The following is a 72089-nucleotide window of genomic DNA, read 5'->3' as shown; positions in this document are numbered from 1 at the left end:
ATGTTGACGGCTGTGGAGTAGTCAACTAGCCAATCTTACGGCTTCACGGAGCCGGTGTACTTGGGTGTGTCTCGGGGGAGCGTGAACCCTTTGGGGAAGGGCTCATCCCGGATGCGGGGCCCAAAGCAGGGTGGTCCCAGCTCGTCTTCTTCTTCCAGCGCCAGGGATCGGTGGAGTCAGTCGATCCGGTGGCGAGCGTCGTTCTCTCCGACTCCCTCTTGACGGCCGAGGCGGTCGCCGAGAGTCGGATGCTCGATAGGCGGTGGGGAGACTCGTCTTTCCCTTCGTGGTGGGGGAGGCAGGTAGTCGCCCTGCCGCTCCACTGCTCTTGGGCGGCCGTCTTGGTCGCGCTCGATGGTGATGCGAGTCCGACTGTCGCTGACAGCCGGATCCTTCTCTTTTCTTCCGCGGACTCCGCCAGTCGGCGTCCGAGACATCGCGCCTTGATCTTGGCGGGGAGGTAAGTCATCATTTTGTCGCTGCGGCGCCTCCGTGCGGCAGCCGGCTTCGTTCTGTGCGGCATCCACTTTGAGGAGTCGCTGGACTCGCTCGGTCATTAGGCAGCGCTCTTCGCCTTCGAAGTTGTCTAGCTCGTCTGCTGCCGCTTGGGCGGCACGGATGTTCTCTGCAGGCGTGGCATATACGGGGCGATCGGCCCCGAACAGATTGGCGACGGCCATGTCGCGTTGTCGGACCGCGCCTAGGCGGCTAGGCCCAGTCGGCGCTGGCGAGCCGCCCACAGCGTGATCCATCTCACGTTGGTAGGCCTCTGACAAGCGTCTCATGCTTGCCAGCTTCTTCGCGCCTTCGACAAGTTGAAGGCGGCGTGCCTCCAGCGTCTTGGCGTCAGCATCCTCCAGAATGGGCGTCGTCAGGTCTCGCAGAGCCGCATCGAGCGGGTCATGAGCCCCCTCACCGGATGCTCGCCATGACTGATGAAGAGCACTTCCGTGATGGAGCTTCCGTCGCTCGCCTCGCGAGGGAGCGGCTCGTCGTAGATCACCATGTTGGAGGGGAACGTGTCGAGCGACACGTCGTCGGAGTCGACCAGCATCGGGTCGGTGGAGCCTACAGATTCCAAGTCCACGACAGGCTCGCCGGCGACGTGGAGATGGTCGAGGAGGCCCGCGAGGAGGCTTTCAGGGCCGCCCGTGCCCGCATCGGATGCAGGCTCGTTGAAGATGCTAACCTCGCCGAGAAGGTCAGCGAGGTAGCTCGCCGCGCAGGCATCGTCGACGCTTTGCAGCGCGTCAGGGCAAGCGCCATCGGGCGTGCCGGGCTGGCTATGCTCGCGGGGGAGGAAAAGGGTTCCCGTCTGACGGTGTCCTGGACTAGGGGGTACTCACCACGTCGTCTCCCGATCAGTTGGATTGGGCCGAGGATCCCCATGGCTGTATACTCATGGGCCAGTCCGGACAGCTGCCACATACAAGGAAGAATCAACAAGACTTGGCGATCAAGACAAGGACTCCTCCCCCACCGGCGTATTCGGCTAGGACTCTTGTTATCCTAGGCCTCTGGTGCATTATATAAACCGAGGCCAGGCTAGTCGATAGAGAGAGAGAGACAACAACAATCATACCATAGGCTAGCTTCTAGGGTTTAGCCTCTCTGATCTCATGGTAGATCAACTCTTGTAATACCCACATCATCAATATCAATCAAGCAGGACGTAGGGTTTTACCTCCATCAAGAGGGCCCGAACCTGGGTAAAACATTGTGTCCCTTGCCTCCTGTTACCATTGATCCTAAGACGCACTGCTTGGGACCCCCTACCCGAGATCCGCCGGTTTTGACACCGACATTGGTGTTTTCATTGAGAGTTCCGCTGTGTGATCGGCGAAAGGATCAATGGCTCGACTGCAGGTCAACTGCGACGTCGGCTTTTTCGTCACCAGCTCGACTGGTCACCTTGGCTTGACCGAGGACTGCGCCCTACCTCCGATCGTCATGTTCGGATGAAGTCCTTCATCAACACCAACTCTGATCTCTATCAAGATCATGGAGGAGTCATCCATGGAGCTCGGGGGCTCAACGTCAACATTGCCCTCAGGCGACCATGCTGTTTTTCTAGACAACAAACTTGTATCCGCCGCCACCGCCTCCTCGAGTGTCGCCTAAACGATTACTTCGGTGGAATTATGCGGAATTAAGTCTACAACAACCCTGCAAAAAATTTGTCGAGTTCCGATGGAGGATCTCCGGCAATCTCCGATATACCGGAGCCCTGTTGAATCTGGATGAGAATCCGGACGAGTATAGGGCGTGGTATCCAGCGTCTAGCTTGGATGTCCTTTGGAGGATCCAACCGTTGATTTGCTGCGGAATTCCCTTATCTACCACCTGCCAAAAATTCAGCTCGATCTGACCGTCCAAACTCCGGGAAACTTCCGATTAGTGCATCACTTTTTGGATCTGTTTTCTGCGCGAAAACGAATCCGACCCGAGTTCGTCTTTTTTATGAACGGGATTTCGTACATCCTTTTTGAAGGAAGTTTTGTATGGGGTATTGTGTTTTGTTCCCGAACACATCCCACTAACTTTAAGATCTTTTGAACATGATCTTCAACATCATGCTGGTGTCAAACCAGTCCGGCAATATTGCTCCACGGCTGCCGACCTGCGCTAGACACGTCGTCACTTTGTTGAGCCAAGCTCAACTTCTTCGGATCATCATCTTGGCAAGCCGAACAAGAGTCCGGCGTCGCGAAGGATAAATCATCACCAACATCGCCGCCCCAAGGATTACACGGAGCGGGCATACCGGCATCGCCGCACTATTGCTTCTTCAAGCTGGTGTCCATCACGCCGACCTACTTCGACATCTCGGCTGGACCGGGGGCTTCACCATCTCTTCATCAACCTACTCCGGACACTTCGGCGTCACTAGCCGACCAGGCATGGGTGCGCAGATCGAGTCCCAATTTTGGGAATCACCTTCCTTCGGATTGCTACAACAAATAAACCAGGTGCTATTAATCCTAGTATTTCTTTTTGCTTGTTTGGGTTAAATTTTTCCCAAGGAATTATTACTCTGGTTAGTCCAGCATATGTACACAGGTCTATCAAATGGTGGCCGCATTATCGACGGTCGCATGATGGTTCGGTCAGTTTCTGTACAAAGTTCGGTGAACGCCGCATCCGGAACTCGGACCGACCTGTGAATCCAGGCTTTGCCACGCCTTTATTGCATTACGCCGACGACCTGCATCGACATCGACTTCGGCGCCAGGCCATATTTCTTTTACTACTCACTTTGCATAAATTATTTATTATGCAACATTTTTTTTAATTCCTATTATTACTATTATCCCCGGTCTGCACTATTTTTTGTGCACAGGAAAATGATCCAGCCGGACTATATCCTTTGGCGTCACCTCGGCTGGACGGGGGGCTTCGTCAACACTTCATTACCCCATGCCGGGGACTTCCGCATCGCCCTGCCGTCCTGCATTGACCGTGCTATGTCACCACTTCGGAGTGCCGAGCACTTTGCTCCGCCACCTCGGGACCGGCTTGGGGGATGGAACCTTGTCCCGCATCAAACTCGGACCGCGTCGTCAATACCGAACACATTAACCAGCTAAGTTGCCTTCATGCTCAAAGTTTTAAATTTCTAACTTGTGTTCGGTTCGACCAAGAATTATACTTTTTTGTACAAGAGTTGCTTGTAAAAAAATTCCTTGTCAAAACTTTGTTCGCACACACTTGACGTGCTACCCGCGCTCATTATACCTGGGGGCTTCCTTAACAGAAGCTTATTAATACGGGCTTTATGCCCAACACATGTGTCACACTTCCGCATATACCTTTTATTCACCATTATATGCATCGATATGACTTAAGTTTTGGCCAAGCTGGGTTGCCTGGCTCCTGTGCTTACCCTTACGTTCCCGATTGTTCGGCTAGGTGGTAAAGGGAGCACCTCTGCGATTGTTACTGCCGGGTCAGCCGGATGTGTACCTCAGACTGGGTGAAGCCAAAAGCTAGTGTTCTTAAGGGAATACTCGGTCGGTGAACTAAAAGATGATTTCTTACCTATTTATTTACCTGCCCCCAGATGTTTTTCTGCTCTTTTCGCAGTCCGGACATGCACTTTAGGGCATGCCTCCTAGGGAAAGGAACCCCTAACGGAACTATTCTCCCTGGAAGATGTTTCTTACTAACCATGTAATATAACATAACTAGTTGGGCACTTGTCTGATAAAGCACTAATGACCCCTACGCCTGGTCTCCACGCATGCCTCGGTTTTTATAACCGCAAGGGTATTCGGACACACTCCGGACTATTGGGTCCAGAGGCTGAAGCGAAAAGGTCCGCTATGAAAAACGATCTACAATCCGGCTAGAAGGCATTCTACATGTCACCTTACATTTTATAGTCAACTTTTACCCAAGTCGCTTGGGGGCTCTTATGTTTATTTGAGCCGTTTCATACTAAGTGTTTTTCTTCTTAGTCGTTGCAAATTTAAAGCACGGCAGAAGCACTTTTTTTCTAAAGTCCAATTTTCGGATTGGCACCAAACACTTGATCTTGTTCGGACGTCATGTTTTTACTGACGTTTTTGGTTTTTCAAGCTTTTGGCACTTTTAACTATTTGTGTGTTTTCAGCACAAGTCTCGCAGTGCAACGCCGGACACCTTTAGAGATTCGGCAAAAACATTCTCGGATATTGCTATATGTGCATCAGCTTTGAATTGTGTCTTCGGTCAATAGTTGGGTTGCCCGGCTCCTGCGCTTGCCTCCTACGTTCCGCTTTGTTCGGCTAGGTGTGCAAAGGGAGAACCACTGCGATTGTGCTTCCAGCTCGCATGGTCAAGCACCTCAGTGGAGAAAGCCGAAAACTGATTGTCACAATAGGTGTAAACTGGTCAGCGATCCGATGACTATATTAAATGACGGGCCATTCATAACATTGGCCGAAGTGTTTCTGGCTTGACCTCGACTGTCGCCGAACACTACCGGGGGCTATTAACTGGCCTCCCAAACTAAACCCTCGATCTTTTGCTCTTACATTGGAGCTGAGGTTTCATGATCATGCTTAGCATGACAACCCAAAGAAAGGAACCGATAGCGGGACCATTTTCTTTGGAAGACATTTCTTCTGTTAAACAGCAATATAACATATCTCTCTGCATACCTTTGTTTAGAAAGCCGTATGACCAGATTGCCTTGTTTGTCGTAAATCTTTGCCCTCATAAAGGCTTTATAAAGTAGGACAAACACTCCTCGGCTACCGGCCGAGGAGGTTGAAGCCCATGGTCGGTCAACAAAGTTTTGAACAATGCGGATCCGAGCATTAATGACATAAAGTACTTGGATACATTGAGTCATTACACATAATTTGTGATTTTACTATGGATACTGATCCTTAATTCGGCCACCCGTGGCCGCATTAAGGCTCAGGGGCTACTGGGCTTCGGGCTTATTATTTACAAATATTAAAGGGGCACATTGATCCCCTGATCTGGTGTTGCCACCCGACCAGTGTCTCGGGGGCTACTGCATTGCTTGTTCTATGCAGAAAATCTTAAGTGCAATACAGTTTCCGAGGAGATTTTGATCCTCACGTTGGTCGGCCGCACCCAACCTGAGTCTCGAGGACTGAGCACGCCGCTTTTTGTGTCCTGAAGTATTCTGCCGAGCTAGGACTTGATCCTCAGACCGATTTTGCAAATCAACCTGAGTCTTAGCGGCTACGGGGATCAGTGGTCTTATGTCATCCTTCAGGTGCATCTCGGGTTTTAGACCGATACATACCTTGAGGGATACTGGCTATATATCTCGTCAGAGAATAAATTACATCAATAAAAAACATTGACCAAAAATCAGCCCATGACCGAGGTGCTTAACCACCTCGGAAGCAGTTCGACATATAGCTCGGATGCAAGTGGCTGGCTCCTTAGAGGGCATTTTCGGCATTAAGCTCAGTTAAACTCCTTCAAACTTCTTTGAACCAAGGTGATTTATGACACCTCGGATAAAGTCCGGCGTTGGAGCTCGGATACATAGTCCGGCGTTGGAGCTCGGATATAGTCCGGCGTTGGAGCTCGGATACATAGTCTGGCGTTAGAGCTGGGAAGCAGTCCGGCATTGGTGCTCGGCTGCAAAAGTTACCTCGAATGCAGTCCGGCATTGGATCTCGGACGCAAGAGGATCTTGCCACCCGGGAACAACTTCAAACCCGAGGCATGGCATAAAAATAACAAGGCATTGATAAAGGCCGTAAACTTAAAGGGGCTCCTCGGATACCCAACGTGTAAACTCGTCGAATGCATTTCGGCGATCCTCGAGATAGAAGATGAGAAGATTTGTTGAACCAGTTTTCAAGACCGGCAATCGAATATGAAGAACAGTTCGGAAGAATCGAGGAGCATCCCTAACTTGAAGACCGGTTCAGGGGGCTACTGACGGTGTCCTGGACTAGGGGGTACTCACCACGTCGTCTCCCGATCAGTTGGATTGGGCCGAGGATCCCCATGGCCGTATACTCATGGGCCAGTCCGGACAGCTGCCGCATACAAGGAATAATCAACAAGACTTGGCGATCAAGACAAGGACTCCTCCCCCACCGGCGTATTCGGCTAGGACTCTTATTATCCTAGGCCTCTGGTGCATTATATAAACCGAGGCCAGGCTAGTCGATAGAGAGAGAGACAACAACAATCATACCATAGGCTAGCTTCTAGGGTTTAGCCTCTCTGATCTCGTGGTAGATCAACTCTTGTAATACCCACATCATCAATATCAATCAAGCAGGACGTAGGGTTTTACCTCCATTAAGAGGGCCCGAACCTGGGTAAAACATTGTGTCCCATGCCTCCTGTTACCATTGATCCTAAGACGCACTGCTTGGGACCCCCTACCCGAGATCCGCCGGTTTTGACACCGACACCGTCCAAAGCAGGTCTCCGGACGACGGTGCACCTCGCCCCATGGTGGGCGCCAAATGTCGGGGGTTGGGTGCGACATATGCCAAAGGATGGCTTATCATGGTGGGAGCGAGTAGAACGTCGTCGGTGCCAGGAAACGGGATTAGGCGAAGGCATGCACGCTGGCGAATCTTACCCAGCTTCGGGGCTCTCCGGGGAGATAACACCCCTACTACTACTCTGCGGGGTCTCCGCATGATCACTAAGGCGTAGTGACTACAAGGTTGCTCCTAGAGCTGTATTCTGGAGGTAGAAGGAGGCAAGGCTAGCTTTCTTCTTCCTATATGATCTGGTCTAAGGCTAATGGATGCAAACCCTTTGCATGGGTGCCCCGAGGGGTTTATATAGGCCTACCCCCCGGGGATACAATGGTAATCCGGCTGGGCGCGGGTCCCAGCCGTCTGTCTCACAGGCCGCCGTCTTCTCCACCGACGAATGGGGCCCGCCGACTCGCGGGCCCCGCCGGCGAGTCCGGCACTGTAGTCGTGCTTCTGATGACGCAGGCTTGGTCATTGGGTCGTGGCAACAGTGCCGCCGTCTATCGGGCGATCAATGTCGTTACTCCCCATCTTGTCTGGTTAATGGCGCGTGGGACCCGTGGGAGAGGCTGGCGGACTCCGAGGAGCCGACTCCCACGGGGCCGCCTTCGGGGCGTATCCGCCGTCTTCTATGCTCTCACTGACTGGCGGGTCCACCGTCTCTGAGCCGTATAGGTAGGCCATCGTGGCCACAATGCGCCGCGCACTGTGGCCGAGGTCAGGTCTGGCATGGCTACAGTGCCGGGCCACGCCGGAGATCTCCGGCGGTACGGCACACTGTAGCCACGCCGGCTCCTCGTAAGCAGGAGGTGACGGCCACGCCGTGGTCGTACCCGCAATGAGTGTAGAGTCGTGGGCCGACTCTCTATAGCCGGCTCCTCCAGAAGTCGCCGGCCATGAGTCGGCCCGTCTGGGAGTCGTCATCTGAGACTCGGCTCATCTGGGAGTCGTCATCTGAGACTCGGCTCATCTGGGAGTCGTCATCTGAGACTCGGTTTATCTGGGAGTCATCATCTGAGACTCAGCTCATCTGGGAGTCGTCATCTGAGACTCGGTTTATCTGGGAGTCATCATCTGAGACTCGGCTCATCTGGGAGTCGTCATCTGAGACTCGGTTTATCTGGGAGTCATCATCTGAGACTCAGCTTTGAGGGGCACGGCTTGCCCCGATGTCTTGAAAGGTTCTGGGGCTCGGGTCAGCCTACCCGTGGCCCATTACTCCGACAGATGTTGCTATAACTTTGATATGCTTAATGCTTGTCACTAGGGCCCAAGTGCCATGATTTCATATCTGAACCTATTATGTTTTCATGAATATATGTGTGTTCTTGATCCTATCTTGCAAGTCTATAGTCACCTATTATGTGTTATAATCCGACAACCCCGAAGTGACAATAATCGGGATACTTCTCGGTGATGACCATAGTTTGAGGAGTTCATGTATTCACTATGTGTTAATGCTTTGGTCCGGTTCTCTATTAAAAGGAGGCCTTAATATCCCTTAGTTTCCACTAGGACCCCGCTGCCACGGGAGGGTAGGACAAAAGATGTCATGCAAGTTCTTTTCCATAAGCACGTATGACTATTTACGGAATACATGCCTACATTACATTGATAAATTGGAGCTAGTTCTATATCACCCTATGTTATGATTATTGCATGAGGAATCGCATCCGGCATAATTATCCATCATTGATCCATTGCCTACGAGCTTTTCACATATTGTTCTTCATTTACTTTTCCGTTGCTACTGTTACAACTACTACAAAAACCCAAAAACATTTATCTTTTCTGTTGCTACTATTACCATTACTATCATACCACTCTTGCTACTAAATACTTTGCTGCAGATACTAAGTTATCCAGGTGTGGTTGAATTGACAACTCAACTGCTAATACTCAAGAATATTCTTTGGCTCCCCTTGTGTCGAATCAATAAATTTGGGTTGTACTTCACCCTCGAAAGCTGTTGCGATCCCCTACACTTGTGGGTTATCAGGTGGCGTGTTGCGAGGGGAGGTACATGGGTGCGGCCGGCTGGCGGTGGCGGAGGGGGAGGGGGCAGCCGGATGTGATGGCTGCCGACGAAAGGAAGATGGAATGGCAATGTGTCGCCGACTGGCAAGCCAGTAGAGGACAATGGTGGGCGTCACGCACATTCGTTTTCTGTCCGCGCCGACACAAATGTGGCCCAAATTTGAGCCGCAAATGGGTCGCGGCGAACAAATAGCGGACACACGTCTGTTTTCTGTCCGCCCGACACAAATGCAGCCCAAATTTGAGCCGCACATAGGTCGTGCGGCGGGCAAATAGCATACGCGCGTCCATTTGGGTTACCGCATTAGGCCGACTTTATATCTGTTTCAATCGAACAAACACGCGCGGAAATTTGAGTAGACACGTCGGAGTTCCTCTAAGCACCATCTGCGAAGCCGGAGAATTGTTCCGCCGTCCACCCCATAGCCCATGGCAAGCACGCGCGTCCGACACAGAGACAATAGGCCGTTTGGTTCCTAGCCACGCCTTGCCACACTTTACCACACCTAACATTATGTAAGTTTGACCAAGTTATGTAGGTGTTTGGTTCTAGCCACACCTAAGGCAAGTATTTTTTATGAGCAGTGAACCCCACGTGTCAAAGGCACAAAAAGTGTGGCAAGATTTTCTTAGGCAAGCCAAAGTATGTCTAACTGTGGCTGTTTGGATTGTGACTATCATTGTCATATGTTGCCACATGATTTTTTGCCACACTTGCCTTAGGGCCTATTCGGTTGACAGGGAAAATGAAGGGGTTTGGCTGGGATTGGCAGGGATAACACTCTCTACAAGTCAAAACCTCCTCCAATCCACCTCAATCCCCCTGTGAGGAGGTGTAACCGGACAAAGCCTTAGTTGAGTTGCTCAAATTGTTAGCCACACTTTGGCTTGCCTAAGGGAATCTTGTCACACTTTTTATGCATATGACATGTGGAGTTCACTGCTCATAAAAAAATGCTTGCCTTAGGTGTGGCTAGAACCAAACACCTACTTAATTTGGTCAAACTTGACTAAGGTTGGGTGTGGTAAAATATGATAAGGTGTGGCTAGGAACCAAACAACTCATAATTTAACCAACTGAACTAAAACAAGTGTGACAAAAATTATGTGACAATATATGTCGATGATAGTCACAATCCAAACAACCCGAATATTTGCGCTCGACGGCTCGCTCGCCCAGGTCGGCATCGTATCCACCCCGTCCCCGTCCACAGAGCAGCATCAACGGAGTTCTCACCGCGCCCAACGACTATTCAATTCTATTTTACCCAGTTCGTTTTGTCGTATGCCACTTCGGAGCGATGTGGCTTCACGTGCGACCCCGCCGCCGCAGAGAAGGCTACAAAATGCATGGCCGCAGGGGATCTACGGCCTGGGGCCGCTCAGAGCTGACGCACGTGACCTCACGGAAAAGAAAAGCGTGCGCGAATTAACTTCTGCGTGCGTACGTGAGCATCTTGCCTTTCGTTTGCTTCTTTTTTTCCTTGAGCAAAAGGCCCGTCCCACTTTCTGTTTTCCAGCGCTTTTCCTACCTTTGATTGAGAAAATAAAAAATTAAAAACCTGAGGCCAGGACGTGAGCGGGACGGGGACGTGGCCGAGTTTGGCTTTGACGCCTGTGAGTGAGACGGAAGCGTGCCCTTTACGAGCTCGTGATGTTACCGTGCTACTAATAATAAATTTGGTCACTGGCTTTGGAGACAATTTGAAACGGAAAAGGACATGGAGTATTTCTATGCACCGCCGGTCCGGTCAATTTCTCCCGTTCAAGAACCGCCGAGGCTCGTTTCCGCCCGTCATCTTTTTTATAATAAACCAAAGAAAAGAAAGGCCTTGTTTCAAAAAAAAAAAAAGGCACCACTGTCGCCCACGTCCTGATCAACACGAATAATGACGATCAACTTCGTCTGATCAACAACACTACTAGTAATGTCCCCAAGCTCTACACATCAACTCAACTGCCGGTCCGATCAATTCCCCCGGTTCAACAACGGCCGGGACTCGTTTCCGCTCGTCATCTCCCACTGCCAAACAGAAGCACGAACACATCCTGATCAACAGGAAGAATGGCGACCAAATTCGTCTGATCAGCGACACGAATGTTTCAAGAGAAGGCGTCGGTCAAAAAGAAAACATACAGGGAAGAACTAGGAATTATTTGGGCACAAGATTTCGGTGGGCGTGCGGCGCGCAGCCCGCCCACCCACCTACCTACCCACTCGGATTTGTTTGTGTCTCTCTCACCTGACAAACCCTAATCTAATCTCAAGCGCCGAATGGCTAAATTTATCTAAAGAATAGTACTACCAACTAAATAATTCCGTTCCTGGTTCTCCAGTAGCGCCGAGAGAGAAGCTGTTCAAGATTAACCTTTTCGCCCCCTTTTCGCGATTCACCGGCGATCTGGGTGCAGAGGATAGCATGCATGCTCGATCTATCGGCCCAGTGGACCGAGGCTCCGCTGGGGAATCAATCCAGTGCTGTCATCGGAAGGACAAGGGATGGATGAGGGGTGAGCAGAGACCTTTTTCTCTCAATCTCTCTCTCACACACACGGGGAATATATCATATTCTATATTCCTCAGAACAAACGCAACTTTTTTTATTCTTTATTTTTATTTTATTCGCACCATGCCATGGCGCTCGAAAAGGACCGAGCGGCGCGTGGTACCGCCTCGGCACAAAGGATTCGGCCGGGCGACTGAGACCGAGAGAGCCAGCGGCGGTAGAGCACAAAGGGATAGATAGATTAGATAGATAAGGAATATGGTGCTAAAATACATGACGCAGGGCAGGATAGAGAACACTACCTCGCTCGTGTCGTGCGTCACGTACGATACGGAACAAGGAACCGAGCCGGTGCGATAAGCTTCGCGAGGGCGGTCGTTATCCCGATGGCTGAGAGGTTTGGGCGGGGACGAAATCGTGAGAGGCCATCGAACGTACACATGCTACCCGAGGGCAAGCGTGCTCTGGCCATGTGCAAAATGCTTGTCAACTTCTAACTAGGATCCTGTTCAGACGGTTAATGGCCTGATGGCGAGCCGGCGATGTCAACTTGGGGCGGGGTGATGGACGCCACATCCTGAAAGCAAAATATCAGAAGGGCCTCTTTGATCCGGAGGATTCCTGAAGGAACTCTAGAAGATTCCGATCCTTCCAAAAAAAAAATCTGCGTGCGTTGTCAGATTCATAGGTTGCAAACCAATATGATTCCTTAGGATTAATTTGTACCGGTTTCATAGGAGAATTTCCATCTATTTTCCAAACTCATGTGAAGATTTCTGCTCTACGTTTTCTTTTCCGTGCACAATTTTTTTAAATGAAGGCAAAAGTTCTGTCTCATCGATTAATTAAGAAAAAAAGAATTGCTCAGTTAATTAATAGAAAACCGGGCGAAAATCAATACAAGCGGAGCAATGACTAACTACTCACATGGCAAGAAACCCACAACCGCACGGGCGGCAACCCCCATTCTTCGAAAACACAAAATCCACAAACCCCGACATTGCACCTACGCCAAGTGAACCCTGACAAGAACACCTCGACACAAGACATCAGGCACCTCCCAACCCGGCCGAGAGACCGAAGATCATCACCGAAGATCATCCATCAAGCAGCAAGAGACGCCTTGCCTACAACGCCACTCTTGCCTTTGCCTACCTTCTTTTGTTTGCCTTTTATTGGCGTCCCCGTCAGGAGGCAAGCAATTGACCTGCGCAAACCAGGTCTAGCAACCTCCACACTGGCAAGCAAGTCACAAAGTTTTTTTGCAAAGAGAGCATTTGAATTTGGATTAGGTGCCAATACACTTGGCTTAATGGTCATGCCACTCACAGGCGTCACTTGATCGATAGTTGCAGGCGAGGGAAGGGCAGCAACATCTAAAACCCTGTGCTCCATGACACCTAGAGGTAGGCTAGCCGGCTCTGACACCCAATGGACTTAGACGAGCGAGAGATTGCAACGTCGAAATCAACACACTCCTCGGCATCCATTATCTTGCTAAACTCCAGGGACGATGCTGGCAGTAAAGCAACAATCGAGATCTCGGGCAGGTCTACCTTCTGGTGTTCGACGGACAAAGGGAGAACCGGGCCCCACACAGTTTCCGCGCACAATCAAATGCCCATGCTAATCCGTACTGGTATTGAAGATTGCATGTCGCTCCATTTCTGTATTTTTCCTATTCCTGTGTTTTACGAATCAACGAGGCTTTGCGGACAGTGACACCGCAGAAACTGCATTCCAGAAAAAACAGAACATGAGTTAGTTTCCCGAGTAAACCATCTTGTCTTGCTTACAAGATGGAGACACTCCTCCTCTCTCAAAAAACAAAGGAAAAAATGGAGACACTCCACCTGCCGATGCCATACCTGAACGCTAACCGTTTGCACCGGAAAGTGTATGTAAACGAGAGGTTGCAGAATTTCACAAGAGTGTACTCCAGGTCTGTGATATTGCTCATGCTAACCGTCCCCGGCGAAAGCAGTTCCCACGATGACAGTTCAGAGTAACAGAAAATAATTGCAACCCTCCAACCAGCAAGAACTGTGTACTGCAAGATGGTGACCCTGCACAACAAGAAAAAATGGTCCTCATCACACTGTTCGTCGCGAAATGACCCACTAAAGGAAAGCGGTAGCCCAATAAGATCATTCCGTTGGTGGTACTGTTTGTTATTGACAGAAGAAACCCCACCCCCACCCCCACCCCACCATCAAGTTGATGTAGGCCATTGAGGGATTATGTGGTTGGGAGAACACCAACACAGGCCCAACATGCATTTGCTACATGGTCCCGTGCATACAGAAACAAACAGTGTAGCCCCAAATGAAGCCATAATAGAGGGGTTTCACGGCTTGGGATATGTGAACAAATGAAATGGTTTTCTAGGAGTACTATATTTTCAGACAATTAATATCAATCATTTTTATATCTTGGTACAAAACTATAGGAGCATAATCACAATGGAAGTATATATGTACGCATTCACGCCGCTAAATATTCAACTTCACTGGTGCGCGCGACGCCAAATTATGAAGGAAATAAGAGGCACATACATCATGCCTGGCAACATGCGCAGAAAATCGATTAGAACCCTCCATGCTGAAACTGGAAAGGATGCTACATAACGTTTGACTCAGAAGGTAACTGCAGAGAAATTTGTACCAGACCAGGCTGATAATGTTCCATTTGGTACATCTAGCATGTTGGAAAATAAAACATGGGCTGTACATTTTCGCATAAAGATCATGGGCTTTTTTTAAGTCTGGTGGTCGGGGCGTAAAACGTAGGCCACTATAATTTCCAGAAGTCGCACAAAACTAACTATACGATACATGCAATATACTCCCTCCGTTCCTAAATATAAGTCTTTGTAGAGATTTTACTATGAACTACATACGAAGCAAAATGAGTGAATCTACATTCTAAATACATCTACATACATCCATATGTTGTTCATAGTGGAATCTCTTCAAAGACTTATATTTAGGAACGGAGGGAGTATCAGACTGCTGTAACAGTATCAGGTTTTCAAAGTTTATTTTAATGATCCATGTTGGTTTGGTTGACTAGACTCTCGAATTACTAGAATTTCCACACTACAGAAATGTTGAAATACTCCTAGAACTTTCCTGGCAAATATAGATATTAAGCTATACTTGTCACACTTGCATTTGGGGTTTAGTTTGATTACTGTAAGCACTATAAACATAACTTAATTTGGTCTGAGTTGGTTATTGAGCTAGTCTCGGACCAATACATTCGGCATAAAACTAATATCGATATGATCAGTTCAGATGCTAAAACTGGAGGCTGCAAAAACCCGGCTTCGTAGTATAACAGTGACATACCATAGTATATTAAAGTCCTAAATGAGTAAATGTTCACACTTCCCAACAGAAAAAGGCTTAAAAGTATATGTACTTAGACATAACATATTAACATTCACTTGATGGACCATAAATTGCAGGTCTGATGCACAGACAAACAAATCATACATTCAACATAAATCGAAAATTGATATGATACAGAGTTAGAACACAAAATAGTACACTCTATTGATCTGTACAAGGTGTGGTTTAACTGGCCGAATTTGAACTTTGAACAATAATGAGTGCAACAAAATATGTGGGTTATGTCACACATTGATACCATTGAAATTGCTACTATTAATATGATTGTGAAACAATAAACAAATCATTGTGACCTTGTCCATATTAAATTTTAACCAATCTAGACATGCTAAAAAAACTTTAGACAATCTGTTGACCATGCTTCATGGAAGTCAATATCTGTGCTGCATGGAATATCTGGAAGGAGTGCAAGGATTTCATCTGTAAAGACCAGGATCCCTCTTTTACCCTCTGGGAAGTGCATTTTCCAAGTGACATTCAGCTCAACTGTTTTCGTCTGAAGTTAATAACTTCTAGTTTAGCCTGTTGCCTTTTGTTTTTTAACCTTGGTCTGGCCATGTAGACCTTGAACATCATGTAACTTTTTTTCTTTTCTTTAATATTAAATCTACACCGTTGGTGCTTCCCCTACAGTATTTTGGTCAAAAAAACGAGTTTCCACTGTGGTGGAGGAGATCAACAGAGATAAATAAAGTTAGTCAAAAGCAAACAAACGGAAACTACCTGCACACTTCATTCATGTTGAAAATTGACAATGCTGTGATTGCATAGAAGATGACTAGACATTTTAGGTCAAAGTCTCGAGTTTGCAAACTGTGAGAACTACATTAAGCAGTGGATTAACATTTAATTTGTCACAGAGTTAACTTACTACTCCCTCCGTCCGAAAATGCTTGTCCCTTCGGACGGAGGGAGTATTTACTTATAAGAGCATTAGACCGTATTCTTCACTCAACGAGAATAATTCCTCTAGTTGAACTACCTACCAGTGAACCTTTAGAATTTGCACAGCCTTCAAGAAGTTATGACTTGTTCATTTTTTCTCTAAAACAATACCGTGTGCAAGCAAATTTTCACCAAGGATAAATAAAACTCAGGTTAATCCAGTGTGGCCAGCAAAAATCTTGTTATTTGCTCATTTGCCTTGGATTTCCTTAAAAATATATTGGCTCAAACTCATGTCTGTTCAGAACAGAAAAACCATTGGATTGCTTGTTGAATCCTATGGCAAATAACAACAGGAATCCGCATAAACAATCATTTGCATACTCCACCTGAATTTAGCCGGAATTTGAGAAGAGGAACGGATGGAAGGTCCATGCAAGACCCAGAAAGACACTTTCCATGAGGTCTAGCCTCATGTAAGGATTGCTCCAAAATTCCTGCGGACAGGTTCATTCCAGGCCTATTTGATTTGCATAACCCTAAAAAGTGCATGAACATGAAAATTGCAGGATTAAAGTGTCGTCCATCATGCCTTCTTGAATACTATAGACTTTATCACACCATAGCAAACCTGAACAATTTTTCAAAGAGGTCCGTGTCAAATGGTTTTTCCTTTAACATATAGTAGAAAATACCTCATAAGAAAACTTCCTAAATGCAACCCTACAGACCACCAACATACGAAACCTTCCTAAGGATTACAGTCCTTCAAAAGTCCTATGAATATCCTTCTGAAACAAAGAAATCTGGATCCGCAGGAATTTCATAGGATTCCTGCAATGTCATTCAATTGTTCCAAGGGGCTCTTGTAGGAAGAACATTCCTAACTACCGAGAATTCTCCAAAACTCTTGTGAAAATCCTATAACCCAAAGAGGCCCCAAAAACAGTGTTCTGGTGAACAGTATATGCTTGTTCAAATGCTTGTTGCACACAAGCAATCAGTTCACATCTAGTTAATTTACAAGATGACTATATGTTCTTAATTAGATATTCATTTATATCAGAAGCTAATAAAAAATACTCCCTCCGTCCCAAAATAAGTGACTCAACTTTGTACTAGCTCTAGCTTTAGTACAAAGTTAGTATAAAGTTGAGTCACTTATTTTGGGACGGAGGGAGTAACTTATTACCTTCTGTAAGGACAACAAAAGAAGAAGAAAAACACAGGAATAGAGCCAAAATGGATTTCCACACTATTTTTGCCTTTTTTTTTAACGAAACAGAATTCCCCATGAGGTTATACCTATTTATCATTTCTTCTAAAATCCTAAGAACAGGCCTCAAGAATTTACAAACAATATCACATATATGAAACTATCTATCGTAACTTCCAAACACCGGGAAACTTCCAAAAATAATGACACTTCCTCACATTATTTCCTACTTATGAGCATAAGAGAAGTGTACGTATCATAATTTTAGAGCATCTCCAGCCGTTCGGCCCCCCAGGCGCTTGAAATATCGCCGCCTGGGGGCGCGCCGGCGATATTTTCGGCGTGGGGGCGGTCGGTTGGGAGACGCCGTCTTTTTGAAAAATAAACTCGGCCAAAATTCAGCCAAAGACGACAAAATTCGGCCAAATTCGACACATATTAGGCGATTTCATTGATATTTGTACATAAAAACTTAAAAATATAATGCAAAACTAAAAACATAAAAAAAACTACTTCGCCGCCATCCCCCGCCGCCCCTCCTACAGGCCGAAGAACGCGCGGAAGGCATTGTACTCGCCGCCGTCGTCGGCCTTCTTCTTCACGCCGCCGCCGTCCGTGGTGCACCCCTGCCCTGCGTCACCTTGGCGGACGGGCTTGGTTGGCGGTGGTGGTGCGTCGTCGTTGTCACTGTCCTCGAGGACGATGACACCGCCCTCGTCGCAGCCGCGGCGACGAGCAGCGAACTCCTCAAGGGCGCGGCGCTGGCGCTGTGTCTCCAGCCGGACGTAGTCCTCGCGCGCCCACTTGATGGCAGACTCGTCGTCGAGGGCGGCCGTGTCGTTGTGCTCGCTCTTCACGGCGACGAGCCCTAGCTCTGTCTTGGGCTTGACGAGGCGGGAGGAGGAGCCACGACCGCCCTCGTTGATGACGAGGGCGCCACCGCGAGTGCGCTGCCCTAGCGGCGTCTCCACGGGTTCGGCCTTGACGGTGGCGAGCGCCGGCGATCCGGACGAGTGGGAGTGGGAGGAGGAGGACGAACCTCCCGCCATGCGCTTCGGCAGCCAAATGCCGCCGCCGCTCCGGCGGGGGACAGGTGCTCGAGGCCGAAGTGCAACGTCCGCCCGGGGACGCCCCACCACAGGCAGCGGCCGTCGGCGTTGTGGCGCCCCGCTCACCGGCGCGTTGTTGGTGGAGGCGAGCTGCTCCTCGTGGCGGCGTCAGAAGTACGCCGCCCAGATGGCGTGGTTGTCGGCGGCGTACTCCGGGCGGCCGCGCACCTCCTCCGGCAGGGAGGCCCGGACGCGTTCGATCTCGTCATGGAAGTAGGCGGGGTGCTCGGCATCGGGCTGCGGGGGGACTGGGACGCCTCCAGGTAGTTGGCCTCATGGAGGAGGTGCGCCTCCCACTCGTGCAGTTGGCCGCCGCACCGTCGTCGGGGAAACGCTTACCCATCGGACAGTGTAGACGAGGTGGCTAGTGTCGGGAGGAGAGGGAGACGGGATGGGGCGGCGGCGAGGAGAGAGGGACTGCGAGCGAACGAGAGCGTGTCCACCGGCGAGGAGGGGTGGCTTTTTACAGCCGCCGGGGGGCGGCAGACGTGTGTGTACGCATGGCTGGAGGGGGACGGCGCGTCGCCAGGCCATCACTACGCCGCCCGTGGGGAATCAATGGAAGGCTGACCGGCGGCAGCCTTGGCATTGATTCCCCGCGGGAAACGAGGCGATGAGGAAGACGAGACGCGGCTGGTCGCTGACTCGGCGGGCCCGTGGGACTTTCGCACCAAAAACGCTTCCCCCAGCGCCCCCGGGCGTCCCCCAGCGCGCCGGGTTCGGCCTCGGTCCGCCGGCGCCAATTTCGGCCCTAACCAGCGAAATTTGTGCTTCCGGGGGCGCGACTGGGCCGTTTTTTAGACGCCGGAGGTAAAAAAGGGCCTTGGGGGGCCTTGTTGGAGGGGGGGGGGGCGAGTGGAGGTGCTCTTATATCATTAACATATTGAGTAAACTAGCATGTTAGTCTAACTGTGTAAGGCTTGAATAAGTGCCATTAACTTGTTAACAAATTGACTACTTAACTAGAAATGCAAATTTTCATTGTAATCCCAGCTTTCATAGTGTCACAATAACTACAAACAACACATTCTTACTACTGTAGAAACATAAGTTCGCAAGACATCAAACAGAAAAAGAATGGGATAATATGTCTCGTAATGATGTCAGGACAAGTACACAAAGTTACAACACATGAGTTTACCTCGAGATCAGGTGTAGTATTGTAGTACATGTTCAAACATGTGCTCTTGAACATCCAAATATTTGCCCAATGATACATTTCTCGGTCTTTAGCTGGTAGGTCGTTGATACATCACCCATTAGTATTCTGCAAACACAATTAGGACTATTTGTCCAAAAATGTTTTTTGTTCAAAACAGGAGATCTGCTATGTGCAATCGATGTATCACCCATCAGTATCTCTACAAATGATATGGAATATAGGACTACTTATCCAACAGAAGTTGTGTGTCCCCATTGACAGCTTCACCATTACTCCTCCATTCATTTAATTTCTTTGAGACCTTGTTGTTATCATAAACACCATGAACCTTATAATGCCACACCATCTTCGATACATCATCCTGTGGTGAACTTATCTCCCGTCGTTTGATTGTCTTGTGAAGTTCGCAGAAGAACTTTGGATCTTGCAGTTTGATATACTCATGCAATACAAGCTCATGGTGAGGTACCCAGTTCCTAGGGAAAGTTGTATAATCACATGATGGAATTGATGACATGCGCGCAAATTGTACACCCTCAATAATATCAACAACCCCCATCCTCAAGAGATCAGAGTATTCTGGTGCATCATTGTTTGTGCTCTCCCTCAACGGGCAGCTGAGATCACGCGATGCAATCTTGTAAACCTTAGCACGGGATTTTAGTCTATACCTTGCCGCATAAAGCTTTGCCAAAGAGCTCCGTATAACATATCCGCAGAACCCTACAATCTTCTTCCGGTTGTCCGCATACCTATACCAATCAGCCATGGTCTCAAGAAATTTGTTCATCTGAGAATTAGTGTGCGCCTGCCCAGAGTACAGCATTGGTGAACATGGCAGTGGCTCAGGATCCCTGTCCCCCTTTACAAGCTCAAGCTTCCTGAAATGCCTTATGCACCTCTGCAAGCTTGCTGTGACAGATAACAATGTTCCAATACCTTTCTCACTCACAATGTTCCCTCCACTGGCAGTGTATCGCAAGGTTGGGTAGATGACCCGGCGAGCAATGACATGATCCAAGAATTCAATCCCCCTTGTGATGTGCTCAATCTCCACAGACGAATTCTCTGGCCTCAAACCAAATGTTCTCTCACAAAACTCCATTAGTTGCCTCCTTATCTCAACCACGTCCTCTCTCGGCCCCCGGACTCCAATCAAGACATGAGAGCCAAATCTAAGGAAATCCATTTTCCTGGTCTTCTCCCTCCCACTTGACGGAACAAACTCAGGCCAAGATGGATTATGGCATCCTTCATCGCCCGCCTCCTTCCATATCGAATCATGCCTTGATGGGCGGAAGTACTCGTTAATCCTCTCCTCCATCCACCAATCCAACTCGTTAAGGCACACATTGGCGAGCAATGGACTAATTATCCCGCAATGCCCATATTCCGGAATGTGACACGCCTGTTCTGGGGCGAACCCAAAGAACAGTCTCAGCCAATATGGGTCTGGCTTGGGCTCATCCTCATTAAGCACCTTCTTCTTCCTGCTCTTCCTGAGCACCTTCCTTTTCAGCCTCTTCTTGGTTAGTCCATCGAGATCCTTCTCCCTTGGCGGCACAGACCCGGGCCGGACGGGGGCGTTGAGCGCCGACTTGAGCAAAGACAGCACCTTGCGATCAGAGACGGCCTTCTCCACACAGGACAGAATGGTGTCTGACGATAAGGCGTCGACCACGGTTGTGAGGTCTGCAGTGATGAACCAGAGGTAACCGGCGAAGCCGGAGCGAACAGAGCGGATGGCGGTGTGGGGCCCGCGTCCAGGGCGGAAGGCGTGGGACTTGGGGGAGAATCGGGGCTCGAAGACGGGTTCGAGGAGCAGGAGGAGGAGCTCCTGGACGACGTGGTCCTGGAAGGGGGGCGGGGCATTGGCTAGGCGGGCAGTGAGCTTGCGGCGGGAAACGGGGACGGTGGAGGGGGCGTCGGCGGGGGAGCGGAGGAGGAGGTGGGTGGAGGCGCCCCAGGGGAAGGCGGGGTGGCGGCGGAGGGCGGCGGCGCGGAGGCGGAGGAGGGAGTGGAGGGTGGGGAGCGGGACGGCCTGGCGCGGCGGGAAGGAGCCAGTGGCGTGGGCGCAGGCGCGCTGGTAGGAGAGGAGCCAGAGGTCGAGGCGGGAGGCGTAGCCGGAGAGGTTGGGGAAAGGGGTGGACGGCGGGTGAGCGAAGGCGCGGCGCCACAGCGAGGAGAGGAGGTCGATGGGGTCGTGGACGAGGAGAGCGTAGGGGTCGGGTAGGGGGCTCTGGTCGGCTGGTGGAGGCGGTGCGGGGCGGCGCCGGATAGGTTGGATGCCGGTGGTGGGGAGAAGACGGCGAAGCGCTGCGCGCGGCGACGGCATCGGAGGGGAGGTTTTTGTTCGAACAGGTGGTGGGCGGTGACTGTGGCTACACACACTCGGGTGGCCTGAGAGGCTGAGAGGCTAGGCTAGGCTAGGCGTCGGGCAAACCTGGCCATATGGGCCTGCTCGGCTCGGCCCAGCTGTAATAGGTCTGGCACAGCATGGCCGTGTCAGCCCGAGGCCTGGCCCCAGGGACCGGCCCGGCATGCCAGTTATAAAGGCCGGCCCGCGTTGTTTTTCGATCTTCTAGGCCGTTTGTTTTTCGGAAATTCAGAAAATTCCAAAAATTTAAAAAAAATAGAAAAAATCTAAACAAATAAGAAAAAAATATAAGTATTTTTTTCTAAAAAAGTAAAAATGTATAGGAAAAAAATAGTTACACGTCGGGCCATGCCTTGTCGGCCCACAGTTAAAAATTTTGTGTCATGCCCGGCCTTAAGGCCTGGATTTGGGATCGGTCTTGTTTTGTGGCGGCTGAAGGCTGGTCCAACCCTTTTAATTGAGTGTCGAGTCGGGCACGTACCGGGCCGAAATTCCATGCTCATGGGCCGACCCACGTTGCACGCCTCATATGGCCAGGTTTTGCGACTCGTGATGATTTCACTGATCGGTTGTCTCTAGATCTGTCCAATCTAAGAACAAACCAAAATCCAAAATGTCTGGATTTACAACAAGATTTTTTGGCTTGTAAGAGCAAATCTACCCTAGTTATGTCCACGGACAACGTCTGCCCACTCCTTAAATGTTGGCCCTGGAGGAAATATGCCTTAGAGGCAATAATAAAGTTGTTATTTATATTTCCTTATATCATGATAAATGTTTATTATTCATGCTACAATTGTATTAACCGAAAACACAATACATGTGTGAATACATAGACAATACATAGTGTCCCTAGTATGCCTCTACTTGACTAGCTCGTTAATCAAAGATGATTATGTTTCCTAACTATAGACATGCGTTGTCATTTGATGAACGGGATCATATCATTAGGAGAATAATGTGATTGACAAGACCTATCCATTAGCTTAGCATTATGATCATTACAGTTTCATTGCTACTGCTTTCTTCATGACTTATACATGTTCCTCGGACAATGAGATTATGCAACTCCCGAATACCGGAGGAACACCTTGTGTGCTATAAAATGTCACAACATAACTGGGTGATTGTAAAGATGCTCTACAAGTGTCTCTGAAGGTGTTTGTTGGGTTGGCATAGATCGAGATTAGGATTTGTCGCTCTGTGTATCGGAGAGGTATCTCTGGCCCTCTCAGTAATGCTCATCACTATAAGCCTTGCAAGCAATGTGACTAATGAGTTAGTTGCGAGATGAAGCATTACGGAACGAGTAAAGAGACTTGCCGGTAACGAGATTGAACTAGGTATGATGATACCGACGATCGAATCTCGGGCAAGTAACATACCGATGACAAAGGGAACAACATATGTTGTTGTGCAGTTTGACCGATAAAGATCTTCGTAGAACATGTAGGAGCCAATATGAGCATCCAGGTTTAGCTATTGGTTATTAATCGGAGATGTGTCTCAATCATGTCTACATAGTTCTCAAACCCGTAGGGTCCGCGCGCTTAACGTTCTATGACAATTTGTATTATGAGCTATGTGATTTGATGACCGAAGTTTGTTCGGAGTCCCGAATGAGATCACAGACATGACGAGGAGTCTCAAAATGGTCGAGACATAAAGATTGATATATTGGAAGGTTATATTCGGACACCAGAATGGTTTCGGAGTGATTCGGGTATTTTTCGGAGTACGGGGAGGTTACCAGAACCCCCCGAGAGAGTATTGGGCCTTCATGGGCCTTAGTGGGAAGAGGAGGCCGACGGACAGGAGGTGCCCCCCCTAGCCAAACCGAATTGGACTAGGAGAGGGGGCGCGGCCCCCCGTTTCCTTCTCCCTCTCTCTTTCCCTTCCCCCTTCTCCTACTCCGAAAAGGAAGGGGGACTCCTACTAGGACTGGGAGTCCTAGGACTCCCCTCTTTTGGCGCGCCCCTCTAGGCCGACCGCCTCCTCCCTCCTCCTTTATATACAGGGGCAGGGGGCACCACAAAGCACAACAGACAATCTCTTAGCTGTGTGCGGTGCCCCCCTCCATAATTTAACACCTCGGTCATATCGTCATAGTGCTTAGGCAAAGCCCTATGCCGGTAACTTCATCATCACCGTCGCCACGCCGTCGTGCTAACGGAACTCTCCCTCATCCTCAACTGGATCAATAGCACGAGGGACATCATTGTGTTGAACGTGTGCTGAACACGGAGGTGTACTTGGATCGATTGGATCGTGAAGACGTTCGACTACATCAACTGTGTTACTAAACGCTTTCGCTTTTAGTCTATGAGGGTACGTGGACACACTCTCCCGTCTCGTTGCTATGCATCTCCTAGATAGATCTTGCATGATCGTATGAAGTTTTTTGAATTACTACGTTCCCCAACAGGCCCATGCAACTACACTCATCATTTTCAAATTCTCAAATCCACGCAACCACATGCACATCGATCATTTGATGATACAAATACACAGGCGCACAGGAAGGGGATCCCCCTTGGAGGAGGTGATGCCTCTCCCTAGGTCAGCTGCACCAGGTGGAGTCACTCCCCAAAGCCTAGTCGCCCCATGTGGCTTGGGCACCAAGTTGTGGGTGAGGGGCACCCCGACAAATATGGGTTGTAGAGCCCATGCGACTGGCCTCCCACTTGAGCCTTGCCCTTGGGGCCGGCCCATGGTGCCCCTAGCATTTCCAGGAGGCTCCAGAGCCTTCCCATACTATCTGGGATTTATTTTACTTCATCTAGAACTTTCTAGTCTCCCAGTTTTAATTGGCTTTCTCTGAAATGCCACCGATTTCTTCGGAACACCTTCGGTTCTCTTTCTGAAACATTTTCAAACTTCCTGGAACTTTTCCGGTGAATTTGTCTCACAATCTACACTTCTAATTGTCAATAGATCATGATCCTTAATCAAGTGACCCCGTAGGTTCGGTAAAGTGTAGACATGAACCCGGAACTCCTTTCGATTCAATGATCAATAGCAAAATTGTGGACATTTGTATTGACCCCAACACCCACTTGGATAAATATCGAGTGAATTTGTTCCCGTGTGCTATTCCCTTTGCTTCACAATACTTTACAAATCCCCTGGTGAGATTTATCGGCATCTCATGAACCAACACTTGCTCACTACGCAGTTTCCTTGTTACTGGTTTTGCTTTCTTTTCTCGTTCCGTGTTCCAGCATCCCTGTGAACAAGTCATGGTGTGTCTGGCTAGATGATGATGAGCACCATCACACCGAGAGGCCCTAAGAATATCTCTTCATTGTCGAAGGAGCAAATCCCAGTCTTAAGCTATCAAGTCCCTTGTCACACTTTTCTGATGTTGTCGTTATAATCACCCTGTTACGCGCGACGTTTGACGAACCCCAAAATCCAATGTCCGGCATGAAGGAACTCGATACTCTAATGATATAAATAACTATGAAAATGTTAACATCTGTGTGATTATACTAATAACTAAATGACTATATGATCTCCTAGAATATAAATCGATTGGGTCAGTTCAACACATGTGTTCTTACAACAATGTGTCCTGAAAGTTGCTGGCATCCTTGTTACTAAACTATGCCCATGATCAGGAAAACAAAATCGTTATGCAACACTTGAGCTAGTCTTAGAGGCGAGACTACGAGTAATTTTACCGTTTATTATTCCACACATGCACATATATTTTTCTCTTAGCCTCGTAGTTATTGCAGACTCTAGAACCATTATAATTATAGCACAAAAATATATATTTATTACGTACATGAAAATAAGCAGTAGCTTTTATTATTGCCTCTACGGCATATTTTCTTCATACACAACTTGTCATCAGCTGCCACCATGTCTCTAGTTCCCACATAATAGCAACTTCACGAACAATACTCCAACTAGTTTGGAACACTAGAATACCCTCTCCACATCCTTCTGTTCGAGATATGCCCTTGAGCTGGTGGGATGATACTTCCTAATGTGCTTATGAATAAATGTAGTGCTTCGACGATATCAATGATGCATGTTGGCAAATTCACGATTTGTTTGTAAGATCTTACATTGTATGATATGCTATAAATAGTCCCAGTCGAAAAGTAATGTGTTGATTCACATCAAAACATACCGACATACAACACAATGGATGGCTTAGTGTCACTAGCCATGTAGTGTTGGATGGTAGCCGGGTTGCGTGAACCTAATCGTATGTGAGGTCGGCTATGAGAGACCGGAGCCGGGCTTAGATGGATATCAGGTCAGACAGACCCAACCATGAGAAGCGACATGTCATTTGTTAGTCTCTAGTGCGACATGCATTATGTGTCCTAAATCCGAGTTTCATCGCGTGGACTCAGGATGGTGACCGACCTACTTTGGGCTGATCAAACGCTGCTCCCTAACATGGGAGTTATAAAGGTTGGTTACATGCTTGTTTAGACCCATGCCATGAGACATGGTCATCAATATGGGCCCTCATGTAACCCGACCTGGTAAGCATGGACATGCGGCAATGATTATGATATAACCCGGTTTCAAGGTCGACATCAGAGGAACAAAAAGAGGTCGAACTGGAACAATGATGACCGATTCGCTTTGAGCCCGACAATGAAATAAAAGAAATAGAAGTGTGACACGTTGTACAAGTTCACCAAATCGGCTTCATTGTTCACTTAGAAGTATGACATGTTGTACACGTTTCATTTGGAGGGTGGCACGTTTTGCTAGAAGCTGCTACCAACTGATCAGGTCGGATGTGGTTAAGTCAACTTGAACCTAAGGGGTCACACACTTAAGAGAAGAGACCTGCAAGGTCGAATCTAGCTTTGTAGGTTAGATTTGACTTGGGCCGAATAGACTTTGGATCGAAGAGTCTTAGTTCGTGTTGGTGAGCTTACTGTTGTCTTACGAAGTGGTGCCATTTATGCTAGGGCGAGGGGGCAGATTGTCCCCTTTGCTGACAGACAAATGGTACTGTGACCAGGTCAGCTCTTCTTGAAGTAGGCGAAGATTTCTCCCCATTGTGTTTGTTATTTCTCACATGTTGGGAATGCCTTGGTCATCGAGGGCGTCGGCGGTATCAGTCGCGGCATTTTCTGTTTTAAATTTTATCATTTGTTTGCCTGTTGCGTATCATTTGTTAGTTGTGCTCCCGAGCACCATGTATCCGGTTTCCAGGCTCCTGAAAGTCATTTCCTTCTTGAAGGCGTTGCTGTTGAAGAATCTCATTGTTCATGTGGTGTCAAGAGATGATTGATGCGAACATGGTCGTTGTTGTAGTTTGTCGATCGTTATTGATCGCTTCGAGGTCTTTTTCTTTTTCCACGCTTAGGCATGCTTTGGTCTTGTATGATTTTGTTATTTGTCGCGGTTTTTTGTGTGTGTGCCTTGGTGTTGGCTGTGTGCATCCTGGTTATGCAGAAGTCGGGTATGTGCTCATTATGTTTTGTATTCACTTGATGCTTCATTTTGAGTCAATAGAATCCACCATTTATCGAAAAAAATCCAGTTCGACCGGGATTGGGTCTCATCCTTAGCTCCTCTACATGTGTTGGTTGGTCTTATTTTCTATGAAGCGGGTCGAAATCTATTTTCCGACGGCTGAAAGGTTTGCAAATAAACCATTGTAAGTGAAAACTTCGACTCATGTTTCACTTGCATCATTTCACTTTTCTTTTCTCAACAGAAACCGTGAAACTTGAAGAAGAAAATATTAGGCTTGCACAATCATCAGTCCCGAAGCTTAACTTGCATGCCACATGGACGGTAACACCGAGAGAGGTCGATCGAACGGCGCGATGATGCTGTTGCCGAAAGGCGTTGATGGAGCCATGGAGTAGACGCTACGGGACCAGCCTTGCTTAGATTATTACCAACTCTTGCATCCATCGAAGTCTATGGGAACTCACCAGTCACCGCCCGCATGAATATGAACCATTCATGCATGCTAATTGATCAATTTATTTATAGGGTTACTTGCATTCCCTTAAACCGCACGCTATAGCTCTAGTTCCATGCTCCAAAAGCATCACTCGGCAAGCTAGCAGTAAGCAGGCCGTAGGTCATTTTTCTCACTTGATAGGAGTAGGTCATTTTTCTCAAAAATAATTTTTTCCTGAAACTGTTAGACCGATAAATGGGGTTAAACAAATTTAAACGGTGTGCCGTTTACATCCCAAAGCAGGTATGTAAATGGCGCGATGGACGGGCGCCGCAAAGCCAATTTAATATATTTTTTGTTAGCTTGATAGTTCATTTTTCTGGAAAAAGAACTTTCTTAAACTGGATAAATGGGCTTAAACAGTATGCCGTTTACATCCCTAAGCAGCTGCCCCTACCTTGCTCCGAAGAAACTCCGAGACATCGGGCTTTACATGCAGCTTACGCTTTGCTTAACCATGACTTACTCCAAGAAACTCCTTGTGAAAGAGTTCTCAAATTTACATTTCTCAGTTCCAAGCAGTAAGCTTGAAAACTGAAACAAGAAATGTGACGGCAAACCTGATGAAGGACCTTAACAGATGCTGGTGTTTACTAGAACAAAGACAGGAGCACCACAAATTCCCTCTGCTCACAGTTATGAAAGTACCCTCTCAGTATCAGCTCACTTCTGAGATGCATTGGCAAACAAATACCAACTCAGAACGTGTTTGGTTTGAGCTGACGCCGTAAACGGGACGGAAAACCCCCAAGTAAACAAATGTTTTCGACCTACGAAGCTGCGATAGGATAGGAGACGATGATAACAAGGAGAAGGTCAGAGTATTTAAATGTGCTGGAAACTGGGAGCATTGTCACACGACAATCGATCAGAATTCAGAACAGAGGGCTACCGAAACAATAACGAGAGCTCGCGTGCATTGCCAGGGCTCCATCGTCTTATTCAGAGCCCCCTGTTCCCCGCGAGTAACCGGAGAAGATGACGAGATTAAAGCCTCACCACATTTACACTTGCAAGAACCTCGTCAAGAACTGTTCTTGCCTTCTTGGAACTGGAAGTAGGCAAGAACTGGATCCTTATCAGTCGTCACGGTCGCACGGAGCTGCCGCATGTGTACAACTGTCCATCGGCGGCGGTGGCCGGCATGTCGTTGTGGCAGGCGGACGAGCCCGACGGCGGCACGAACCCCCGGGGCAGCATCCCCGAGAACGCCCACGCGCCGGTGCCTCCGCCGCGTACGCGCCCGCGGTCTGCTCTCCTCCTCCTTCTCCCGCCGACCGGTCGTCTCCCCGCGCCGTTCTTGGTCACGCCTGCATCGTGCAATGGCGTCGTCGCCACGTGGAAGTCCTGCCGCGCGCGCCCGGCGGCGACAGCGGTTGGCCCAGCTGAGGCGCTCGGCCCCCCCGCGGCCGCGAGGGCAGAGAAGGAGGAGAGCAGAAGAACGGCGGTCACAAGCATCAGAGCAAGAAGTGGGGAGTGCCGCTCGGCGGCGGAAGAAGCCATCACAGCGGGAGGAAGAAGAAGAAGGGCGTGGCGTGGAGGCGTACGTGCATGCGAGGAGAAGACGGCGTCGATGAGGGGGGCTCTGGTTGCTTTTCTTGTGGGGGTGCGCAGCAACTTGCGAGTGTCTGCATCCCTTATAAGGACGGGTTTTTAGTTTTGACCGGCATGGTTCTTTGAGCCAGGGGGCAGGCACCCGCTTAGATTCAGGCTCGAGTGAATTGAAATATGACAAGAGCTCATAAAACAGGGTCCATTAGAGCAATTTATTTTCCTTTGATTATACTGCACAAGATCACTACACTCACATTCACAGCGCACGGACACACATGTTCAAAAAACGAGCATATCTTTTGATAGTGTTATGCTTAGTTGGAATGCCATTCTTCGAAGTGCCGTAATTTAAAAGTCGTGTTTCAAAGTAGAAGTGTGCCTCTTCGGTCTTGGCTTCCCCTCTTCTACTTCTCAAAATTCAGTTAAAAAAATTCCAATTATTTTACTCGGTTATTTCGAATTTCAAGCTTTTTACTTCAAATTCTAGAAGGTTCAGATATTTATCTTAACTCTAACCTTCAACCCAAATACATGCAAATTTCAAACTATAGTCTAGAAAATAATTATTTGAAGAAACAATTGTCCTAAACGTCATGCAAAGGAGAGGAGAGGAAGCCTGAAGAAAGAGCGGCACCAACATGGAGCGTGTGTGGTAGAAGGATGAGATACATACTAGACGCATTGGCTAAATGCCATGTGCTTATGAATAGGGGTAGAAGACATTAAGAAAAATACCGAATTTAACAATTTTATGAATTTGTCGGTATATGCTAGTATGATAAGAGATTTTTGACATCTAGGCACTCCCCTCTGATTCTGAATTCAAAGCATGCATTTCTAGTTCCAGCAGTACACCTTACAGAGCTAGGACATCTATCCAGCAAAGCACCAACCATGCAAGAGCTTATGACAGACTGCACAAACGGCAGCACGGCGGGTGTGAAACAGCTGCTACAAACAAAGTTATGCTGCAACTCACACTCAAAGAGGAGTTGTGCTGCAGAACAACATAAGAACCACGGACCGCGAACTAGGCATAGCATCAACCTAGCAGCGGCACCCCTCTGAATGTTAGATCCAGATTTTATTCTCAGCCAGCGATCCTGAAGGCCAGTGTGATGGTCTGTTGTGTGAAATAATTGTGTGATGGTCTGTTGGTTGATGACATGACCAAATCTATCAAGAAAATAACATACAAGCCCATTGAGATGCCCTTTAGTCGCAGCAGACTACGGTCACGTAATGTTGGCTCTTCATTGGGAATTACGAGCTCGCGTTTCTTTTCTGCAACGACAGCTCTCGACATCGGAAACTACGAACTCATATTTCTTTTGCTAGTCGATGGGTTAAAAATGTACTGTAGAGGGCACCATCTTTACTAGTACTGTCAGCCTAAGATGATCACGACTCCGTCCGGCCATCCAGGAAGCCAATGCCTGGCAGGTTGGGCCTGATCTGAGGTTTGCTAGCCTGGAACGAAACAACCTCAACTGCCAGCATCCTCAGGGAACCGGAATCTGAGGAGAAGAATGAATGCTCCAGCTTCATGCCACAGCTGTCGGATTCAAAGCAAAGAAGACGCTGTCCTGTCCTGTTCAGACTTCGGAATGGACAGGTGTGGTGTAGTTTTTGGCACAAGAAATGGTAGCAGGCACACGGTTGGAGGAGACGAGGAGCAGCATCAAAGAGTGAGAGTCTAAGTCCAGCATGCTAGGTTCAGCAAGAAAAGAAAACCACATGTTCGTCAGTCTCAAGATGATTTGCCGGTGCAGTCTCCGGATGTGCTCATAGGGGACGAGCTCAACGAAGATGATATCCTTTGGAAACACACTACCTGTGGGCAATACTCGGCGATCTCCGCGTATAGGGCGCAATTTCTAGGGACGGATCTTTCTCCCATGGACAAAATGGTTTGAAAGGTTTGGGCACCCCGCAAAGTTAAATTTTTTGCTTGGTTGGCCCTTCAAGACAGAGTTTGGACGGCGGACAGATTGGCAAAGCGTGGGTGGCCAAATTGCGATCTCTGTCCTCTTTGCAGCATGGTGCAAGAGTGTGGACCTCACCTCTTCTATAAGTGCCGCTACACCCGGCGTCTTTGGTCTTTGGTCATTGAGAAATTCCTCATGCACGGGCTTGACACTTCCGCTTGGCCCCTGTTCAACTCGGTGGACGAGTGGTGGGCTAGCACCTGCGCCGATGGTACGCCGAACCGCCAAGCCAAGGCCTCCCTCACTATGCTCGTCTCATGGACGATTTGGAACGAGCGTAACGCAAGAGTGTTTAAGTATAAGAGTGCTCCACCGCCAATCTTGCTCTCCTCCATCTCTACATAGGCCAACCTTTGGGTCATCGCCGGCGCAAAGAAGCTAGGATCCTTTATTTCACGCGAGTAATCCGCATGCCGTGTTTGTTGGGTGTCTTATACCAAACTCTTTTCTATCTTAACTAATGGATGAGGCAAAGCTTTTGCCTCCATTTCAAAATAGGGGCAGGGTGTTTTTTTTTAAAGCCTTGGCTAACGGTGTAAGAGCAACTTGATTCTGAACCTCAACCCGAGTCTGACTAATACAACATGTCTCAGTTCTGCCATCCTGTGACCTCTATAGAAGGTTGCAAACTGCGAAGCTGGGCTTGGAGGAGGTTATTTATTGCGTTGATTATAAGGAATTCGAGGGGTTCATCAATTCGAAGTCGACGCCGGACCGCATGCACTATGCACGCTGTGCGTACATAGCCCAATTGTTTTGATAGCTGGTTTGGTATTGCTTATTATTATCACACCGCCCGTCTGGTCGTACATAGCCCAGTTTGAAGGTTCAATTCACGCGTCTGCATATAATATGGAAATCGAGAACACCGCATAATTTCAGTTTTATGCAGTGAGTACATTGTTTTCGAAGGAATACGGTGGACTGCATGAACAACTTGAGTTTTCATTTATTTTTTCAGTGTCGTGTCACTGGATGCAAATTGTAATTTTTACGATGTTACTACGGGGTTTTAAAGATTAATTTTAGATGAATTTATATGAATGACATGATGTAGTTCAAAAGCTATTATTTTCAAAAGCAATTGTGTGTGAACAAAGAGGATGCATGTATTTTTCGCAAAAAAAAGAGGATGCATGTACGATGGATTATTAATTGGAGATGGAACAATTAAATTGGGTTATGCATGTGTTCAAAATAGTTTAGTGAATGTTGATGTGGCACACTCGATGATGTGGAGGGCTGCATGTTAAGAGGATTAGAGTTAGTGAGGATCAACTATTTAGGTATTATAGATCCACATGCACGCCGTTTAAAAGTGCATAAGCTTCAACAGCGTGCCAAGCGGTGATACTGAAAGAAAACCTTTCATTTCCCCTCGATCGAAATGCATATAGCTTTTCTTTTAAACAATGCCTATTATTCCCTCTGATCTGAATTAACTGACACCATACAATGTCATAGAGTACTTTCTCCATTCGGGTTTATAAGGCTCATTTATATTGCATTAAGTGAACAAATTTATAAAAAAAACATCTACAACCTCCTGCAAGTACGAAAAGGAAAATACTAAATGATACTCCCTCCGTTCGAAAATACTTGTCCTCGAGATGGTCATATCTAGACTTATTTTAGTTATAGATACGTCCATCTTATCCTTTTTAGGACAAGTATTTTCGGACGGAGGGAGTAGAACTGTGCTAAAAAAATGATAGAACTAGTGGTATTGATTTGATACAATAGATGTTGATATTTTCTTGGTAAATTTAGAGAAACTTAAACATTTCTGATGAATAAATGAGCCTTGTCCAACAAATGACATCCTTAAATAAGAAACGACTCAACAGAAAATTACTAGGCTTCCTTAAGCATGAATCTAAGCAGTAAAGCCTATTACATGCACGCGCACACACACGCATGCGCGCAAACACACACACATAGGGCGTATTTGGTTACATTGCCGATTCAGCCTGGCCCGGCGAGCCTGGCTCTATTGAGCTGGTTTGAGGGGATGCAGGCCAAAAAAAAACCAGATGCACATAGTTTGGTTGCCTGCATGCCCCTAGTTGCATTAGACAACCATTTTTAATCCAGCGTTTGGTTGCCCGCATTGCATTAGGTGCACATATGACATGGTGTTTGGTTGCAACCTGCATAAGGTGTTGTCATCACTTCTAACTAGTGGTGACCTTACCACACACAATCTGAACATAGTGCCAGCTAGTTAAACAAATGACAGTTCATCCTAGCTACAATCAAATGACAGTTTAAATTATTAAGAGCCATTGGCTAAATATGGGATAGTTTATCGGTGTTGCTGCTTCATCTTCCTCTTCTGCTTCTGCTGCTGCTGCTGCTACTTCTTCTTCCTCTTCTTCTGTGCTTCTGCTGCTGCTTCTTCTTCTTCATCTTCTTCAAATCCTGCACTGACCTCTGTTAAGCCACATTGCCTTTGCTCACTCCAACCTTTTGTTCTTCCAAGCATCATTGTCAAATGCCTTCACACCATGGCCAGAGCTAACAACATCGTCAGGCTCGACCTCTTCCTCCTCAGGCACGTGTTCATCAAAGCCCCACTGGAGGATCCAGTTATGCAGAATGCAACAAGCAAGAACTAGCTTAACCTGAGTGGAGTATGGGTGGAATGGCTTCTGACCCAGGATCTTAAACCTATTCTTCAGAGCTCCAAATGCCCTCTCAACAGTTACTCTAAGGCTGGAGTGTCTGAGATTAAACAACTCCTGTGCAGTCCTAGGAAATTTCCTACCAGAGAACTCGTTGAGATGGTACCTTGTTTTCCTGAAGGGTGGAAGAATACCCGTCCGACATGCATAGCCAGCATCTCCAAGGTAGAACTTGCTGTCGGGGATGTTGATCCCATCAGGTCGACTCATGCTGTCAGTGAGAATGTTTGCATCATGCGCTGACCCCTCCCAGCCAGCCAACACATATGTGAACTTCAGATCAAAGTCAACAGCAGCAAGCACATTCTGGCTTGTGTAGTGCTTCCTCCCCTGTATGCTGCAGACTGTGACCTAGGAACTCTGGCAGTGACACGAGTACCATCTATTGCCCCAATGCAGTCCTGAAAATGGCATCACTAGCCTGTGTTAGTGCTGAACTTGAACAATACAAGCATATCAAGCCATGAAAAGTGTATATTGTCAATGCTCACCTTGAAGTATGGATACCATCTTGGGCTTCTGCGAATCTTGGGTGGAGTCTGGCCAGATGGTCTCCTGATCATCTCTCCTCTAAGCTCCCCAACAGCAAAAAGCACCTGCTTGAAGTACCTAGAGATGGTCTCCATAATCTCCTGAATGTGTTGTGAATGACCCTGAACCTCTGGTTATGGCCAACAACATGGAGGAACATGGCCACTTGCTCTTCGACACTGGTGTTGATGCTATCTTGTAACAGGCCCCTGCTCCTGAAGGTCTCGACAAGCCTGGCAAATGGTGCTCTTTTTATTCTAAGCATCCACAGAGCCTCGACGTCGTTGCAGTTGTAGATGTAGTTCAGATTTTGGATCCTCTCCTGTTCCCGGGGAAACAATGGACCATAGCGGATCAACGGTCTCCCAGCACGACGAACAACTCTTTGGTGCATGAACATGACCCATGCCTGAATCACACTAATCAGTGCTGCTGCCTGGATTATCAGCCTCATCCGTGCGTCCATAACATAGTCGACATCGATGGTTCGTTCAGTGGGAAATCGATCCTACACCTAGCTTAAAGGCCTAACCACTGAGCTAACAAAGGGGGGAGGGGGTGTTCCTTACCTGCATCGGAGACGAGGACGACGTAGGGGGAGCCATGGCACATACTAGGTCGACCAGACGGTGGCCAGCAGCAAGGGGAGCACAAGATCCACCGCAAACGCTGCCGCCTCTTCCGCCATCGCTGTCGCCTATAGCGCAGATCTGAAATCGCAGCCGCCGCTGGTGGTGAGGCAGTAGCAAAGAAAGGGGGGTAGTGGCTATGGGTGATAGAGTGAAAGGGGGGTGAGGCTAATTTGGCGCTGGGACGGCGCGCCGGATTTCCATCTCCCGCCATCCCCCCTCGCCCGCGCCTCGCTCCCGCCCGTGCGACCTCGCACCGCACTCAGCCTGGCTCGCGAGAAACTGCCGATCCCAGGGTTTCCAGCGAGCCAGGCTGTGGGCTGCTTTGAGAAGTGTGCGATGCAGGCCCAACAGGAAAACCAGACAACCAAACAGGCCTCTCCCTTCCCGTGCGGGCCTGGTTGGGCTCGGTGCGGGCAACCAAACACGCCCATACATACGCACACGCGCAGGCATAATCTAGTCTTTTTGGAACGCACACACCCGTCATCCAAACCAAAACGTAAATTTCCTTGTAATCTACTCCATCCGTTCCTAAATATAAGTCTTTATAGCTATTTCATTATGGACCACATATGGATGTATGTAGATGCATTTTAGAGTGTAGATTCATCCATTTTGCTTCATATGTAGTCTATAGTAAAACCTCTACAAAGACTTATATTTAGGAACGGAGGGAGTAGTATTTCTGGAACTTGGAGCCAAGAAGTTCGACGACTCCTTGAGTAGTGCCTGTTTTAACAAAGCCCGGGAACGCAATCAATTGATACACGAGAACATAACTTGCATACAAGATTGAGCATTTTTCTTTCCAAACACAATATATCATTACGCTAGAATCAAATAGGCCAAAAAAAAAAACGTGGCAACGTCCACTATAATCAACAAGCGAAAGATTTATCTTTTATGAGAGACGATTTCCTACGCATGGTGGCAGTTACACACCCTTTGGCATAAATGCCTTTTGTGATATAAGTGCCTTTTGGTGGAGAAAACCCAAGATGCTAACCAGACCGCCATGGGAATTCGTACAATTATGTTAAACTATGTTTTGGCTATATCATCAAAGGCTACGATGAAAAGAGGAGGTTGGGTCGAACCTCCAACGGGGTTTGTAAAACTTAATGTGGATGCCTCTTTTGATCATGACCGGCTCAGGGGCACAACTGGTGCAGTTCTGAGAGACGATAAAGGAAAATTCATTGCGGGGGGAATTGGAGAATTGATTGGTGCATAGACGTTCTGACGGCTGAAGCTATGGCACTTAGATATGATCTATCTATTGCTCAAAGGGCGGGCTGTAACCGCTTGGTTATTAACTCAGATAACATGGAGGTCATCGAAACCATGAACAATGGAGGACGGTCATCTAGTATAGCGGCGGCAGTGTTTGACGATTGTTATTTTTTAGCATGTGACTTTCCCATTACTAAATCCGAGCACTGTAATAGAGAAGCAAATAGGGTCGCACATGCACTTGCTAAGTTAGCTAGATTTTCTTCATCTTTGAACTGGTTTGAGAAGCCTTTGAGCAAAATTATACCTCTCCTCATTAACGATGTACTTGTTATTGCAAATGAATAAACTTTCTATGTTCTTTAAAAAAAAGGTGTATGGTTTCTTATGGCATTGACACAAGTGCTTTTTTGTATAGAAATGACTTTTTCCCACTTTTCTTTGTCTTTCTTATTACTTTGTTTGATACAAGGGCCTTTTTGTGGTGTAAAAAGAGTCTTTTTCTCACTTCTCTAAGTCTTTTTGCTTGCCTTTTTGGCATAATTGCATGTTTGTTTGCATCACGGCATTTTCATTATAACCCCAAACTAAAAACTATGATATATTATGACATAGATAGAGTTATATTAAAAGCCTACGGAACAACCCGCTAGTCAAGACTTGGCGAACAAGGATTCCAACTACGAAGAGCAAATACAATAAAGTGACGCAGGTGGACTATAAGACATTAAATATTATATGTTTGCTTAGTTGAAGGAGATAGAAGAGGAGCGGGCTACAAATTAACAGCCAGTTGTAGCATGTGCTTCTAGACGCTATGTGAGAGAGTGAGGTGGGCCATATAAATAAAGTAGTACCCCCTCCGTAAAAAAAGAGCGGTTACATTAGTAAAGTAGTGATCTAAATGCTTTTATATCTCTTTACAGAAGGAGTACATATTTATATCTACCTGAAGTACTTGTTGACTGTAAGCTTGACTATCGATGACTTAGCAACATTATATAGCCAGCAACTGGCTATACTATTAGCCGTGGTCTTATGGAGACAACCAAGAAGAGAGAGGAAGGCACACCAACTTTTCTCCTTGCATTTGTCGTTGGCAGACTCCCAGATGCCCCTGGCGCCAGCAGGGACTCTCCTTCCTCGTCTAGCCACTCGCTTAGGCTTCCCACCCCTTTTATTGGTATTGTTTTCCTGTTTTTGTTTTTTTCCTTCAAAGATTATGTTTTCTTCTTCTTTTATGTCTTGCATTTTAATTATGAATATTTATTAAAATTCGTTAACATTTTGCAAAATCAATGATTTTGTTCAAACTCGTGAATATTTTAAGTTCACGTGCATTTATAAAGTCTCTGGTTTAAAAAAATTTGTGAACATTGTTTGAAATTCACTTTTAAAAATATTTTTGTAAAAATCATGGTTTTTTACATGTTGGGATCAAAGCCGAAACATGCAAGGAAACCACAACCACGCACCAAACAACCCCACTCTCCTCTCAAAACAAATATCATCTTCAAAGCGACCCAACATGATAGACAAATGAAAATAGAAACACCGCTAAAACATAATTAAACCCAAGCCAACATAGGTAAAATCAAAACGAAACAAATTACTCTAATAACCTGCTAGAGAAAAAAGTGTTGATCCCAAAAACTTGTTGCTAGAGAAAAAAAGAGTTAAGAACGGCGCGTGCGAGTGCCTCAAGTCGGTCGCGGGAGAGGGCAGCGCCGAGGCGACTGCTGCGCTCGACTTGCCGGCCGACTGCGGCCTCTCCCTGCCGTTCACCATCTCCCCCGACGTCGACTGTTCCCAGTGAGTACTTGTTTGCAAAAAAAAGAAAAGAAAAAAACAGTAAAGAACGCAGAAGCCGACGCGCAAGCACGCTCACCCCATGAATATGTGCACGTAAATGTTACCCGTATGAGCACTTTCAAAAGATTTAGACCGCAAATCTTAAAATTGATGAAGTCGTCGCATACATGTAATGATTGACGAACTCATGAATTTTTAAGCCTTTGATTCTTTTAGAAAGTTGTGAACATTTTTGTTTAAATCATGGTTTTTTATGTGTTGGAATGAAAGCCAAAACGTGTAAGGATACTACAACCACACCCCAAACAACTCCACTCTCCTTTCAGAACAAATATAATCTTCAATAGCAACCCAACATGATATACAAATGAAAATAGAAACACTGCTAAAACATTATTAAAGCCAAGACAGCATAGGTAAAAGCAAAACGAGACAAACGAACAATAACCTGATAGGGAAAAAGGAGTTGATCCCAACAACTTTTTGCTAGAGAAAAAAGAGTTAATGTCACTAGTGAAGAACGGCACGATAAAGCACGTGTTAGCCTCTGGTTATACTTGGTGTTCCCAAATATGAAAATCGCGTGAGAGCAATATAACATATTGCCTGCAAAACAATACGGACATACTGAAAAACTAAAGATTAGTTTAAACAATTTTCACAGTGCCATCACATGCTCGGTTAGAATACCTAGTTCCATCAGATTTTAAAAAACCTCCTAGATCAGAGCAAACAAAACCCTAACTAAGAAAGAAACGCCCGCACAAAATTACCTAATTACAAATTCTGCTCAAACAATGCACATACATTTTGAGTAATTTTGTATAAAATTCGTCGGATGTTATCTGACCACCGAACTTTGCAAGCATCCATACCATTTGTTCATAATCATTTTCACAAAGTTTTAGATTTTTTCTGAAATATTTTGCTATGTTTTCTTGCGTTGATGCACCGTGGGTGCACCGAGCTAGGTATAGAAAACCACTCTCTTTAGAAAAAATAAGAGAGAAGCTCATACGTGGTTTATATCTAGAAACTAGAAAAGCTTACAACTACAAGTTGTTGAACGAGATATGGTAATGAGCGAAACGTACGTGTTCATCTGCCAAGGTTGTTAATCTTCCCAAGACTAAGGTTAAAAAAAATTAACAATTCTTCCCAAGACTTGTAGTGTTCTCCAATACTACCTCACCAGCTCACCCATAAATACCCATGCACGCACATCACATAAGCTACCGATACAAGAATCACCACTAAATAAATTAACTGGACTAGCTGATCAACGATCGGTAGCTTCTTCTCTCAGTCGAGCCAAGGCAACCATGAGCTGGAGCTGGAGCTTTGCGAAGGCCAGCAGCCTCGCCGTCCTCCTCATGCTGGCTCTCGCGCTCCAACAGCTCGAGGCAGACATGTCAATGTCGTGCTCCGGCATGCTCTCCGACTTGTCTCCGTGCCTCGGGTTCCTGCAGGGCGAGGAGGACTACCCCTCGGCCGACTGCTGCGACGGCGCGTCCAGCCTCGTGGCGGCCACGGCCACCACGGCCGACCGGCAGGAGGCGTACGAGTGCCTCAAGTCGGCCGCGGGAGAGGGCAGCGCCGAGGCGACTGCTGCGCGCGACTTGCCGGCCGACTGCGGCCTCTCCCTGCCGTTCACCATCGCTCCCGACGTCGACTGTTCCCAGTGAGTACTTGTTTGCAAATAAATAAATAAAAAACAGTAAAGAACACAGGCGCCGACGCGCAAGCACGATCACCCCATGAATATGTGCACGTAAATGTTAACCCTTTCAAAAGACTTAGACCGCAGATTTTAAAATTGATGAAGTCGTCACATGCATATAATAGTTGACGAACACACCATACCACCCAAAGAATAGCGTAGAAACCTTGAATTAACTATGCAAATCTAGGACTTAAACTTATATAGGCTCTATATAATGCAGCCGCAGAGCACCGAGAACGGACGTTTGGTGGCCGAGCTGCCTGCAGGCCGGAATCTCGCGCGTGCAGTATTAGCGCCGCGATGTGTGCGTGCCTATTGTCTCGCGGGTATACGGTAGATAGTAAATGCAAATACATGTGTGCCGTCGGCTGATGTGCTAGCGCTGTACGTGGGCCTCCAGTGTGCGGGATACGCAAGCACGTCATGTGCTGCTGGGCTAATTTGTAAGTAGCACATGTAGCTTTGGAGCAACTAATTAACGAGTGCTTCTTTCGAATCGCGCGCTCTCAGTCATTCGTCACGTGTTGCGTTTTTTGCGCTTCCTTTAGATTTTATTTTTTTATTTTTCCGCATGCGTTTTCGGCTTTTTAAACGGTTTTTTTTTCGTTTTTTTTACATTTTGATTTTCTACTGATCTTCCTTAGCTTTTAGATCAAAAAAATTCGAAAAAAAACTTTTGTGCAAAAAATACGTGTTTTTTTCTTTTACGAGAGTCACGATTTTGCTTCCGCGAAATGCACGATTGTGCTTTCGCGAGAGTCACGGCTATACCTTTCGAAAACGAAAAAAATATTTTCTGTTTTTTTCCTTCCGCGAGAGACACGGTTTTGCTTCCGCTAGAGGCACGGTTGTGTTTTCGCGAGAGTCACGGCCGTGCCTTTCGAAAATGAAAAAAAAACGCATTTTCGTTTTTTTCCTTCTGCAAGAGACACGGTTTTGCTTCCGCGAGAGGCACGGTTGTGCTTTCGCGAGAGTCATGGCCGTGTCTTTGAAAGAGGAAAAAAATGTGTTTTCTATTATTTTTTTCTTCCACGAGAGGCACGGTTGTGCTTTCGCGAGAGTCATGGCCGTGCCTATCGAAAATGAAAAAAAACTCGTTTTCTGTTTTTTTTCTTCTGCGAGAGGCACGGTTGTGCTTTCACGTGAGTCACGGCCGTGCCTCTCGGAAACCGAAAAAAACACATTTTCTATTTTTTTCCTTCCACGAGAGGCACGGTTGTGCTTTTGCGAGAGTCACGGCCGTGCCTCTCGGAAACGAAAAAAAAACACATTTTTTTTGTTTTTTTTGCTTCCGCAAGAGGCACAGTTGTGATTTCGTGAGAGGCACGGGCGTGCTTTTGCAAGAAGCACGGGCATGCCTCTTTTGGAAAGGGAAAAAACCCGTGCTCCCGGGTCGGCTTTTTCATCCTATTTTTTATCCCTTTTTTTCATAAAAAAAGTTCGTCAAAACATATCAATATGGGATCTAGTTTTGAAGATATCGACGCGAAGAATCCAACAGTAAAAACGGTTCAAGATTTGGACGCACGGTTTAAAAGATAAAAACATTTTGAATAAACAGATATACGAAAAAGGGAAAACTCCCAGGTTGTGACAAGTGACGCACATACAACACGCCACATGTCGCAACCTGGGAGGTGGGAGTGATCTTTGTAACGAGTACTACTCAATTAGTGGTTTTGCCTTTACATTCTGTCAGTGACTGATTTGTGTTGCTTTGTGGTATATCATGTAAAAATGCAGGCTTCCCAAAAAAAAGCCACCTAAAAACTGTAGTTTTCTTTTTGATTAAAATTCATCAATGTGTAGTTTTCCGTTTCACACAGAAAAATGTGCACCAAAAAAATGGCATAAATTGTATGAGGCTTTGCTAAATTTGAGAAAGAATTAAAGAAAAGGATGCGTGGGCTATCCTGGTTTTGAGGAGTTGATGGAGTCAAATCCCGTGACGTGTACATGGGTCTGACGTGATGCGTGCGTGCCCCGCGACGTGCAGCTGGTGTGCACTCCTGTGCCTGCTAGTGTACATGAGCCGACACTATTATTTAATACCAAATACAGGCGCTGTCCAGCTGACTCTTCTACGATTAGAGTCAATATACGGTAGCCTCATGCACTCCTGGCGCTGATCGCGACAAGCATTGACGGGGGTGATTACGGCCTGCAGGTAGCTCGGCCACCAAAGGCCATTTTCGCAGAGCACCTGCCTTTAACCATAAAAAAAACTTATATAGGCTAGGCTTTACCACAAGGAAGCTAACCATTTAAGGTAGACTTAGACTTAGTTTGCTGACTAATCCGTCCTTGACAAGTGACAATCATCTATATAGTTGTTCAAACAAGGACACGACTTTCTGATCACGAGCTCATATGAGCCGGGATGAATAGTGAAATCACCGGATGACATTCGTGCAAAATGTGGCAAAAAAGTCAATGCTCCAAAATGTTAAACTTTGCAAACAATCAAAACATTTGTCAATGTTTGACACAAAAATCAGATTTTCTGTTCTTTTACTATTCACCCGAGCTCGGGACCATAATAACACTTTTGTTCAATTTTTTTAATCTATATAGACTATAATTTAGACTCACGCATCCGCATGCCTACCACCATCACTTGCATATAGTCCTACAGTGCTTGTTGAGAAGAATGAATATCCGGTGATCTTAGCAGTTAGGTGCTACCATGATATCATATTTTAAAATTTAAATTAAATATTCAAAAATCATTTTTTAAAACATGTGACACGTATCTATATCTATTGCTAAAGGGGAAGTTGGTAGGGTCACCTCACCTCCTACCAACTCTATATTATGTTCACGAGCATCCTACAGGCTTTCGCTCAAGCCCAGCCAATTTTGACTAGCCTATTTAACGCGTGCATTAACTCAATCAAATTGGCACTTTTCTAAAACAACATCATGTATTAACTCTTTCAAATTAAATGTTAAGAAAATCTCAAGTAAGTCCAAACTTCCCTCTTCTTCCACTACTAGTACCTTAGTGTTGAGAGCATTGGATACTCTTCTGAGGACTAATCATATTTTTTTATATTGAACATTTCATTTGCTGGGTCATGCTCTACTCGGTGTCCAATGGGTACCAATGGGCACCTTAGCATACACATTGAAATACATGTCACTCAATAGTAATTTGATAGAAATATGAAATTTAACTCAATTTCGTGACACAGTCAAACAAAAAGACTTCACTTGTTCAAACAAAGGACTTAATGCACATGTCCACATCACACAGATAGATTTGTGACTTCAATAGTCCAGGACATGCACGATGACTTGTCCAACAACAAACCGCACAACAGTAACTTGTCATGTCGGGTTCAAGTATACTCGTGAACACAAATTTGTGCCCATGTCCTACACATGAGTAGTTGGGTTGGGCTCAGGAGCAGTCGATTGGCATAAAACATGCCCAACACCTGCACATGAGGGTCTAGGGCCCATGGGTACCCGTACCCATGAAAACATTGTCATGTGCTCACGAGCATAAGAAAGAAAATATCAACACAATAAAATTTCACGGTGAACACAATAACCTTTACAAGATGCATGTCAATGAGTGAAATAGGAAGCATTTCAGATGGGTTAACCTTCTTAACTACATTGTATGTTCTACATGATTGAATGAAATGAATCGACTGCCCCCTCATATGGTGGATCAGATGAAGACGAGGAGAAAGTACTTTGTTCTTGAGCTATGTACAACGAAATAAATTATCATGTGATGTAACCATTCGATCTTATTACCCACCAGAAAAGGAAGAAAAAAACTAGATGGTCACTTGTGTCAAACGTGTGCGCCATTGTTTAGCATTTCATTGGTTTATGCCAATCAGTAATAGTGTTGTTTTGTGTGTGCTACTATTATTGTACTCTTTATGAACACACCTTTAATATCAGCTTTATGCTTTTGTTTAGGCTCACCACCATTGTTTTGCTCTTTTTGAAAGAATCCTACATACGTAGATAGTTGACCCCAACTACCTTCAGTTCTCTCAACATGCAACCTTCCACCTCACCAAATGTACTGTCTAAGCAATCCATTTCTACCAACACCATGGATACTCAGTACCCGCACCCACTGGGTGAGTTGTGCGCTGACGCACTAATTTTGACCCCAACGTCCGGGGACTGCATCAATCCTTCTCACATGCGGCGCGACCCGATGTACTTCCTGGTCCCTTTCACTTTCGTTTCCTGCAAAGAACTCCATAATGTGTACGACCAAGCTGATAGCCCACTCTTCAACTCCAACTATAGTTGCAAATTGTCCGTCCGACTGGCGAGAAGACCCTTCGTTCCCAATTACAGTCGCAACCCGATTATCTGGTTGCCAAGTGCCAAAGCTAAAACTTACTTGCACATCACCAGATACAGTGCTAAGACACAAGTGATAACCCACAAGTGTAGGGGATCGTTTGTAGCCTTTTTCGATAAATAAGAGTGTCGAACCCAACGAGGAGACAAAGGTAGAACAAATATTCGCTCAAGTTCTACCGACCGCCGATACAACTCTACGCACACTTAGTGTTTGCTTTACCTAGAACAAGTATAAAACTACAAGTACTTTGCGAGAATAAAACTATGAATAAATTGCAAGGTAATAAAAGTAGATAACTTTTGTCAACAAGAAAGTTATTTGCCCCTAGGCAATTGATAACTAGACCAGTAATCATTCTTGCAATTTTATATGAGGGAGAGGCATGAGCTAAGATACTTTCTCTACTTGGATCATATGCACTTATGTTTGGAACTCTAGCAAGCATCCGCAACTACTAAAGAACAATAAGGTAAAACCCAACCATAGCATTAAGTATCAAGTCATCTTTACTTCCATAAGCAACAACCCACTTACTCGGGTCCGTGTATTATGTCACTCACGCCATCCACTATAAGCAAATTATGAACGTATTGCAACACCCTGCAGCGGGGATCCTGAAGGAAATATGCCCTAGAGGCAATAATAAAGTTATTATTTATTTCCTTATTTCATGATAAATATTTATTATTCATGCTAGAATTGTATTAACCGAAAACATAATACATGTGTGAATATATAGACAAACATAGTGTCACTAGTATGCCTCTACTTGACTAGCTTGTTGATCAAAGATGGTTGTGTTTCCTAGCCATAGACATGAGTTGTCATTTGATTAACGGGATCACGTCATTAGGAGAATGATGTGATTGACTTGACCCATTCCGTTAGCTTAGCACTTGATCGTTTAGTATGTTGCTATTGCTTTCTTCATGACTTATACATGTTCCTATGACTATGAGATTATGCAACTCCCGTTTACCGGAGGAACACTTTGTGTGCTACCAAACATCACAACGTAACTGGGTGATTATAAAGGATCTCTACAGGTGTCTCCGAAGGTACTTGTCGAGTTGGCGTATTTTGAGATTAGGATTTGTCACTCTGATTGTTGGAGAGGTATCTCTGGGCCCTCTCGGTAATACTCATCACTATAAGCCTTGCAAGCATTGTGACTAATAAGTTAGTTGCGGGATGAAGTATTACGGAACGAGTAAAGAGACTTGCCGGTAACGAGATTGAACTAGGTATGATGATACCGACGATCGAATCTCGGGCAAGTAACATACCGATGACAAAGGGAACAACGTATGTTGTTATGCGGTTCGACCGATAAAGATCTTCGTAGAATATGTAGGAGCCAATATGGGCATCCAGGTTCCGCTATCGGTTATTGACCAGAGAAGTGTCTTGGTCATGTCTACATAGTTCTCAAACCCGTAGGGTCCGCACGCTTAACATTCGTTGACGATATAGTATTATATGAGTTATGTATGTTGGTGACCGAATGTTGTTCGGAGTCCCGGATGAGATCACGGACATGACGAGGAACTCCAGAATGGTCCGGAGATAAAGTTTGATATATGGGATAATAATGTTTGATCTCCGGAACGGTTCCAAAATTCACCGAAAGGGGTTCTGGATGTTTCCCGAAATGTTTGGGTACGAGAACACATTATTTGGGCCAAAGGGGAAAGCCCACGAGGCTTTTGGAAAGTGCAAAAGGAAGTTTTGCGGAGACCAGAGGCTAGACGCCAGGAACCCTGGCGTCTAGGGGGTAGACGCCGGGAACCCTGGCGTCTAGCCCTGGAGTCCGTGTAGGACTCTTGCCTTTCGGGCAAAACCGACTTTGAGGAGGCTTTCACTCCAAGTTTCGACCCCAGGGCTCAACATATAAATAGAGGGGCAGGGCTAGCACCAAAGACACATCAAGAAACATCAAGCCGTGTGCCGGCAACCCCATGCCCTCTAGTTTACCCTCCGTCATAGTTTCCGTAGTGCTTAGGTGAAGCCCTGCGGAGATTGTTCTTCACCAACACCGTCACCACGCCATCATGCTGCCGGAACTCATCTACTACTTCGCCCGTCTTGATGGATCAAGAAGGAGAGGACGTCATCGAGCTGAACGTGTGCAGAACTCAGAGGTGTCGTGTGTTCGGTTCTTGGATCAGTCGGATCGTGAAGATGTAGGACTACATCAACCGCGTTGATAAACGCTTCCGCTTAGCGATCTTCAAGGGTATGAAGATACACTCTCCCTCTCGTTGCTATGCATCACCATGATCTTGCGTGTGCGTAGGATTTTTTTTTAAAATTACTACGTTCCCCAACAGTGGTATTAGAGCCAGGTTTTATGCGTAGATGTTATATGCACGAGTAGAACACAAGTGAGTTGTGGGCGATACAAGTCATACTGCTTACCAGCATGTCACACTTTGGTTCGGCGGTATTGTTGGATGAAGTGGCCCGGACCGACAACACGCATACGCTTATGCGAGACTGGTTCTACCGACGTGCTTTGCACACAGGTGGCTGGCAGGTGTCAGTTTCTACAACTTTAGTTGAACCGAGTGTGGCTACGCCCGGTCCTTGCGAAGGTTAAAACAACACTAACTTGACGAAATATCGTTGTGGTTTTGATGCGTAGGTAAGAATGGTTCTTGCTCAGCCCGTAGCAGCCACGTAAAAGTTGCAACAACAAAGTAGAGGGCGTCTAACTTGTTTTTGCAGGGCATGTTGTGATGTGATATGGTAAAGACGTGATGAGATATAAGTTGTTGTATGAGATGATCATGTTTTGTTGAAGTTATCGGCAACTGGTAGAAGCCTTGTGGTTGTCTCTTTACTGCATAAGATGCAAGTGCCAAATAATTGCTTTGCTTTATCGCTATGCGATAGCAATGGTTGCAAGAGCAATAGTTGGTGAGACGACCATGCGGCGACACATTGATATAGATCAAGATGATGGAGATCATGGTGTCATGCCAGTGACGATGGACATCATGACGATCCTTTGGAGATGGAGATCAAAGGCACAAGATGATGGCCATATCATGTCACATATTTTTGATTGCATATGATGTTTATCTTTTATACATCTTATTTTGCTTAGTTCGGCGATAGCTTTATAAGATGATCTCTCACTAAATTTCAAGGTATAAGTGTTCTCCCCGAGTATGCACCGTTGCGAAAGTTCTTCGTGCTGAGACACCACGTGATGATCGGGTGTGATAGGCTCTACGTTCAAATACAACGGGTGCAAAACAGTTGCACACGCGGAATACTCAGGTTAAACTTGACGAGCCTAGCATATACAGATATGGCCTCGGAACACTGAGACCAAAAGGTCGAGCGTGAATCATATAGTAGATATGATCAACATAGTGATGTTCACCATTGAAAACTACTCCATCTCACGTGATGATCGAACATGGTTTAGTTGATTTGGATCACGTGATCACTTAGATGATTAGAGGGATGTCTATCTAAGTGGGAGTTCTTAAGTAATATGATTAAATTGAACTTTAATTTATCATGAACTTAGTCCTGATAGTATTTTGCAAATTATGTTGTAGATCAGTAGCTCACGTTGTTGCTTCCCTATGTTTATTTTTGATATGTTCCTAGAGAAAAACTATGTTGAAAGATGTTAGTAGCAATGATGCGGATTAGATCCGTGATCTAAGGTTTATCCTCATTGCTGCACAGAAGAATTATGTCCTTGGTGCACCGCTAGGTGACAGACCTATTGCAAGAGCAGATGCCAACGTTATGAACGTTTGGCTAGCTCAATATGATAACTACTTGATAGTTTAGTGCACCATGCTTAACGACTTAGAATCGGGATTTCAAAGACGTTTTGAACGTCATGGACCATATGAGATGTTCTAGGAGTTGAAGTTAATATTTCAAGCAAATACCCGAGTTGAGAGATATGAAGTCTCCAACAAGTTCTATAGCTAAAAGATGGAGGAGAATTTCTCAACTAGTGAGCATGTGCTCAGATTGTCTGGGTACTACAATCGCTTGAATCAAGTGTGAGTTAATCTTCCAGATAAGATAGTGATTGACAGAGTTCTCTAGTCACCATAACCAAGTTACTAGAACTTCGTGATGAACTATAGTATACAAGGGATCACGAAAACGATTCCCGAGCTCTTCGTGATGTTGAAAAACGACGAAGGTAGAAATCAAGAAAGAGCATCAAGTGTTGATGATTGACAAGACCAATGGTTTCAAGAAAAGGGCAAAGGGAAAGAAAGGGAACTTCAAGTAGAATGATAAGCAAGTTGTCACTCCCGCGAAGAAGCCCAAAGCTGAACCAATGCCTGAAACTGAGTGCTTCTACTGCAAAGGAAATGGTCAATGGAAGCGGAAATGCCCTGAGTATTTGGTAGATAAGAAGGATGGAAAGTGAACAAGGGTATATTTGATATACAGGTTATTGATGTGTACCTTACTAGTGTTTATAGTAGCCCCTGAGTATTTGATACTTGTTCGGTTGCTAAGTTTAGTAACTCGAAACAGGAGTTACAGAATAAACAGAGACTAGTTGAGGGTGAAGTGACGATGTGTGTTGAAAGTGGTTCCAAGATTGATATGATCATCATCGCACACTCCCTACACTTTCGAGATTAGTGTTGAACCTAAATAAATGTTAGTTGGCGTTTGTGTTGAGCATGAATATGATTTGATCATGTTTATTGCAATACAGTTATTCATTTAAAGTTAGAGAATAATTGTTGTTCTGTTTACATGAATAAAACCTTCAATGGTCATACACCCAATGAAAATAGTTTGTTGGATCTCGATCGTAGTGATACACATATTCATAATATTGATGCCAAATGATGCAAAGTTAATAATGATAGTGCAACTTATTTGTGGCACTGCCGTTTGGGTCATATCGGTGTAAAGCGCATGAAGAAACTCCATAAAGATGGATTTTCGGAATCACTTGGTTATGAATCATTTGATGCTTGCAAACCGTGCCTTTTGGGCAAGATGACTAAAACCCCGTTCTTCGGAACAATGGAACGATCTACTGACTTGTTGGAAATAATACATACCGATGTATGCGGTCCAATGAGTGTTGATGCTCGTGGCGAGCATCGTTATTATCTGACCTTCACAAATGATTTGAGCAGATATGATTATATCTACTTAATGAAGCACAAGCCTAAAACATTTGAAAAGTTCAAAGAATTTCAGAGTGAAGTGGAGAATCATCGTAACAAGAAAATAAAGTTTCTACGATCTGATCGTGGAGGAGAATATTTGAGTTACGAGTTTGGATTTCATTTAAAAACAATGTGGAATAGTTTCAAAGCTCACGCCACATGGAACACCACAGCGTAATGGTGCGTCCGAACGTTGTAACCGCACTTTATTGGATATGGTGCAATCTATGATGTATCTTACCGATTTACCACTATCGTTTTGGGGTTATGCATTAGAGACAGCTGCATTCACTTTAAATAGGGCACCATAAAAATCCGTTGAGAGGACGCCTTATTAACTGTGGTTTGGCAAGAAACCCAAGTTGTCGTATCTTAAAGTTTGGGACTGTGATGCTTATATGAAAAAGTTTCAACTTGATAAGCTCAAACCCAAATCGGAGAAGTGCGTTTTCATAGAATACCCAAAGGAAACTATTGGGTACACCTTCTATCACAGATCCGAAGGCAAGTTATTCATTGCTAAGATGGATCCTTTCTAGAGAACGAGTTTCTCTCAAAAGAAGTGAGTAGGAGGAAAGTAGAACTTGATGAGGTAATTGTACCTGCTCCCTTATTGGAAAGTAGTACATCACAGAAATCAGTTCCCGTGGTTCCTACACCAATTAGTGAGGAAGCTAATGATGATGATCATGAAGCTTCAGATCAAGTTACTACCGAACCTCGTAGGTCAACCAGAGTAAGATCCGCACTAGAGTGGTACGGTAATCCTATTCTGGAGGTCATGTTACTTAACCATGGCAAACCTATGAACTATGAGGAAGCGATGATGAGCCCAGATTCCGCAAAATGGCTTGAGGCCATGAAATCTGAGATAGAATCCATGCATGAGAACAAAGTGTGGACTTTGGTGGACTTGCCGATGATCGGCAAGCCATATAATATAAATGGATCTTCAAGAGGAAGACATACGTTGATAGTAGTGTTACTATCTACAAAGCTCGACTTGTCGCAAAAAGTTTTTTGACAAGTTCAAGGTGTTGAATACGATGAGATTTTCTCACTTGTATCAATGCTTAAGTCTGTCCGAATCATGTTAGCAATTGCCACATTTTATGAAATCTGACAAATGGATGTCAAAACTGCATTCCTTAATGGATTTCTTGAAGAAGAGTTGTATATGATGCATCCAGAAGGTTTTGTCAATCCTAAAGGTGCTAACAAAGTGTGTAAGCTCCAGTGATCCATCTATGGACTGGTGCAAGCATCTCAGAGTTGGAATATACGCTTTGATAGTGTGATCAAAGCATATGCTTTTATACAGACTTTTGGAGAAGCCTATATATACAAGAAAGTGAGTGGGAGCTCTGTAGCATTTCTGATATTATATGTGGATGAGATATTGTTGATTGGAAATGATATAGAATTTCTGGATAGCATAAAAGGATACTTGAATAAAAGTTTTTTAATGAAAGACCTCAGTGAAGCTGCTTACACATTGAGAATCAAGATCTATAGAGATAGATGAAGGTGCTTGATAAGATTTTTCAATGAGTACATACCTTGATAAGATTTTGAAGTAATTCAAAATGGAACAACCAAAGAAGGAGTTCTTGTCTGTATTACAAGGTGTAAAGTTGAGTAAGACTCAAAATCCGACCATGGCAGAAAATAGAAATAGAATGAAAAGTCATTCCCTATGCCTTAGTCATAGGTTCTATAAAGTATGCTATGCTGTGTACCAGACCTATTGTATACCTTGCTCTGAATTTGGCAAGGGAATACAATTCTGATCTAAGAGTAGATCACTGGACATCGGTCAAGAATATCCTTAGTAAGGACTAAGGAAATGTTTCTCGATTATGGAGGTGATAAAAGAGCTCGTCGTAAAAAGTTACATCAGTGCAAGATTTTACACCGATCCAGATGACTCTAAGTCTCAATCTGCATACATATTGAAAGTGGGAGCAATTAGCTAGAGTAGCTCCGTGCAGAGCATTGTAGACATAGAATATTTGTAAAATACATACGGTTCTGAATGTGACAGACCCGTTGACTAAACTTCTCTCACGAGCAAAACATGATCACACCTTAGTACTATTTGGTTGTTAATCACATATCGATGTGAACTAAATTATTGACTCTAGTAAACCCTTTGGGCATTGGTCACATGACGATGTGAACTATGAGTGTTAATCACATGCAGATGCGAATATTAGTGTTAAATCACATGGTGATGTGAACTAGATTATTGACTCTAGTGCAAGTGGGAGACTGAAGGAAATATGCCCTAGAGGCAATAATAAAGTTATTATTTATTTCCTTATTTCATGTTAAATGTTTATTATTCATGCTAGAATTGTATTAACCGGAAACACAATACATGTGTGAATACATAGACAAACATAGTGTCACTAGTATGCCTCTACTTGACTAGCTTGTTGATCAAAGATGGTTGTGTTTCCTAGCCATAGACATGAGTTGTAATTTGATTAACGAGATCACATCATTAGGAGAATGATGTGATTGACTTGACCCATTCCGTTAGCTTAGCACTTGATCGTTTAGTATGTTGCTATTGCTTTCTTCATGACTTATACATGTTCCTATGACTATGAGATTATGCAACTCCCGTTTACCAGAGGAACACTTTGTTTGCTACCAAACGTCACAACATAACTGGGTGATTATAAAGGAGCTCTACAGGTGTCTCCGAAGGTACTTGTTGAGTTGGCGTATTTCGAGATTAGGATTTGTCACTCTGATTGTCGGAGAGGTATCTCTGGGCCCTCTCGGTAATACTCATCACTATAAGCCTTGCAAGCATTGTGACTAATAAGTTAGTTGCGGGATGAAGTATTACGGAACGAGTAAAGAGACTTGCCGGTAACGAGATTTAACTAGGTATGATGATACCTACGATCGAATCTCGGGCAAGTAACATACCGATGACAAAGGGAACAACGTATGTTGTTATGCGGTTCGACCGATAAAGATCTTCGTAGAATATGTAGGAGCCAATATGGGCATCCAGGTTCCGCTATTGGTTATTGACAAGAGAAGTGTCTCGGTCATGTCTACATAGTTCTCAAACCCGTAGGGTCCGCACGCTTAACGTTCGTTGATGATATAGTATTATATGAGTTATGTATGTTGGTGACCGAATGTTGTTCGGAGTTCCGGATGACATCACGGACATGACGAGGAACTCCGGAATGGTCCGGAGATAAAGTTTGATATATGGGATAATAGTGTTTGATCTCCGGAAGGGTTCCGGAATTCACCGGAAGGGCTTCCGGATGTTTCCCGAAATGTATGGGTACGAGAACACGTTATTTGGGCCAAAGGGGAAAGCCCATGAGGCTTTTGGAAAGTGCAAAAGGAAGTTTTGCGGAGACCAGATGCTAGACGCCAGGAACCCTCGCGTCTAGGGGGTAGACGCCGGGAACCCTGGCGTCTAGCCCTGGAGTCCGTGTAGGACTCTTGCCTTTTGGGTAAAACCGACTTTGAGGAGGCTTTTACTCCAAGTTTCGATCCCAGGGCTCAACATATAAATAGAGGGGCAGGGCTAGCACCAAAGACACATCAAGAAACACCAAGCCGTGTGCCGGCAACCCCGTCCCCTCTAGTTTATCCTCCATCATAGTTTCCGTAGTGCTTAGGCGAAGCCCTGCGGAGATTGTTCTTCACCAACACCGCCACCACGCCATCATGCTGCCAGAACTCATCTACTACTTCGCCCGTCTTGCTGGATCAAGAAGGCGAGGACGTCATCGAGCTGAATGTGTGTAGAACTCGGAGGTGCCGTGCGTTCGGTACTTGGATCGGTCGGATCGTGAAGACGTACGACTACATCAACCGCGCTGATAAACGCTTCCGCTTAGTGATCTTTAAGGTTACGAAGATACACTCTCCCTCTTGTCGCTATGCATCACCATGATCTTACGTGTGCGTATGATTTTTTTTTAAATTACTACGTTCCCCAACAGATCCCTCATGTTTGAGCGACACGAAGGACCCCGTAGGACAGCACCATAATAAAATATACACTCATACCAATCAAGGTCATAATTAACCCATAGGACAAAATGGATCTACTCAAACATCATCCTAGGGGAGAGGTTGGTAGGAGTTACCATCGCACGCTCCCGACTTTCACATAATGGAAGACAATCAAGAATAAATTGTGCTCCAACTTCATCACATAACTAAAAGACCATACGGGCATGCTACGGGAATCACAAACCTTAACACAAGTATTTCTTTAACTCCACAATTCACTACTAGCATGACTCTAATATCACCATCTTCATATCTCAAAACAATTGCAAGGAATCAAACTTCTCATATATTCAATGCTCTTTATGAAAGTTTTTATTATATCCCCCTTGGATGCCTATCATATTAGGAAATTCGTAATCTAAGCAAATTACCACCCTGTTTAAAGACTGTCAAAATAATATAAGTGAAGCATGAGAGTTCATCAATTTCTATAAAATAAAGCCACCGCCGTGCTCTAAAAATATATAGCTCAAAAGATATAAGTGAAGCACATAGAGTATCCTAATAATTTCACGATCTAAGTGAATCAAGGATGACTATGGCGAACTAAAAAGAAAAAGACTCAAATCATACAAGACGCTCCAAGCAAAACACATATCATGTGGTGAATAAAAATATAGCCTCAAGTAAATTTACCGATGGATTGAAGGCAAAAGAGGGGATGCCATCCGGGCCATCCCCAAGCTTAGATGCTTGGTTGTCCTTGAATATTACCTTGGGCGGTGCCTTGGGAATCCCCAAGCTTAGGCTCTTGACATTCCTTATTCCGTTGTCCATCAAATCTTTACCCAAAACATGAAAACTTCACAACACAAAATTCAACATAAAACTCATAAGCTCCGTTAGTATAAGAAAAGCAGATGACCACTTAGGTACTGTCGTGAACTCACTCTAAATTTAATATGGTGTTATATCTACTGTATTCCAACTTCTCCATGGTTCATACCCCCTCGATACTACCCATAGATTCATCAAAATAAGCAAAGAACATAATAAAAACAGAATCTGTCTCAAACAGAACAGACTGTAGTAATCTGGAAACTTCATATACTTATGTAACTCCAAAAATTCTTAAAAATTAGGAAAGTCTAGGAAATTTGAATATAAATCTTGTGTAAAAAATTCAGAACCATATCACATCCCTGTGAATTATCAAAATTATTCTACTGGACGCAAAAGTTTCTATTTTTCAGCAAAATCAAATCAACTATCTTTCAAATCACCCCAAAGGTCAGACTTGGCACAAACACTAATTTAAAACATGAAAACACCTCTAACTAGAGGATAGATGATATATTTTCATAAAAAAAGAAAATAAAAATATTGGGTTTTATCCCAACAAGCGCTTTTCTTTAAAGCCTTTTAGCTAGGCATTGATAATTTTTATGATGCTCACATCAAAGACAAGAATTGAAGCGCAAAGAGAGCATCATAAAACATTTGACGAACACATCTAAGTCTAACATACTTCCTATGCATATGCATTTTAAGCAAACAAATTATCAAGGCAAGCAAAAACTAGCATATGCATGGAAGAAGAGTAAAACTTTAACAATCTAAGCATCAAGAGAGGTAATTTAGTAACATGAAGATTTCTACAATCATATTTTCCTCTCTCATAATAATTGCATGTAGGATCATATTCAAACTCAACAATATAGCTATCACATACCATATTCTCTACATAATCCATATTCATGCAAAGTTGTCACTCTTCCAAAATTGTGGGGTTAACATCAAATAAAGTCATGACCTTTCCAAACCCATGTTTATCAAAAATTTCATAAGATTGAACATTTTCCAAATATGTTGATCTAAAGTTGACACTCTTCCAAACCCACTTTCAATATTACTGCAAACATTATTATCAATCTCATATTCATCATGGAGCTTAAATAAATTTTCAAGATCATAAGAACAATCACCCCAATCATGATCATTGCAACAAGTAGTAGACATAGCAAAATTAGCATCCCCAAGCTTAGGGTTTTGCATATCATTAACACAATGGACATTAATAGAATATATAATAAAATCATTGCAATCATGCTTTTCATTCAAGGAGCTATCGTGAATCACTTTATAATTTTCTTCTTTCAACACTTCATCACAATTTTCAGATTCACGAATTTTAAGCAAAACCTCATAAAGATAATCTAGTGCACTCAACTCACTAGCAATTGGTTCATCATAATTGGATCTTTTAAAAATATTAGCAAGTGGGTGAGGATCCATAAACCTTATTCTTCTAATTTCCAATAAATACACCTTTACGGCAAGCAAGCGAGCAAACAAATCGAGTAAGACATAAGGGCGAACGGAAAGAAGGCAAATAAAAAGGAAAATATTTTTGTATTTTTTTGAAAAAGTTTTCAAAGTGGGGAAGAAGAAAACGGAAGGAAAATGGAAAATAATGTAATGCAAGAGGTGAGAGTTTATGATAGGTACTTGGTAGGCTTGATGTAGAACCTCCCCGGCAACGGCGCCAGAAATTCTTCCTGCTACTTCTTGAGCTTGCGTTGGTTTTTCCCTTGAAAAGGAAAGGGTGATGCAACAAAGTAGAGATTACTATTTCCCTCAGTTTGAGAACCAAGGTATCAATCCAATAGGAGGTACAAGCAAGTCTCTAATCTATGCACCTACACAAACAATCAAACACTTGCACCCAACACGATAAAGGGGTTGTCAATCCCTTCACAGTCACTTGCAAGGATGAGATCTGATAGAGATAGATATAAAAGATTTCTAAAACGTAAAACAAAATAAAAGTAAATAAAACTCAGCGAGGTAGTATTGTATTTTTAGTTTTATAGATCTGAAAATATATGATGGAAAATAGACTAGGGGGCATATGTTTCACTAGAGGTTTCTCTCTTGAAGAAAGCATACGGTGGGTAAACAAATTACTGTTGAGCAATTGATAGAAAAGCGCAAAGTTATGATGATATTCAAGGCAATGATCATGAATATAGGCATCACGTTTGTGATAACTAGACCGACTCCTGCCTGCATCTATTACTATTACTTCACACATCGACTGCCAGCATGCATCTAGAGTATTAAGTTCATAAGAACGGAGTACCGCTTTAAGTAAGATGACATGATGTAGAGGGATAAACTCAAGCAATATGATATAAACCCCATCTTTTTATCCTTGATGGCAACAATACAATACGTGCCTTGCTACCCCTACTATGTCACTGGGTGAGGACACCGCAAGATTGAACCCAAAACTAAGCACCTCTCCCATTACAAGAAAAACCAATCTAGTTGGCCAAACCAAATCGGTTGTTCAAAGAGAAATACGAAGATATCAAATCATTGGGGTGATTGGGGTGTAATAGCTATGACTACTATTTGTTGCAATGATCATGATTGGGGTGATTCTTTCTTTTGATCTTGAAAATATATTTAAGCCCCATGATGAATCTGAGATTGATAATAGTGTTCGCAATATTATTGAAAGTGGGTTTGGAAGAGTGTCAACTTTAGATCCCACATATTTGGAGAATGTTCAATCTTATGAAGTTTTTGTTAAAAGTGGGTTTCGAGAGGTCATGACTTTAGTTAATGTTAATCCAACTATTTTGGAAGAGTGTGAACTTCACATGCATGTGGATTGTGTTGAAAACATTTTATGTGATAGGTAATTTGTTGAATTTGCTTATGATCCCACATGTAATTATTATGAGAGAGGAAAATATGGTTGTAGAAATTTTCATGTTACTAAATTACCTCTCGTTATGTTGAGATTGCTATCGTCTCTTTCTTCTTTCTTGCATATGCTAGTTTTTGCTTGCTATGATAATTTGTTTGCCTATAAGATGCCTATGCATAGGAAGTATGTTAGACTTAGATGTGTTTGTTACGTGTTTCATGATGCTCTCTTTGTGATTCAATTCTTGTTTTTCATGTGAGCATCATTGAAATTATCAATGCCTAGCTAGGGGTGTGAAACAATAGCGCTAGTTGGGAGGCAACCCAATTTTATTCTTGTTCTTTACTTTTTGCTCCTGTTTAGTCTTTTCCCTAATAATAAAGCACGGGGTGAGTCTGTCGGGTTCACCGTCATGACGTTTGTGCAGAAACCAGCCTCCACTTTAGGGTAATCAACCCGCAATCCATGAATAAGTGAAAAACAATTCATGCTTTATATCGGGCTCGGGCCTCTGCCTGCTGTAAAAAAATACGCACAACCACGTCTCCTCCTCTTCTCAAGATCGACGACTCCTGTTCCTCCTCTCCCGTGCTCGATCTCAATCCCCACGCATCTTCTTTCAGCATGGGTAGCCTCTCCACACATCCGCCCCTGCCCCAGTTGCAGGTATTCCTCCAGACGATGACGTCGGTGCCAAAGGGCCCCACATCCCAACTGGAAGGCAGATCCCTAGACCCAGATCCCCTCCCTTTGTAGTCCAGGATGAGGCCCTGGATTCCATTGCCCAGGAGGATCCGGCGGTTGAGGTGGAGTAGGAGGTCTCGGTAGTGTGGAGGAGGTCTGGGAGTACGTGGAGCCGTCGGAGGAGGCCATGGTGTACGTGTGCGACCTTCCCTACGACGTCAACAACAAGCGCCTTGCAGCTCTCCGATCAGGTCAGCATCGTCAAGGTTGACGAGTGAGCAACTCTTCCTCTTAGACCATCTTCAATGTTGGGTTCTAGCAAAAGGTACTGGGATTTGTTGACCATCTTCAATGCTGGATGGTAGCAAAAGGTGCTAGGATTTGTTTCCCAGTCGATCGGCAGTTGAGCCTCATAGATGGATGCATCAAGCGCAGGTAGAGTACTGAAGGTATTTGCAGTCTGTAATTAGCGCCCTACTTTGCATCAAGTATTGACAGAGAGGGCAGTTAGATGATTTTCAATTTATAACATTGCATCTATTTTCTTAATCTTTAAGCGTCTGCACAGGCGACCTGCATTTGTTAGTATTCAATTTTTTTAAAGTCATGTGTCCTCAGCGCAATGGAATTTAAGAATATCATTGGAACACATAGACCACAACAAGTCGATGTATACTAATGTCAACGAAGAGTCGATGTACTTAGCATCAGAATATTATTTGGTCGATGCATACAGACCACAACAAGTCGATGTGTTTTTTGACCCTGATGCTATCTTCGAGCAGGCCAGCGTCGTTGAGGTTACCGTGGTGAGAAGCACTTCCTCTTAGACCATCTTAGTGCTAGATGATAGCATAAGGTGGTATGATTAGTTTCACAGTGAATATGTGGCATCGACAACAAAAGATACATCAAGCGCTTGGGTATATTCCTCCGCATGAGGTAAAATACTGAACTTGTTTTCAATCTATAATTAGCACCCATACTTAGCACCAAGTGGTGAAATAGAGGACGCTTAGATGGTTTTAAATTTTATGGTATTTATTTTCTCTATCTCTGAGCGTCTACACAGCCGACCCACATTATAGATGATGTTAGCTTGCTGCCAATGTCATTCCTCTGTAGACACACGCGCATTTTGCCTTGTGAAGGGAATGCCTCTAATCATCGGACCCTTGATAATGTGTCATATTCTTGCAAGACTGAAACCGGCACATTCGGTTCTAGATGTAAATGATGTCTGATTTAATGTGGTGGTTGTGTTGTTGAAGCACAACTGAAGTGGCACATTGACTTCTACACATGCATCAACAACCTCCAAAACTTCAGAAAGCAAAGAGTTGGAGAACCATCCTCTAGGATCTCCTGTACGACCAAAGATTATTTTGCTTCCAAAACTACTTATAAACGCATCAAGTTTTAAGTGCAATTCCACACCGAGATGTTGTTATTCATGTTGTGATGATACTATATCAGCTTCAAAATTTATTTTACTCACAAGTAGTCCATAAATATGTGAACCTGAATACTCAAACCATTGTAGGGGGAGGATTTCCACAGTATCCATAGGCTGGTTAACCTGTTTGGAATTGAACTCCCTGAATTGACGTTAAGCTTGGCAACTACAGAATACATTGTCTTGAGGTATAATAGCCCTTGATTCTCTAACAGTCACTATTGCATGAATTGTAGCAAGGTGAGCCCAAAATCTCTCTTGTGAATCACATTGCTTCCAATGATTTCATGACTGAGTTCTCGGGATTTAAGATTTTGTATTTTCTTGTTTATTTTCTTTTCTTTTGGAGGAGAACAAGATGCAGCTTGTAAATATGTGACTTTCCAAGTTTAGCTGAATAAACAAATAAATCCTCTGTAAGTTGATGTATAGAAAAGTGGATCCTTGCATAGGTTTTGTATTATATATATTTAACTCGGCATAGTTAACATTTTTTTCATCTTTCTCCGAGAGCTTTTCAGATATCATCTACACCTCAGACAAGTAATATTAACTTGCTAAAAGTAAGAAAGGTAACACAAGGTTTGCAAGTTTGACAAAGCTTTCCCTTAGTTCTTGAATGTAGCTATTTTTCTTTTTCTTTTTAGTCAAATTGTTGTAGCCATGGAGACAAAAACATTACTTTCAGATTGTTTCTAGCTGTGACGTTTGTCAAAATTGAATAGAAGAAATAGCGTGCAGTGTCAAAGTTGGATAGAAGAAACAACGCGCAGTGGCACGCAAAGTGGGTTTGTAAAATAAGTGACAACGCCAATTTATTTCTCCCGGTGTAACACACGGCCATGTGTGCTACATAAAAGGGAGGAGGAAGTATGTTCATGCATTGCAAGCTTTACTGAGTCATGATGCACATTGAGAAGTTAGTGGTGTGTTCATCTTTTCTTTTGAAATAATTGTTGAATAATGGAAAAAGGGCGCTACCGTTGGGGTGAAACCCATCGTATTTCTAATGGTATACAACCAAAATCAGGGTGAGACCAGATGTTATACTGAAAATTTCAGGTTATTGAGCACAATTTTGTTTCTATTGCAATGTATGTGTATGTTTGGCATGCAATGATGATATCTAATTGCATTTCTTTTTGAACTATTTAAACTGAAATCATTTATCGATTTTGTGAGAAATCTTATCCCAGTACTTCTGACCACTACTGTACTTCGACCACAGAAATTATTTAAACTTTCCATGTGCCAAATAACCAACGGTACAGAGGCCATGCAACTTGGAACGTCAAATAGAGCATATACAAGCGACACATTTTTACTTATTCGGTTTCTTGAGAAGGTTATGGGATTTACAAACAGAAAATATTAATTGTTTGAAAAATCTTTTTGAACCAAAATTGTTTCAACAACGCTGTTCTACTATAGTTGTCTGATTATTTGCAAAGTTTGAGTGGTATTTTTCATCTGTCTAAGAATATGTTTATTTATTTTGTACCCGGTGCAATGCACGGGCCCTTTTGCTAGTAATAAATAATTCATCTAGCCTATAGTTAGATGTGGTTTTAAGTTTGAATTAGTGTTTGTGCCAAGTAGAACCTTTGGGAAGACTTGGGTGAAGTCTTTGCGATCTTGCTGTAAAAAACAGAAACTTTTGCGCTCACTAGAATAGCTGTCATTTTTTACAGAAGAGTAATTTTAGGTTGATTATTTTTGCATAAGATTAATAGACAAATTACTCACGTCCACCAATTTTTTTTAGAATTTTTGGAGTTACAAAAGTATTCGAAAGTTACAGATTGCTATAGACTGTTCTGTTTTTGATAGATTCTGTTTTTCGTGTGTTGTTTGCTTATTTTGATGAATCTGTGAGTAGTATCGGGGGGTATGAACCATAGATAAGTTGGAATACGATAGGTTTAACACCGATATAAATAAAGAATGAGTTCAATAAAGTACCTTAAATTGGTGGTTTATTTTCTTATACTAACGGAGCTCATGAGATTTTCTGTTGAAGTTTTGTGTTGTGAAGTTTTCAAGTTCTGGTAAAGATTTGATGGATTTTGGAATAAGGAGTGGCAAGAGCTTAAGCTTGGGGATGCCTAAGGCACCCCAAGGTAAAATTCAAGGACAACTAAAATCCTAAGCTTGGGGATGCCCCGGAAGGCATCCCCTCTTTCATCTTCGTCCATCGGTAACTTTACTTGAAGCTATATTTTTATTCACCACATGATATGTGTTTTGCTTGGAGCGTGTTGTATGATTTGAGTCTTTGCCTTTTAGTTTACCACAATCATCCTTTATGTACACATCTTTTGTGAGAGACACACATGAATAATGATTTATTAGAATACTCTATGTGCTTCACTTATATCTTTTATATCGTGGGGCGAATCGCGAGCCGGATCTCCCGCCGCAGATCTCTGGATCAATGGCTTGTGAGACAGAGCTGCGCGCAGAGCAAGTGCGACACGTGACGGATATCGTGGGCAAAAATCGTGGAGCAACGCGCCCACTTTCGCACTAACGCACAACGTTACCGCTTCTGTGCGCTCACACACAAATTCAAATGCTGTGATTTTCGGGGCAAATCAATCCGATTGAGCACCCGGAATCCCTTTCCTAAAGGACGCATATCAAACCAACTGATCACCCTCCACGGGGACCCATGCACTCGGCAACATTAAACACCCGACTGAAGTCTTCTTCAGGATCGTTATGTGCTGAGCTTGACGCCCCTCCGCAGGTTCACTTGTCCCTCTCAGTAGGCTCCAAGGCGCATGACTCTTAAACCTGGACTCATAGAAGACCCGTGTTGGCGTTCCCCTAGGATAAGGAGTGGCATCTCTCTGGAGAATCGGACCACGCGCCGGCATCGCTGTTCAAGTTATAATGGAAAGCCCTCACTCGGGCCCGAAGTCTATCTCCTTCGAGAGATAAAACGAATGCCCCTGGGTTTTTCTCAGTGATCAACAACAACCGGTCATCTGGGTAAACTTGTAGTCTAGAATATGTTGTGTTTTCGTCTAGGTAACAACAATCCACGACTCGGAAACATTTTCCGAGTGCTTCCGCAGCACTCGGACTCAACCAAAGGATCGACTTGTTTGTCCTACGAAATCCAAACCGATTCGGGGGCTAATGATGAGGTCACATATTACAGGTAGGGTTAGGGGTCCACCATCATGGGTAGGTCCCTGGACCATGCCAGCATTCGAATGCTTACATGCGGAAGTCCACTCGGACAGCTCGACGTCACTCGGACGACCACACGCCACTCGCCTGATGGATCACCACTCGGACCAAGAAGGAAGGAGGGAGTCGTGGGAGCCGCAACGGGCGGAGAATCCTAAGTCATCCTTTAACAAGAGTCAAGGCTACCGTTATCAGTAAGTGCCATAGTAGAGGCTCATCACACATGTAACTGAAGCACTCAGTGTCATTTAATGCCTTGACAACGTGGGAGACATGGGGCTGCAGCGCACTCTATATAAGTCGCACCCCCCTCCACAGCCAGGCACGAGCAATCTTTGTAACCATACCCATCAAATCAAAGCAAGCCTTAGGGCACGAGACGTAGGGATTTTACCTCTGCTAAGAGGGGTCTGAACTTGTTAAACATCGAGTGTTACACCTGCGCCGTAGTTAGGCTCTACCCCGCTTATTCGTACCCCTAGTACTCATTGTCAGGATTATAACCCCGACAAGAGGGGCGGCCTCCCCCCCCCCCCCCCCCCCCCCCCCCCCCCCCCCCGGCGGATGCCAAGAGGCCCGGGTACATGTTCTGCGTTTGTATGGGCTTTACGCCTTGATCGAATGCCCAAGTATCGTGTATGATCTCTCTACCAACACAGAGCGTGTATATCATTTCCCACGATTTCGTTTCTCGCTACGATTGATTTTGAGAGCCCTTGCGGCTACGATTGAGGAATGGGTTTGTCTATGGCTCATCTAGTGCGAGATACTATGTCACATCTAAGTTGACATACCTCTGATTTTTCTCTGTGTATTATTTTTCTTTTTTCTTGTTATCCATCGTCTGGGCCTTGTCATTTTTAGGGCGCTGCTGTATATACAGTATGCTTATTAGCATGTTCGCATGGGCCAGGCCTAGCGTGCCTCTGTATACTAGCTAGTGTACGTACTACGTACTATGATTTGTTTTTTGTTTCTGATTTTTTGAATTTTTTTTCCTTTTTCTCTTCCAGGATTAGTTTTTCTTCTACTTTTCTTTTAGTTTGTTTTTCTTTTTGTACTTATGTTTTGTAAACATAGTTTTAATATATGTTGAACATTTTTTAAATACACACCAAACATTTTTCATATATAGTGAATATTTTTTTAATAATACACACTAAATGATTTTCTTAAATATATGGTGAATACTTTTTTTAAATACGCACTCTTTAAATATTTTTCAAATGCACACTAAAGATGGTGGAGCAACCGAGATGAAAAAAATTCGGATCCAATTGCACGTCAAGGGTGAACTTGCAACTCAGACAAAAAAAAGTTGGACTCGGTTGTGAGTCAATGGTTAACTTGCAACTAGTAGAAAAAAAATTCAAACCAAGTTGTGAGTCGAAGTGTGGACTTGCAAACTTTGGCAAAAATATGGTCGGCTCAGTTGTGAGTCGACGGTGTATTTACAATTATGATAAATAAAAAGATTGAGCCCAGTTGTGGGTCGATGGTGGACTTGCAATTGGGTAAAAGAAATGTTGGGCCTAGTTGAGCATCAAGGATGGACTTGCAACTAGGACAAAAAATGGATCAAGGGCCCAGCTGCATGTCAATGTTGGCTTGTAATTGGGACGAACAAAAAAGGGACGGACCTAGTTGCGAGTCGATGGTTGACTTGCACCTGCGGCAAAATAAGGATCAAGGGCCCATCGATGGTGGACTTGCAATTGGGTAAAACAATGTTGGGCCCAGTTGCAAGTCAATGATGGACTTGCAACTTTGGCAAAAAAGGATCAAGGGCCCAGTTGCATGTCAATGGTGGACTTGCAACTGGGACGAATTATAAAGGGTCGAACCTAGTTACAAGTCGATGGTTAACTACGACTAAAAAAGGATCAAAGGCCCAGTTGCATGTCAATGGTGGATTCGCAACTGCGGCGGACAAAAAAGAGTCAGACCCAATTGCAATATGATGGTTGACTTGCAACTGTGGCAAAAAACAGGATCGAGGGCCCATTTGCATGTCAATGGTGGACATGCAACTGGGACAAAAAGGGGCCACGACCAATTGCGAGTCCATGATGGATTAGCAACCAAGGAGGAAAAAGGTTGAACCTAATTGTGAGTCAAGGGTGGACTTGCAATTGAGGCAAAAAAACCTGGTTGCAAGTCGATGGTGGACTTGCAACTGAGGCAGAAAAAAGTCGGGCCTAGTTGTGAGTCAAAGAGTGGACTTGCTAATCGGGGAAAAAAGATCAAGGAGCTCAGTTGCGTGTTAATGATGGACCTGCAACTGAAAAAAAGGGATCATACCAGTCATGAGTTGATAATGGATCTGTAACTACACTACAAACAAAGACACATCTGTGACATTTTGGGCCGAACGAATTTTTTCCCTGTCATACTTATGACACTTCTATGACGATAATTATGACAAAACCCGGTATCATCATAGATGTGGTGGGCTCCTACTTCTATGACAAAAAATCATGACAGAAAATGGGCTTCTCATCCTGGGCGGGCCGGAGACGCAGCTGCATGACATTCTTTGGGCCGTCCATGACGGAAAAAACCGTGGTATAAGCGAGGGCGAGGAAAGTTTCGGGGAGTTCCCGGTTATAGTGGGTGGTCGAGGGCCAAGCCATGCGCATTTCTCTCGTACACGTACGCGCGTGTGTGCGAGGCGTTGGGCTCTAACTGAACCCGAGCGAGGCGTCACCTAACTGAACCCGAGCGATTGCACTGCAAGCTACGCGTTACTGAACCCGAGCGATCGAGCGATTCCTTCACTACTGCTGCTAATTGAAGCCAATCGATGCTGCCTCTGGATGAACAGTGAGCATTCCAGGGGGGGTTGGATGAATAGTGAGTGTTGGGGGGGTGGTGGTGGTTTGGATGAACAGTGAGCGGTGGGGGTGGATGAACAGGACCCCGTGGCGTTGCCTTTGGATGAATAGGACCCCGATCGATCGAGCCGGTTGGGGATGGATGAACAGGACCCCGTGGAGGGCTGGATGAATAAGACGACCCCGTGGAGGGCTGGATGAACAGTAGACGGTGGAGGGGTGGATGAAAAGTAGCCTGTGAAGGGGTGGTTGAACAGGAGCCCGTGGAGAGGGGTGGTTGAACAGTAGTCGGTGGAGTAGCATGCGGTGGAGGCTGGATGAACAGGAGCCCATGGATGAATAGTCGCAGGTGGAGGCTGGAGGAGGTCGACGGTGGATGAACAATAGCCCGTGGAGGCTGGAGGAGGTCGACGGTGGAGATGAACAATATCCCGTGGAGTCCCGTTTTGCGGTACACCACACCCCTCCCGATGAACAAGACCCCCGTTTCGACTATAGCACTCCAACACAAGTCCGTTTCGTCCGTTTTGTGGTACGCCACACCCCTCCTGATCAAAAGGACCCCGTTTCGACCATAGGAGGTCCAACACAAGTCCGTTTACTCCGTTTTGCGGTACGCCAGACCCCTCCCTATGAACAGGATCCCGTTTCGAATGTGGCCGGTCGAACACAAGGCCGTTTCCTCCATTCTGCGGTATGCCAGGCCTCGTTTCCATCGCCTGTTCCGTCCAAGCCCTCCCGATGAACACGACGACGCATTCCATTCCGACCCAGCCGGTTGGCTCCCCATGAACACGACGACGACGCTGTTTCTCCGTTCCGACCCAGCCATGTACACGAGCCCTGGCCGGACGTATATATGCGCGAGTAGGCGTTCGAGACCCCACCCGTATGTACGTACGTGGCCGTATTTTATTTCGTGCACACTGGCCGATGTACCTACATGTACATGCTACGTGTGCGCCTCTACTACGACACGTGCGCGCCTCTACATCCACCAGTATGTACGTACACATTCGCGATCAGAATGACACCACTATGTATGCTTCGACCAGGTGGGTCCCGACTGTCAGGCACTTCCTTGCGTGCGAAGATGTAGCTGGTGGGTCCCAGCAGTCAGGGGGGCGAATCATTTTTTTGTTGCCCGGGAGCACTTTCTTGCGTGCGAAGATGTAGCTGGTGGGTCCCAGCAGTCAGGGGGCGAATCATTTTTTTAGTGAAATAAGGTGGCCCGTCCGGTGGGTCCTTGCTGTCAGGTGGAGGAATAATTATTTTGCGCATAATAAGGAGGCACTTCCTTGCGGCCGCCGTGGACCCAGCTGTCAGCCTCTCCACGCACAGTACTCCGATGGAAGTCGTTCCTTGGCCATGTTGACCATGCCACGCGGAGAGCATCAGAGCGGTGGACGACTATGAGGCCTAGGAAGGGGTCGACATGGAGCTGGGGAAGACGCGGCAGTGGAAGCCCGCGCGGAGAGGAGTACGAGGGTTTACTGGTTCGGCTGCGGTGTGAGGCTGCCATCGCCGCAGAATAACAGAGGGTGTGGGTGAGGAGAGGGATGGCCTGGCTAGTGGTGGGAGTAGTAGGGGGCGGTGAGGCCTCCGCGGCATCATAGCCCGCCACGGGAGGCAGGAGCACGCGGCACGACCGTCTGCTTTGGGCGGCTGGAGCAAGAAGACCAGAGGTTGAAGAAGCACTACAGCCGTTGGATGGACATCGTACGGTCACCGGAGCTAGAATCGTTCATATTGACTAAGTTGACAAAGCCCTCCATCCCCGTCAACTTAGTAGGCCCACAAGTCAGCTTCCCACCAAGGTGGGTCCCAGCTAGCAGGGGGAGTATTCATTTTTTCTGCTTCATAAGGAGGCACTTCCGGTGGGTCCAAGCTGACAGCAGGGGGAATGTTTTTTCATGAAATACGGTGGCCCGCCAGGTGGGTCCTAGCAGTCAGGGGGGAAACATTTTTTTCGCAAAATACGGTGGCCCATCTGGTGGGTCCTTGCTGTCAGGTGGAGAAATCATTATTTTCCGCGTAATAAGGAGGCACTTCCTTGCTGCGGCCGTGGACCCAGCTGTCAGCCTCTCCACGTATAGTACACTTTCGATGGAAGTCGTTCCTTGACCAATTGACCATGCCGCGTTCCGTTGCATGCATGCATCCATGGGCGTGGTGCGTCCCCACTGTCAACCTCTCACGTACAGTCATCTTCCGATGACTCTCGATTGTTGACCATGTTGACCACACCATGCCGAGCGCACCAAGGCCGATGGACGACGGCGAGGCCCCAGACTGGAACGACCCGGAGATGGGGAAGACGAGGCAGTGGAGTCGCATATGGAGAGGAGTGGGAAACTTGACTGGTTCGGGTGTGCGGCAGCACATCCGTGGTGCCGCCCATGGGATACGGGCGCAAGAACATAGGTTGAAGAAGGAGCACGGCTGTTGGATTAACATCCAATGGTCCAGCTGCTAGAATCATTTGTTGATTAAGTTGACAAAGCCCTGCGTACACGTCCGCTTAGTAGGCCCACAAGTCAGCCACCAAATCTGACGGGTCCCAGCTTTCAACGGGATGAATAATTTTTTCGCAATATAAGGAGGCACTTCCTTTCGTGCGAAGATACAGCCGGTGGGTCCCAGCTGTCAGGTGGAGGAAACATTTTTTCAACTTAATAAGGAGGAACTTTCCTTGCGTGCGACCATGGACCTCGTGGGTCCCAGTTGTAAGGCTCTCCACGTACAGTCCTCTTCTGATGACTCTCGTTTGTTGACCACGCCGCACCGAGCGCAGCGAGGCAGTGGACGACAGCGAGGCCCCGGACGGGAACGACTCGGAGATGGGAAGACGCGGCAGTGGAGTCGCAGATTGAGAGGAGGAGAAGGGTTATAATTGGTTCTGGTGCAGCGTGGGGCTGCAGTCGGTGGAGAATAACAGGAGGTGTGGAGGGGTGGAGGGATAGCCTGGCCTGGGGTGGTAGCGCTTCGCAGCGATGCGTGCTAAGCAGAGCCGCTAGCCGCCGGAGGCCGGACCAGGCGGTCCCGGTGATGCTGGAGGAAGAAGACGAGAGATTGAAGGTGCATGCCGATCGTTGGATATAAATCCAATGGCTGTGGATGTCACAATCATTTTTGACCAAGTTGACAACGCTCTGTGTAGGCTTCGACCTATTGGCCCACATGTCAGCCTGCAAAAATGTGGCATATATTTAACCCATGTTTTCTAGAATGTACAGTCCATTTGCTGGGCTGGGTGAACAAATAATTTCGCGTCAATCAGGCCCATTTATATTTTCTAAGAAATCCCAGCCCATTTGCACTTCCTTGAAATACACGAATTAACTGGGCTCGTTATATATATAGTGTTATGTTAGAAGGAGCAATTAATATCAAAGAATAAACTGGAGAGGCACATTATATATATAATTAACAAATTAGCGAGTTATAGCTCAAAATAAAAATGAGCGTGTTATTATTAAATTGGTCCTTAAAATCTTCGCAAGCTTTTGTACGCAATCACCAGGAGTTTCCTTGCCTGTGAGTCAAAAACAACCAGGATTTCCTTGCCAACTTTTGTTAAACATTTACTTTTATAAGTTAATAACATGTGGGATGTTTTTATAATGTATATATAAGTCTCTATAAAATATATGATAATAGTAATAATATAAATATATATAATGTGGTTAGAAGGGAAAACATAAATTGGACACAACATTATTATTCTTATATATAGATAAATAGAACAGACACATGCGTTTAGTAAAAAAAATACATTGGGATGCCGATCTTTAAGAAATAGCCCACATGCCGGTATGGACCTCAAAAAATAAGTTGAAACCACTGTCTCCGTATGTCGTGGGCTACGCATGTTAAAATACAAAACCTAGGCCTAGCTGATACTTGTTCGACCTCTGAAAAAAAATGATACCAGATCCCCGAGCGAACTGGATTAAAGAGGGGCCGGCGGCACGACTGAAGAAGCACATCAGGAGCGATTTTTCTTCTTCAGTGGATGGCTCTCGATAGCGTTTTTTACTTGCCTCTACACCATACAACTTGTATTTTTAGCCTCCCAGTCCGTCGTGGTGGACCAGCAGCCCATTTGCGGGGCGGGCCAACCTACAGAAACCAGCTATTGTACCTATGAACATTCCTTTGAATCAATAAAGCTTGCGAGATCTCCCAAAAAAATTGATTTTTCATCAAGCCCCAGAAACAACACAGTACTATGTTTGTTTTGAGGCTGAAAACATTACGGCAGGGGTTGAGCGGGGGAGAGGGGAAGATAGAGTAATAAAAAGATTAAAAAGATCTGATGCGCTGTTGCTACCCTAACAAAGCAGGTGCAATTCTTCTTGGAAAGAAGGTGTGCCGTTAACACCCACACGTCACATACCCCACAGTAGGCATACTAACAAGTTCACACGCAATTACAACAGAAAAGGTAAACATTCGTATCAAACTCAGGTTCACAGGACACGTTCATATTCATAGCCAACATTCACTATCAACAACTCAAAAGATTCATATATACACAAGCTCAGCATATCTATGCATCCAAATGATTGATAGATCACACGACAATATTCATACATAATTCACAAAAAGATTCAGATATACACATGTTCAGTATATTTATGCGTCCAAATGATTGAGATCACAGCCAATATGATCCATGGACGAACTTTAATTACCTAGGGTACAGACTGGTAAATGGTGTTCAGTCGGAGGTACTTCTTGCTAAAATTAATTCTTGTATGAGTAAACTTTCGAGTACATAAGAGGCAGCATAGACAATCTGAACTTCTCTTGTAGGTTTATCCTCAAATAGTGGCCTTGTGCCGAGCGAGGTTTGAGCAACTTGGCCTCTACTTTCATCCAACTAGTTTACTGGATCATCTTGGTCCTGTAGCTCGCCAAAATTCTACATTGCAGACAAGAAAGGAGGCGGTTGAGAAAATGAACCACCCAATTTTTTTGTGCAGTTCAACTGAAATGGAGCATCCCTGACATGCAGACTGATTAAGTGCCAGATGAATATACGCGTCAACTAACTCATAGACGCAAAGGCAGGAGCAGTAAGTAGAAGCTTTCGCTACATGCTATCCTTCCCGCACGAGGTGGACGGACATGCAACAGTGGATTCGATACTGTAGAAGTAGGAGTAACATCATTGTTCGTCTTCTCGAAGAGGCAAAGAGCCAAGCACAACCCGAACATGGCAGTTGCGAACGCTCGCGTGGTGCGGTGCCTTGGAGCACGCATATAGTAGCCAGGCTCTTGCATGAGACAAAATTGCTATTTGATCCCACTATTGTAGTAGTACTAGTACTTGCTACTCCCTCCGTCTAGGTGAGTAGTAAGTCATTGAATTTGTAGCTAAGCTTCCCTCATTGAATTGTTTAACAATTAAACTCCATCATCCATTGGTTGATACTCATTCTTCATAGGTCCACGCGCTTAGCACCATTTCCTCCTGGGGTCACCAATGTTTATTTGCTAATTAATAGCATTGCATGCAATGAACTAGCCATTGCATGTTGTGTTTGGTAGTCTCAAGTCATTAAAAGCACGCACACCTCTCATCTCTTATTGGTTGATATGTCAAGAAACAAGAAACAAGGTAGAAGTTAATGCACCGCGGCTAAGTGTTTTGGGACTATTTGGTTTTTGTAAAATGACTTACACACCTAGACGGAGGGAGTTGTATAGCCCTGTAAACCGGAAAGGAGTATTTGCCTTTCTAGAGATTTCAACAAGTGGCTAGACTACAGCGCGTGCAGTACTCCCTCCCTTCCGGTTTATAGGGCTCAAATCTCAAATCTCATGAACCAAGGCATTTTGCGATTGGACGAATGTATCTCGTACTTTATAAAACTACCCTAATTAAACTCATGCATTAATTACGTAGTTCTCTCTTTTTCCTCTCCGCCTTGGTCGCGGTGCACAATATTGAGCACTCCTATATGACTAGCCGCTCTATCTACATGCGGGACATCAAAGCATCTGGGCCCACGTGCCATCCACCAAATCACAGCGAGGTGCTATAGTCGAGACTCACCTGTCACCCCGGTGTGGCCATCATGACCCGTCATATCACAAAACCCACACCTTTACCAGCAGTGGTAAGGTGGCCTCCAATTTGGACTGGACAAAGCAACCATCATTTCACTGGAACGCTCGTTGAAGCCCTTTCTTCCCTTTCTTGAAGAAAACCTCACTCCAGGCTACTCACTTTTGCCATTTTTCTTCTGTACCAACGAAGGAAAGGTGGGCGAATCAGTTATGCTGCTATATTTTCATTCCAAGAATCTTCTTTTTGCGAAGCACCGACCGATTCTCACATCCTATTCTTTTCCCGTTTTCATTGCGATTGTGGTTTCCTTTCGATTGCTTTTTGTTTGTTAGTTCATTGATGGATCCTTGAACACTAGGCAAAGAGTTGCCGGCAGACAACCCACTGGAGATAGCGATCTCCAGGAAGCGAGCACCGACCAACGAGTTGACCATGTTGGCGGGCCAACCCATGGAGACGAAGAACTCCAAGAAACAAACACTGGCCAAAGAGTTGACAATGTTGGCGGACGGACTCCTCAAAGAAAGTTGGAAGAACAGCAAGGGCCCCACCGTGCCTACCCCAGAAACTATGATGGCGACCTATGCGAGGCTCAAGGCTGAGTTTGAGGAGATAGTCGCCGTTGAGAAGCAATATTCCCCTGGCAAGGTGATGGCCCCCATCGAGGACGAGGAGATGCCCCGTGGAGGGATGAGATCCCCCGGTGAGCTGCACAAGGTAAAAAATAATGGCTTATTACCATAGTTGTGGTTTTTTATTATTTGCAATGTGCTTGCTAATATGTTAGGGTTGTGCAGGTGCCGGTGGACGTCCTT

General features: G+C 45.3%; 3 protein-coding genes and 1 long non-coding RNA gene across 4 annotated transcripts; 2 read left to right on the top strand and 2 right to left on the bottom strand.

The window, feature by feature from the left end:
* Positions 1-16117: 16117 nt before the first annotated feature.
* On the bottom strand, positions 16118-21715 carry LOC123159551 (nuclear intron maturase 1, mitochondrial). The gene is made up of 2 exons (XM_044577380.1): positions 19280-21715; positions 16118-16444 (listed from the first exon to the last, which is right to left on the bottom strand). The coding sequence occupies exon 1, from the start codon at positions 21633-21635 to the stop codon at positions 19524-19526; it is 2112 nt and encodes a 703-aa protein (XP_044433315.1). The 5' UTR covers positions 21636-21715; the 3' UTR covers positions 16118-16444; positions 19280-19523.
* Positions 21716-28485: 6770 nt separating this feature from the next.
* On the bottom strand, positions 28486-29224 carry LOC123162539 (uncharacterized). Its single transcript, XM_044580317.1, has one exon. The coding sequence runs from the start codon at positions 29131-29133 to the stop codon at positions 28717-28719; it is 417 nt and encodes a 138-aa protein (XP_044436252.1). The 5' UTR covers positions 29134-29224; the 3' UTR covers positions 28486-28716.
* A 10162-nt stretch (positions 29225-39386) lies between these two features.
* LOC123162882 (non-specific lipid-transfer protein 4.1-like) lies at positions 39387-39749 on the top strand. The gene has a single exon (XM_044580633.1). It carries the CDS (start codon positions 39387-39389, stop codon positions 39747-39749), a length of 363 nt encoding a protein of 120 aa, XP_044436568.1.
* Positions 39750-57566: 17817 nt separating this feature from the next.
* On the top strand, positions 57567-60298 carry LOC123159575 (uncharacterized). The gene is made up of 2 exons (XR_006479788.1): positions 57567-58156; positions 58493-60298. It is a non-coding gene; the product is annotated as an uncharacterized lncRNA (long non-coding RNA).
* Positions 60299-72089: the final 11791 nt, after the last annotated feature.

Source organism: Triticum aestivum, chromosome 7B (assembly GCF_018294505.1).
Source record: "Triticum aestivum cultivar Chinese Spring chromosome 7B, IWGSC CS RefSeq v2.1, whole genome shotgun sequence".
Taxonomy (NCBI): Eukaryota; Viridiplantae; Streptophyta; class Magnoliopsida; order Poales; family Poaceae; genus Triticum; species Triticum aestivum.
The sequence above is the reverse complement of the archived record's forward strand: the minus strand, read 5'-3'. Positions and strand labels throughout refer to the sequence as shown.

Bases quoted from the DNA above. Each gene is read 5' to 3' on its own strand.
- LOC123159551 (XM_044577380.1), bottom strand. From the start codon at position 21,635: ATGCCGTCGCCGCGCGCAGCGCTTCGCCGTCTTCTCCCCACCACCGGC.
- LOC123162539 (XM_044580317.1), bottom strand. From the start codon at position 29,133: ATGGCTTCTTCCGCCGCCGAGCGGCACTCCCCACTTCTTGCTCTGATG.
- LOC123162882 (XM_044580633.1), top strand. From the start codon at position 39,387: ATGAGCTGGAGCTGGAGCTTTGCGAAGGCCAGCAGCCTCGCCGTCCTC.